Below are 71,035 nucleotides of genomic sequence, written 5' to 3'. Positions count from 1 at the left end.
CCCAGCACGTCTCCACTGTCGGGGTTAGGTTAGAAGTACGTAGGATCGATGTTCCCAGGAATAGGATTTCTATCGGTACATCCTTGGTTTGACCCATCAAGGGCGTGCGCATTAGCTGTAGTAGTCGTGCGCATGCCATCAGTCTTCAGCCCGACGTCCGGGTCATTGAGAGCCTAGTGGCATACCCAGGACCCTCTTGCAATGATTTATTGGTAGTCGGTGTCTTTCAATGTTGGTATTGTACTTCTTGTTGACCTTTTTCACTTGCATATGCGTCCTCATCCGCTTGCATTACATTTGACCTATTGATGCAGGAAAAGACAATCAATCCCATCCTCTTGTTCCGCATCACAGATACCATGCATGGTTCATCGCCTTAGAAATAATCACATGAATACAGTTTAATGGGAGCACTAGAGGGAATATCTTGATGTTGTTGATGTCACAGGCTTTCATGAACCCAAGAGACCTTTAGAGTGAAAAACCAATTTCATGTGAGGATGTTGGCATTTTTTGATGCGATATAAGTGTCATGGTTCACTAAGACACCAAGGCATCCACCTCCATGCCCATACCCACCCTCCACTTGCATACCTATGTAGTCTCAACATATGATCATGGAATCAACCATAAAGCTACAAAAATAGCAACGGTACAAAAGGAAAGGAATCCATAGAAAACAAAGTGAGAAATGGGATTTTTGTGTATGCACAGATGGATATTATGTGGCCGTGAAGCCAATCACAATACCATGTTTACTTGCAATGACTTCATTATTATTCCGTGTGATGTTTATAATGAAGTCCATGAATACGTGCAATGACTTAAGGAGTTATGATGAGATCATAATACAGTGATCACTAGTCTTTAAACATGTATTCCAAATATTCCTACTCGATGGATAGTCGAGACGGACATCGAATTATCTGGATAGAATAACACTAGCTGATCCTACTTATAAAATAAGTATAGCTGATCATGTGGCTATTATTGTGGCCACACTAAGGATAGGTAGTGGGTGCTCTTTAAAGAAAGAGTTCACTGAATTGATCTGTATGAATCCCTGAATGGTATTATACTTAAACGTCAATGAGGTTGATTCATCTCACGGTTGTATACGTGATCCACTAACTTGGGATACCAAGGACATCTTGTGAATGGACGATTACATTTTGATTACCACTTACGAGCCTCTAATCATGGGATTCAAACAAGTCATAGCTCGGATGTAGTAACCAGTTCATGGAGATGGTTAAGTGGTCAATACGAGATCATCCGCCCTCGATATAAGAGGAGATTAACTCGAGGAAGACGATGCAGAAAAATCCCTGGCTAGGGTAGTGAGGATATTGGATAAGGTGTTCTCCAATGATCCCCATTACGCATCAGTACTAATCGAATCAAGGATTAGGGTTTGATGATAAACCATACCCTAAGTCATTCGAGAGTCTCGCGTGGATGATGGATTATACATATACGGTAACCGATGATGGTAAAGGTTCCATGAGAGAGTTCGAGACTACTCTATATCTTCTAGAGCATGAGGTGTAGCTTGGCACCTCAAGGGCTGGAAACTTAACCTATCGATTGGGTTAAATCGATCCGTATTTAGTTAATCTATATGTTGATATAGTTAATTAATAAGGTTGGTCAATAAATGTTATTGGGCCATTAAAATTATTAACTAGAATGATACATGGGCCTAGAGGGTCACACGCACAAGGTCATAAGGGCATTGGTGGATATATTTTACTTTGGAAGGTTTTTGAGAAAAACTTTATGTGAAATATGAAGAGGGAAAGGAGTCTCATTTTAAGCACCCACGCAAGCCTGATTTGACAGCCCCTCCCTTTCTCCACTCTCTTCTCCACTCAACCAAGGAGAGGGGCCTCATGGTGAGAAGATCTTCAAAAATGTTAAGAATAGTTGAAGAAGACGAGGTGGAGATCCAAGTGCCAAGGGATTGCGTGGATACTTCTAGAGGCGAGACACGTGAACGGCTTTAGAAAGATTTCCAACTGGCATAGTCAAGGGTGCAACAAGTTCCCCACAAGGTAGATTCGATGTTTGATTTTAAAGATCAATTACGAATCGATTAGTACGCTTTCACATTCATGGAATCCTATTTTCCATGGACGAACCAAGGCACCGAACCCAACATGCATATGTACGTATGTAGAGAGAAATAGGAAGATGAAGGGCATCCACTAGAGTATGACAAGTGACGAGTAGAGGGGGACTTTTTAGTAGGATGCTACTATTCAGATAACAATTATGAAATTTTAGGTCTAGTAATGATACAAAAAAATGTTTCATTTGTTTTTCATTCACTATATAGAATTATGTTATCATTATCCATTATCGGATATAAATTATAAATAATAGATCAAGATAAATGTTTGAACCTTATATGTTATCATATCCATTATCAGATGCATTTCTCAATTTTATATATTTTTATGTTTTGATATCAGATATCATGAAAGGATATTGAATGTCAAACCATATTTATAATTTAACATAATAGAACTTGTCTCTCTTTTGTGAGGAATGAAGAGAGATGGAGAATGAGTGATAATCAGAGATAGATAGACAAGTGTGAGAGAGAGGGGGGAAGCCAAAGGGAGTTCAAGAGACAGTGGGAGGGAGAGAAAGAGAGAGGGAGAGCCAGAGAGAGTATCTTAAAGAGAGAGGGAGATATAATGGGAAAGAGAGAAGAAGAATGAGAGACAGGGATCAAAAGAACACGAGAGAGGGATGGAGAATTAAGGGGGGACTGGGAGAACAAGTGATAGAGAGAGAGAGATCGAGCAATAGCAGGAGATAGAGAGATAATGGGGGAGAGAGAGAGAGTGATAGAGAGAAAGAGTGGAAGATAGAGAGCAAAAGTAGGAGAGGGATTCAGAGAGAGAGTCAACAAGAGAAAGAGAGAGGCTGAGAGAGAGTCAGAGAAATCCCATGAAGGAGAGTGAGAAAAACTGAGGGAAAGTCAAGGCTAATTGACACGACCATCACACAAACTTATTGAGGGGAAGCCACAAATAGATTTTTGAAGTTTCTCAAAATAATGATGTCCTAAACAATGATGCCACAAAAACAGATGAAATGGATGGAGAGGAAAAAAAAGAAGATGAGAGCAAGAAGAAGTTTAATTAAAAACTCGCTCATAGATGCCTCACCCATTATCACACCCAAACCATTTCTCTGCTTGGTAAAAGATCTTGGAAAATAGAGTGAAAATGAAATAAATGTAGCTAAGCAAGAAGGGCTTGGATAAGGGTGCTAATAGATAATAGATTAGAAGGAAATCCAAGAACATAGAGAACCTATGTAAGAGTAACACTCAGTAAAACAATATTATTGCCATGGACTTTGACCGTAAATGTAAGAACATTGGCACTGCTAACACAAGGAGGATTAAGAGTGGGTGGGTAAGGTAAAAAAGTGGTGGATGTGCTGGTCATGTGGGTGAAAGCACATGAGTCAATAATTGATGGTGAAGATGATGCAAGTAGTGTATGAAACGAGTCAGAAGCACAAGCACGCCTGATTAGATGGTGAAGCAACCATGCTACCACTAGAGAGGCATAGTGCTTGATATTCAACTGAGGTTAGTGTCACCTAGAAAATTAGGGACAAAACACTAGATGGATGATGGAGGGCCATCTAAGAGATCAAGCCTGAGCTTGTCACCAGCCGCATCGTGGAGCCCGAGCCGACATAAAAAACCCGAGCTTCAAATATCAATCTTGATGAAAAATCCCTAGAGTTCATTTATTCCCGCGCATTATCTTTATGGACTTTATGGAGAGCCCCTTGTGTTTTGGGCTCTCCACCATTTTTCCGTGTTTTTGGTTTTATTCGGGCCATTAGGGAACATCATTGTCATTTTGGATGTTTCCCCTAATTTGGCCCATTAAGGCAACCACCCCAAACCTACATATGGGGAAGGTATGCCCCTTTTGTCCCTTGGAATTCCATTTCAAAAATTGAAAGATTGTTGTTCTTCTTCCTTTGGGATTCCCGACCTTCTCCATCCATGGAGAATTACCTCATTGGTTTCTAGAGTAACACTGAGGAGAGGATTGCCGGTCAACTACCGCCTCTAGTTTCACCACCACCGCAGCCTCTATCGTCGCAAGAAGAACAGCCGTCGCCTACCCACCACCGACGCCCACCATTTTTTGGAGGAAACATTGCGCGCTTGCGCACGTCAAGTCTGATCAGTCGCCCGCACTAATGTTGTCGTTCCACAGCCTGGCCATACCCCAAGACCTTCATATCACCATTCGGCAGCAAGCATGGCCGATTGAGCCATCCTTATCGCGCGTGCCGACCTATCCAGCAGCCACCTGCGCATAAGCATGACTGCATGATGCCAGCCGCCAGCCCCAAGCGCATGCACACTTGACCGCCATGCCAGCACCCACCGTAGTGGCCCCTTTCCCCGTTGAAAGCTGCGATCCGCCAGCCTCTAGTGTCGGCTGGGTGGTCATGTGCACTGCAGATTGCCAAGCCCGACGGCTACCTACACCCTAAACTCACCGCGCTGTCACTCGACTGTCTCCAAGGTGGTTGCCTCTTCGGCCTTCCCCCCAAGAGTCGATCGCCTGATAGCCGTTACCCGACCACAGGTGGAGATTTCACCGTCTCTTGCACCGCTCGGACCACAGGTGGAGACCGTTGCTTGATGTTGAGCATCGATGTTTCCCTGCCCCAACCGCCATCGCCATAGCTCTCAATCGCCCTTGACAAAACATCCCGTGCCGACCTTGGCTGCTACTGTAACAACCAATCTGGCGCTCCACAATCGCCGTGTCCGACTATTGCCCATGACTATGTGCCTCCTTGACTGTGGCCAATTGTTGTCTGCTGCCAACTCTCATCCTCGGCCCACGCCGCTCCATCTCATCCCCGGAGTCGCACCTCGGCTATTTTGTCATTGTTGGTCACGATCCTCCTCGAGCATCCGGGCCATAGCCTTCAGGTCACACCCGCTCTGCCTTTTCCACTTTCCAGAATTGTCACCATCATTAGTATCATCGTCGCCTACTCCTCTGTCGGGAATTTGCAAGACGTAGGTTTACCCACCGAATCGAGGGATAGGGAATTTTGATCTCAGGGTTGGATTTGTGTCCCTCTCAACGACTGTCGTGGATGACTGTGGATAGTGATTTTCCCCCACCCCGTCAGTCTTTGAGCTGGTCCCTCCTGTCATTGGGAGCATGTTGATAATCTCAAATTATGGTGTTAAGGAGTGTTTTTCTAATGGCTTTCACTAACCTTTTCGTGTGAGGTTTTGAGACAGTCAACAAATTTATTAACCTCACAAGCCTAGGGTAGGTAAAGGGTCGAACCACGAGGAGCAGGTAACTCTCTTAATTCTTCTTTCAAGTAAATCGCTTTTGTCTAAATTTTAATCTAATAATTTTTTTTTAAGATTTTAATTAAGAAAATATGGATACAATTCTTATTAGTTCAAATGAACCTTCTTCCGCACAGATTTTACCTTTCCCAGGTAATAATTGGGCAGAAATGATGGTCAACAGGGCGTGGCCACCAGGCTAGATCTGGACTTAGTCAAAAGTTGGCTAAGTCCTTGATCTGCCCGAAAGATACAGATACACGTGAGCGTGTGCGGAAGAGGCGCAAGGCCGCGCGTGGGCGTGGGCGGAAGAAGCACACGGATGCGCACGGGGTGTGTGGAAGAAGAACACAACTGCGCGCGGGCGTGTGCGGAAGAGGCACACGGCTGCGCGTCGGTGTGTGCGGAAGAGGCACACGGCGTGTGCGGAGGAATGAAATGCTTGAAACATGGCCTGTCTTAAGGAGTGAGTAAACAATTTCTGAAAATCCGATCAATCACATATACCTTGTGTCACTTCCCTTCACGGCTATGATGCGATCTTATTTCTCAGATTTCTTCTCAGCTTTGCTCTATCACTCAACTCAATTGTTCATCAACAATGGAGGGTCTACAGAACTTCTACTCATTCAAGGCATCAACTTCGTTCAAGAACAAAATTCTAGACAACCTAAAAATTGTTCTGAAGAGAGTATTTATAGGGGAGGTTCTCTCTCATCTGCTCTTGGATCTCTTGGACAGCCAGGATTGATCTAAATGTTTGGTTGTCAGCAATTGAGAATATCGGCTTCATTAGACTCCTAATAAGCCATCTGCTTGATCCAGGCGTCCTCCTTGTTGGGTCTTCATCCATGTTCATCACCTCTCTTTATCTTGATGTCTGTACTCATTTAAATAAAGATGATATCCAATCCACTTGATTCACTGAATCATGTGGGGTTAGTAAAAGCTTTGAATAGTAAATGTAGAACTCATCCTTATTTTCATCTTTTCGTGGTATTATATTGTCTAAATAATGATATGATTAGTTCCAAATGTCTGGTTAATTTACCACAAAATTATGTTTATCACATGTCCGCTACCCTAGACCATTCGTGTCATCTCTTAGGTCTATTTTCCTAGGTCAGCGAATTCCGCCGTACACTCTCATTGATTTTACAACGCTTGCATCATCCATGCATATTTGCATCAAAGGTTATCAACTCCGCTCTGTGGTGTAACATGAGCCCCTCAATCCCGGCCGGTCGTGTTACAATAATGGTGTTAAAGAAGTTGGTAAAGAAGGTTGGAAAGATGGATGTGCAGTGTTGGGCTCCCCAAACTATTTCCAACATTTGTTGGACATATGCATGGAGGGAAGGAATTACTACCCTTCCCTCATGGTCGATGACAACTATTGGGGGCGCACACGACCACGCACCATCACCAGACGTGACACCACTACCATGGGAGATGTCCCCTGTCATGATACGTCGCCAATGCCAACTTCAGACCTGGGATCTGAGCATCATTTAATTTTAGATTTTAATTTTATAGTTATTTAATGTTTTCTCTTCCCCCTAAGGCCTACGAATAGGCCAATGCTGTACTGAACTTCTTGGTGATTTATCTTTGGAATTGAAATTTTCTTATAAAGGAATTGCCCTAGTCTCTTCTCCATTGTTGCCACCGTGTGCCGCTATTGAGAGGGGATCTTCTTGCCTGCAGCCACCTCCAGCGCGTCTGATGCACACCGTCGTTGCCACTTCACGCAGTTCCTACCCACGTTGCACTCACGCGCCACGATTGCCAGTGCGCCCACTGCGCTCAGTGCCCGCTGCATGACCACAGCATGCCGTCACCATCCTGCTTCAGAAATGTCATCCTCACTGCATTGTTCTGCAATTGTGTGCCCCATTTACCATTTAGATTTTGGGCATTGCCCTGAACCCCGCAAGGGGCCGACTCCCCCCTTGAACCCCTGCCAACTGACCGCACAGTTGGATCTGCGTCCTGCCTGTCGAAGCACACATCATCCACTCTCGCCACCATACACCTCCACGACCTCTTGCATCGCCCTATTGCACTACGCCACCACTAAAGGTGATCCACATTATTTTATCTAGTATTTTCTCATGTGTTTTTCCACCGCCATCGGACTTTGTAGAAAAGGTTAGTTGAATAGGTTTGCATCTTCTCATAGTCAACCATTCGGGACATTGGATTTGGAGCTTTGTTTTCACCATTGAATAGGTTTACTCGTGCCCTTGACTGAGGAAAGGAGCTGCACCATCATCATTTTCTCCGGATTTAAATGTTCAAAATCAATCGTGTTGATTTGTGGTCTGTTTTATCTATCCTTGGTTGACTTTAGTCCATCCTACCTACGTCAGTCCTAGTCATCCAGCCTCAACTATCTAATCTCTTTGTAGGAGAGTCATGTGGTGCTCGATAAGTGGACTCAACCATCACAGAAGCAGTGGATGTATCTCTCATGATAAGATGGCCTAAGTGGTCATGTGGGGTACATGTAGTCACTAGAAGACAAACCAAAAACTATATGAGATATATCAAGTATCCAATCCCCAAAGAGATGAGTGCCATGAATATGAAGGATGACAATGGATGATGATCACTCAGAAAGACACCAGCTAAGAACTCATCCCAAAGGTGCAAAGATCAGTGGTCAATGTCTGATATACTCTTGAATCAGAGCCTAAAGATGTTCAAAGTGGCACTAAAGTGATAAATCCCCTTGGGTTGCATGCAAGGTGTAGCAAAAATATCTCTATTGTCCAGATAATATTAATATGATTAGCTTACATGTTCTCTAGTATTGTCCAAAGTTACTGGCCAGGAAGTATACAAGTGAGAAGCTCAGAAATAGGATGCTAAAAAAAAGGGTAAGGCATGACTTTAGGTGTAGTGAAAACAAAACTCTCAGTGCACTTCGGAGTAAGGTCTTTTATTCAATGCTCTTAAGCATATAATTAAGGATAGTGATGTTGGACGTTGTCGATGGCATCGTCCAACGGGTAATTCACTAAGTGAATGTAACTACATGATGCGATGAAACCCTAGATGAATGTACATGCAGGTCCGACTCGTGGAGGATAGCCGACTTCTAAGCTCTGGGGCAGGCAACTAAATGACGATGATGGTGACCTTCTGACACTTGTCGTAATGATGGTGGCGACTACGGCGCTGAATGAAACAATTTCGTAGGGGCTCGCGCATAATGGACAGGCTCGACCCGTACTTGGGAGTTAGCTCAAATTGTTATTTTCTCGATAATTAACTCTCACCTAATCTAAACCGAGCATGGTGGAGTGAAGTCAAAAATATATTGTAAGATGTAATATAACTGACGAGTCAATGGGAATGACGTACCTCGTCGGTGGTGGCGTTCATTTTCAAAGTCTTCTTTTGTGCACGTACCAATGCGGGCAGATAAGCAGAGGCATGTTGGGAGGCGAGGACTGCGTAGCTCGATAGGCGGCGATGGCGTAGTGCTGGAGAGGGTCGCACGAGATGGTCGAAGAGGAAGCCGAGACTAGGAGATGTCGGGGAGAAGAGCAGGGGTGGATCAGCTCGAACGTACCGCTGGCTTGGCGAGCGCGGTCATATTATATGGGCGCGGACGAAGCCAGATGATCGTTGCGAGTGGTGCTAGGCAAAACGATGATTAGGCACGATTAGATGTTGAGAGGTGGCAAATAACCGATATTGCTGGTGCAACAATGACGAGTGCAATCGCTGTGGAGTTAGCAAGTTCGATCGGCGTGGAGCCAGGGCGATGCAGGACACTAGTGCTTCGGGCAATCAACCAGATGAGAAAATGTGCGCACCGTTGGTTTCACCACAGGATGCGGTCTACGCCATGATCCGCCACACCCATTATGCATTCTAACTAGGAGGAAATGAATGCGGCTAACTGTTGGATCACAATGCGTCCACAGGAGTCACGCGTTGATTCTCGACCTCGGGGATGTCCGTGGAGGAACAAAGAACGCTCTGCTTGCAGGGATTGTTCCACGCAGGGACCACATCCACGACGTCCGTCGTGAGGGGACGTTCACCGTGGGTTGACTGCTGCAATGCGAATTCACACGCGGTCGTGGTCGGTTGGTGTGGGCCCTGGAGAAGTAGGCTGTTAAGTCGAAATTCAAATACTAATTTGATCGTTGTATAATTCCAACTTATACAATAAACTCACATTTATTTATTTATTTAACTTTAATAGTATTGCAGATAGTGAGTCCAAAATCGAACCACAAGGAGAGGTGTACTTAGATTAGTCGCTTGTTTATGCTTCTAAGAGTTGAACATCAAAGTTTAATCTTGGATTGACAGTTTGAGAGTACTGTTGTCACTGAAACTTACTAGCATGCAATAACGATAATAATACGACTCTAGCGCTTAAAATCCAAATTACTTCCGCGTTAAAATAAATGATTCGCACTGCTTTGGTTCGAGGTGGGGTAGAGAATAAACATGGCCACTCAATGACTTCGAGTTACCTCCGTCTCAGTGATGCTCCTCAACTCAATATTTCTTCACGGCTCCACACCTTTCACCTAGAGCTTGGCAAGTTCAAGAACACGAATCCAGATCTAGAAGAGGAAGAAGCTCACAAGAAGACGAGTGTGTCTGTTCTCTCCGCTGCCTCATCGGGTCCCTATGCAGTCCAGAATACTCCCCCCTTCCCCTTTGCTTCCTCTTTTCTTTCTTTCCTTTCCCCCCTCTCTTCTTTCTTCCCGATCGTTCGATCTGGTCTGCCCACGAGCAGCCGTTGGATCTACTCTGACCAGCTTGGACTGAAAATGTTGCCGCGCCTCTTCCTGTATAAGCAAGACATTGAGCTATGTGAAAGTAAGCAAGACAATGACAAACATCTATAAGTCCTACATTATGGTCAGCCAGGAGGATTTAATCTGTATAGACTAATTCGAAATAAAGTTCCTTTATAAGAATCAAGTTAAGTAGTCATAATTTGAATATTTATCTTCATGCTATTCCCCTTATCACAATGTTGACGTTATGCGCTTATGTTGGCACTTCTGTTCCCGGTGGGCATGCTGCCTGCGAGCTAACCATTCTGCTCCATTCGCTGGAAAACCTATTTTTATATTGCAGCAAATGGAAGCCTTGTGAAATAAAACACCACCAGAAAATTTAAACTTCCAATTCATCTAAAATTCATAAACCTGATCATCCGTAGCTAATTTAGTAAAAATGATAGAAAAACTCCGAGTATTTTATGTAAATGTAATCTAACTAGCCTCTTGTACTTGATTACTTATGCCATATATCATGCATATTTCCATGTAATCGTAGGCGAACAATTTGGAATTGCTCGGGCAATTGAGTACTTCGAACGGTGACTATTAGACCGATCGCGACCTTCCGATGTCGCTGACCACAAAGTATCAATATTTCGGCGATGGCGCGATAGAAGATAGTGAGCAGTCTGTGTTGTCGATAGTCGAGCAATCCAAGGGAACAATCTAGCCCATGCAATCCCTCTTTCTTCGCCTTCTGATCTCTCTTCCCTTCTGTTCTTCCCTCTCTTCTTCTTCACCTTTCTCCTTCTAACGTGAGATCTGAACAACAAACGAATAACTGCCACAATGAAATCCATATCTGAAGAGAACGTGGTCCCATCATGGCCTTATATAGGGCCATGATGGGCCCCCTACAAGGAGTCCAACAAGGGGGAGTCCAATAAGAGATCCCCCCCCCCCATTTACAACATGAATAAAGAAAATACGAAATAAAAAGACGTGAAAATAAAATGATACGATCCGGTATGAAAACGTGATGATACAAAAGCGTCACGACGATTTGGGTGCACTCATTGTGATGAACACAACACAGAATCTAAAACGACTGAAACATATAATTGAAACCAGGGCATGTGCGTGGACATGCTCTACCCGAAGTATTCAAACCTGGGCGTCTTCACGAATGCTTTGGCGTGCCGGTCAGGCTGGACATAGACTGGCGGTGATGCTGAGGATGACGATGACGGCTCTGCTGATGATTCGTTGACATCGTCTGGACGCGCTCCATCAGATAGTCAGGTCCAAATGTGACCAAGAGGCAAATGTGGATGTAGCAAACATATGACGATCATCCAATAGATGGTGATGCAGATCGTAGGATTTTAGTAAGTCCTCAAATCTAGATGCTCATTATGCATAATTGTGTCCATTGAAGACATATGTCAGCCGAGTGAGTGGCATTGTGATAGAGTGTCATGAAGTAGCCAATTCAATTGGAGGAAGATTGACATTCAGTATGAGATGATGCTGGATGGTGGCCCTCAGTGCGCTAGGAGGCGAAGTGTAGGGGTGCTAAAAGTAGCGCCAAGGCCACAAGGGGTGCTGGTGGCATAGGGGGCCAGCAACATAGGGGGCTCTGGGAGGCAGTGTAGCAAGGCACCAATATGAAGCGCTGAAGGGCGCTAGGAGGTAGTTGCAAGTGGGTGCCATGAAGCAACACTGGTGGGCATCAGGACATTGATGCCAGAGAGGTGATTACCAATGGAGGAGGAGAAAGAGAGTGATGAGGAAGGGGGGCACACTGGAGGTGGCAATGGTGGTATTAGAAAACCTAAACATCTAATACAATGTTGAGAAAGGGAACAAGAAACCCTTGAATTGATGAAATAAAAGTAGGATTGATCGTGTTTATTCTCCTCATGCTTTTTGCATAAGGAGAAGAAAGATATGGAGATATACAGTGGATGTAGTGAATATATTGGAGGAAAAAATAGAGATATAGGTTGAATAAATCCATGATGGTCCAGATGGGGTTTGTGTGCCTACTCTAACAACATCAATTCACAAGATTTATACTCTAGAAGGAAAATCTAGCCAAACATCCCTGCTATGTAGTTTTACTACCTACATTCTCATCTCTAAGCCAACTTAGTGGTGAGTTCCCATATGGAGTGAAGCTGTGTCAAGAGTTTGCAGCTCTTTGATGCAATTCCACTTGGGTCCTTTGTGTCATTCTCATCTCACACTACTTTTATATGAAGCTGATGGATATATAAACAACAATACCTGCAGATGGCTCTAGTGATTGTCACAAGGCATGCATCATCACACATGGCTATTGGTAATAACCAGATATTTTATGGTAATGCTTTTGGCTGGCGGTTAAGATGACCATAACTGATGGTAATTTTCAATCTTTCCACTGCTCATGAGTGGAGCATATGACAGTTGGATGTGTTAAAAAACCAGTGAACAACCCAAAGTAGATTTGCGAATCCTGGCTCACTTACTCAGCATGTTTTTGGTTCAGTTGGGAGTCAGGCTCATCAAATGTTTTATCTTCCTAATGGTTCTCATTGTATAAACTTATTTGTGTTGATGATATGCTCATGATTGGCTTAGACCCATAGGGCATGCAATCCATTATTTTGGCTTTTAAGAAATGAATTTTATGTTAAGAATATTCATTGACTAAGCCTATTTCTTTGCGCATACCTAAGTTATTCATCTGAAAAGATACCTCCGTCACTAACAAACTATACCACCATTTTTTGAAAAAAATTGGGTGGCCAACCAATTGTTTGCATCAAGTTACTTCCTCTCCCTCACAAATAAAAGAAAGAGCATGTGAGGAAATAATATATTGGATTTCAAATGGTTCCTTCTTATATTTAACAATAACACAAATAAAAGTTTAATTGACCGTCAATTGAGCTTGTCACCATTTCAACAATCATCCAGGTCATACTGGATTGGCATTAAACATTTAATCTGGTATCTACAGAAAATAGTGACATTGGATTACATTTCCACTGAATATTCTGATTTCTCTCTGAATGGCAATAGTGAATATAGCCGAGCTGGCTTACCAGAGGTTTACATGCCAAAAATGGGGTACCTTCTTTTCCTTGGAGCTTGAAGAAGCAAGACATAGAGACACTCATTACAGTACAGAAATAAAGTAAAACAAATTGACAAAAACTACTGCAAAATTGATTAGATTCAATGATTACGTCAAGAACTCAATATCAATTTACATTCCAAGAAAAATATATATGGTGTGAGAACTTGGGTGGGACATATTTGGCTGTCAACCCAGTTTTCAACGCTTGGACTAAACATGTCAAAGTAGATTATCATTTTATTAGAGAAGGACTAGAAAGAGGGCATCTACAAGTATGCTTCATCTCAGGACAGAATTAATAGGCAGCTATTTGGACCAAACCATTGCCCAATCAATGATTCAACTGGTTACACTCCAACCTTACACTGAGTTCCACTCTGAGCTCTAATGGGCGTCTTAAGATAGCAATGGCCAAGCAATATTACAGTTGTAGAATACACCCCCTTTGAAAACAAACCATTAATAACTGTTATGGCGTATGTGCATGTATACATTCTTCACTTCCTTCCTGACCTGATTCCTAACTCTACTAGTATTGTAATGTTATGCTTTTGAGTGAAGAGAAAGACTCTCTACCGGGGGGGAGAAATGAGAACAAGTCCCCAAGCGCACCACGCGTCCCTGGCCGCTACTTTTGCCCTCCCCTCTTTCCCCGAGGCACTCTCTGGCGCTATTTCGCACACAAGCGGACCCGCGCGCCGCCCATCGACCCCCAAATCCCCCCTTCGTCTTCTTCTTCTTCCACCATTCTCATGGCGGGCGACGCCAAGCGAAACCCCAAGAAGAAGCCTTCAGCGAGCGATTCTCAGAAAACCCCCACGAAGACGGCTTCAGCGAGCGAAGCTAGGAAACCCCCCAAGGAGACGCCTTCCGCGAGCGATTCTCAGAAAACCCCCACGAAGACGGCTTCAGCGAGCGAGCCCAAGAAACCCCCCAAGGATACGCCCTCAGCGTCCACCCGCGAGAGGAGGAGCGCGACGAAGAAGCAGAACAAAGCGTCTGGTCTGGTTTCCCGGCCCCCCACCACGCCCGCAGTCGACGCCCCCGACAAGAAGAAGAAGAAGAAGAGTAAGACTGAGCCCGACGAGGCGTTGGGCTCGGGGGGTGCGAGCCGCGAGCGAGGCCGCAAGCGGGCTCGGAAGAGCGGGGCGGGTGCGGTGGAGGGCGCTGCGGGTTCGGAAAAGAAGCCGACTTTCGACCGGATCTGGTCGGAAGAAGACGAGATCAAGCTGCTCCGAGCCCTCCTCCGCTGCCGGACGGAGGAAGGGCTCGACCCGGCCTCCTCGGTCGATCTCGTCCGCGAGAGCCTGAACATGCCCTTCAACCGGAGCCAAGTTTACGACAAGATGCGCAGGCTGAGGCACAAGTGGGAGGTCGCCTCGGCCAAGCTCAAGAGCACCCAACGCGCGCCTTCCAAGCCCCACGACAGGCTCGTGTTCGAGCTCTCGCGGCAGGTCTGGCAAGCCCGCGAGCTTCCCGTTCCCGCGGAGGAAGAAGAGCCCGCGAGCTTCCCGGGCGATGGCGGGCATCTGGGCGGCGTCGTGGAGCGGCTGGCGAGGGAGAACGAGGGGTTGGTGCCGCGCGGGGTTATTCTCAAGGGGTTCGAGCGGCTTCACCCGGCGAGGGCGAGGGAGCTGGACCAGAGGTGGAGAGCCCACTGCCTCCAGGGAATCAACTACTCCCTCCAGGAGAGCGCGCTCAAGAGCGAGATTCTTCGGGCCTGCCTCGAGTCTCTCGACGGCGTCGATCTCTGAGGAAGGAGTCTATCTCCACGACTTCTCATCAATGGCGTTTCCGTCTTCTTCTTCTGTGTAGCAGAGTCTGCCCGTGTGGATGGCAGTCTGACCCCCCCCCTCCCCGTAACAGTAGGTTCTAGCGGCTGACCTTCTTCTTCTTCTTCTTCCTCTCTTTGTGCCCTCCTCCTTTTGTGGCGCTCAGAACAAGGGGAAGAATGAGAATTCTTCTCTCCCTCTCTTCTGCTTGTACTGCTTTGTCTAATGTATGGAACTCTTTTTGGAGCGCAAGTACTGTAACGGCTGTCTCAGCGTTGCTGCCGGTGGGTTTGTCATTTTTCTAACACCAAACTGGGTAGCAAACAGATTTCATAAAGAGACCGAGTATTCAGAGAACACCTATGTCGTATGCCGTATCGAGAATTTAGCTGAAGTTCTGATCGGCCTAGTTGATGACAGAGTTTATTAATTCAACTTGGCTGAGTGACTCGATCTGATGCGTCCGTTAAGCCCATTTTTTATCCTTCTTTTCATTATGCCAGTATCGCCCCGTTAGGGAAAATGTAGAATGTTAAGAGTTTAGCTATCAACCCTTATGGATCTGACAGAGCTTCTCTAAAGATCAAACTGAGTCGAATAAATGGATCTGACAGAGCTTCTCTAAAGATCGCACCTGCTGAGTCTGTTGAAATGTGACTTCCAGTTCTTGAGAGAAGGTTAGCCACAAAATGGGCATTGACTAGGACTCAGATTATTCGTCGTTTGGGGATAATAACATCCTCCCAAGGGGTAGATACTCGGGAATAGAGTCACCATTGATTGATATTTTTGCTACATGCATAGGGACACAGGACCAAGATTTCTAAGGACCAACGAAATTCCCCAAAGTAGTCTTGATCTTACAATACGTTGATTGAATTACGGAGGAGAATCTCCATTTGACAAAATAGAGAACAAGGAATTACTGCATGGTGTACAATGTCCTCATTAGGAACCTCGTGTCCACATTAATAAGAACCAATAAATGAGAAATCCAAATCAAAGAAAGACCATAAATATCAATATTCTCATGAGAATCTGAAGAACGATGAGTTTGATAAAGGAGACACAGATGATCATATTGTTGGAAATTTATGTGGCCTGCAAACCAATCTTATATTCCACATCTTGTTCCATATTCATTGGTACGATATATATTCATTTTAAAGCAGGTGGGATGCTTATAATTGAAGTCTATAAATACATGGAATGACTAAGTGAATTATGATGAGATCATAATATGGTGATCAAGTGCATTTAAAAATGTGTCATAAATATTCATATTAAAATGATACTCGTGAAGGACATCAAAATATTCGTATACAATAGCATTCTCTAGTCCCGCTAATATGATAAGTATGGCAGATCGCATATTCTATTAGTGTTGAGACATAAAGGATATATATTAGGAGCTCTCTAATAAATCCATGACTGGTTTTAAATGAATCATCAATCAAGTTGATTCATGTCACAATTGTGTTAGTGGTCCTTAGACTTAAGATATCCAAGCCATATGGTGGATAGATGATTATACTTTGGTTATGACATAAAAGCTCCTAATCGTAGAATTCTAAACAGTCTTGATTTAGTTTCAGCAAGAAGTTTATGGAGGTGAGTAGGCCAAGGTGGGATTATCCTCCCTTGATATTAGAGGATGTTGACTTAAAGAACATGATGTTTTTAAATCCCTCACCAAGATGGTGGAGATATTGGAGAAGGTGTTCTTTAATGATTTTTACACACATCATTACTAACATGAATGACCAATTAGGGTTTCTTGGTAATCCATACCCTAAGTCATTCAAGAGTCTTGTGTGGATGAGGGATTATACATACACAATAACTGATGATTAAATATTTCATATGATAGTTTACATAGCCCTTTGTATATTCTAGGGCACTAGATGAAGCTTGGCGCCCCACGGACCAAAATTTTAACTAGTCAATTGGGTTAAATTGATAATTTAATCAACATGTGGTATAGTGAGATAACAAGGCTGACCCAATAATCTTTTTTAGTGGTGGACATTATGTGGTCGAAAGGCCAATCACACAACCATGCGATGTTTATTATGAAGCCAATGACTATGTATAGTGACCTAGTGAATTATGATCACATTATAATGCAATGATCACTAGTTTTTAAACATGTATTCTGAATATTGTTATTTGATGGATTGTCAGTTTACTGAACTCTTTCCCTAAAAAACACCCACCATCTATCCTTAATGTATCCCCAATAGCAACAATCTATCAAGCGCTTCCAGGCACATGGATTTTAAGTTCTTGGTTCTAAAGGAGAGGACCAGAATCTATTGAGGGAATCATAACTCGTTCGTCTAACTGCCACTTGGTAATTATTTTGGTTTTATCAGTTTGTATTCATCTATGTAGTGAGACTTGGCACTTAAGATGTTTATGTATCCAAATTATAATATTTTATATCAATCTGAATCATGATTTCTCTTGATAAATTGTTGAAATGGGGTTTAAATGACTGTCTTAACATTGTGAATTAATCCAATTTCTTACATACTTATATGTAACGACCTAAGTATTTGGTGCACAGTTGGGACTTAAAGCCTAAAGGTGAAATAATATTATTACTAAAATTGTGGTTGTAAAATCTACTACATAGAATATCAATCGCATCAATTAGGAGTTTGTTAGTATTGACCTAGTTGATTTGCCACATTAAAGGGCAGTCTTGTCATTCTTGAGTCAATGTCCACATTTGGGTTTATTGATTTTAAGGTTGCATCATGCTTTTTCTATTATAATTGGAAGACATCATTAGAGCTTCTGGCCTCCAAATTGAGCTGTCTACCTGGTCGTCTAAGTCTATGAGCCATAGAGGGAGTGATGGGGACCATCTAGTACCGAAGACCCAGGGTCAACTAGCGTGAGGAGTCAACACAAAGGTGAAAGACCCAGCCTTAAAATATTCGGCCTAGTGAATGGGCCTCGAAGGTTGACGTTATCCTCATTCGTATTTTTAGCACATCTGCTGGTTTTGTGAGCCTACGTGTTCAGGCCCATGCCTTGTGTCTGGACTTGGGTAGGTGGACCCCAAGTGTGGGCCTTCTTGAGGCTCATTATTACCTCTAAGGGGGATAGTGCAGGGACGCGGACGAGATGATTTTTTTGTCCTGGGACAAAAAAATCATCCCGTCCAAGGGTTTGGACGAAATCAGAACAAAAATTCATCTTGGGGACCTCCAGGCGGGACGGTTTTCGTCCCGTCGGACGAAAAAACTGTCCGTCCGGAGGTCTCAGATGATGGACGGACGAATCTGGATGAAAAATTTCCGGATTCACATCTGACGGTTGAGATGTAACCACGTGGCCTCGCAATGAAAATTTGCATCAAAGTCCCTGGAATGGTCAAACACAGTCATCACGCCTTGACCAAAAGCCGTCAACCCCGCTGGAATGCAGACCAAATTCTCATCGTCACCGCCACACTCAACCCAACTGCAGCCTGCAGGTATGCTCGCCTCCATTCCTTTTAAATCATTTATTACTTCTACTAGTACCTCCCCAGCAAATCTCCATCGCCAGGATTAGGTCAGAGTTGGATCAGATTGTTGTCTGGAGGGATAGGATTCTTATCGGTACGTCCTTGGTTGGACCATCGAGGGTGTGCACACTACTGGCAGTAGCCTTCCTCATATTATCGATCTTCAGCCCGATGTCCAGGTCATTGGGAGCCTAGTGGCATACCCAGGTCCCACCTGGCGTAATTTAGTGGTCGTAGGGGTTTTTTTTATGCCAAGCCTACACTTCTCGTTGATTTTAACATTGCAGTTGCATCGGTTCCCATTCGCATTCCACCGGCGCAATTGATGCTAGAACGGACGTTCAATCCCCTCTTGTCGGTCCACATCAGGGAGCTTCTGGTCTTGTTGGAGCAATTACACCATCGTCCAAGATGATCCAAGGAGTGAGCTTAATTGTTTCTACAATTATGGCACCTTCTAATAAGCTTCTGATCCATCATGTTAAACCATTGGTCTTCACAACATAACGATACAGGTGTATATACTCATAACAGTGAATAATACCATCTTATAGGTATTGGTATTCAATATAACTCAACGGCTAATCATATCTGGACCACTATCCATCTCAACTGATATTCGATATTGTCATTAAAACCATCTTCATAACTGGAACATCAGGATGATATTGGATATCGGTAGGATATGTTTAGGTGAACCCTAATCTCTACCAGTAACCTTAACCAATAGACAAGATACTTCACAAACTCACAATACATTTTCTGAACTGATATCTAGAGACTTGGACAGATAGATTTCAGATCAAAAGATATTTTTCCATTGATGGAAAACAACAATAAACAAATATGGCACATTCAGGTTTACTACTATGATGCAATACCTATGCACGTTTTGAGTTTCATAAAAATAAAACATAACACAAAACAATTAATTAATTTATCCTTAAATAGTTGCGATGAATCTTGGACCATCCAACGTACTTTTGTCTTTTGCTCCAGTCACTTTTCCAACACGATTGATTTTGTCATGGAATGATAGTGATAGAGATATTATTGTAAGAAACTTTTTCCTCGCACAAGAAGTCTACAGTGGATGGTTGAGTAGGCGAAATATCTCACTTTCAAGGCAAAAACTCAAAGAGAAGACAACATCAGAAATTAGGAAATTATAACCTTTAAATTATGTCCTTATAAAACCTTAAATTGTCCTGACAAACAAACCTTTCACAGTTTTGACAATTAAATAATAGAATATATGTATCTTCCATAGTAAATAACAAGCCACGTATGAGAAGCGAGTCAAGCTACCCATCTGATTGAATGCGTTCAAATATCTTGAGTTTTAAGTGAAAGCAGTCACAATAAATATTTTGGAGCATAAATGGTTGAAGACTAATGAAGTTCTATGCTACATTTATCTTCAGGATTGTAAGGTCACATTAGGCCGCAACCATAAAATGTTTTGGCGACAGTAAGAAATAACCAATTTAGCAACACAAACCATCAATATAATCTTAAAAACGCAGTATACTTTTATGAATATCCTTAGATCATCCATTGCACTTGCTTTAGTATTTTGTCCTCTTAATTGAGCTAACTTTCAAATTTATATGTGTCTGTCATAGAGAGGACCAATTCTTCTGAAATCAAGAATTGGTGCACCCAAACAAATGGCGCTAAAAGTCCCTGCAAGATTAGCTCAAAATCATGTCAAAGAAGGGTAAAATATGAACGGAGAGATAGATTCATAGATTGGTCAATGAACAAATAGAACGATTATAAATTGATAGAAAGATAAATGGATGTATAGAAATATTGAAGAATAGATGGGCCGAGTGGAAGACATAGGAATAAATAGATAACATATCTTGGTATGGAGAGAGAGAGAGAGAGATGGAGAGATAAAAAGATAAAATATGTTGGCGAATAGAGAGAGAAGTAGATAGATGGATAGATTAAAGATACTGGTAGGCAGATTGAGAAAAAATCATAACATCCGATCAGCCTCCGAACACAATTTTTTTTATCTTTTTATTATCCGCAGTTTAGAAATAAATCGCATGTACACACCTCTTTTCTCTCCTGTTTGATTCATTTTATGTACAGTCTCTGGAACGTTTTTAGAATTCAGTGCTTCACCAGCATTGCCTCCAGCTCTCTCCTCCTCGCTGCGCGCTTCAGTTTCTCCATGGCAACAAGCCCCACCTGCCTCACCCTCTCCCTTGACAGCCCAATTCTGTACATACACATGGCATTCATGTCAGTCTACAAGCTTACCCCGGAGAAGCCAATCAGAGAGTGACACGTACCGCCGGCTTATATCCTCCCACGAGCGGGACTCCTCCTCGAGCCCGTAGTAGAGACTAATGATGTCCCTTTCCCTTTCATTAAGGGTAGTGAAAAGCAGGTCCCTCACTTCATCCTGTTTTTCAAGTATTTGGTTACTCTTTTTTCCTTCATGATGGTTTGGCTCATATAAGATTAAAAATTTTGTTACCTTCAGGGACAATTCATCGATTTCATGCCAGGGGATGTTCTCCTGGCGATTATCTGCAATATACTGCAAGTGGGGAAAGAGCCATTAGAATTTCAGTCTAAAAGACTTAATTCTCTATATCATTTTTTACTAAAACAGATGTGATTTGGCATATTTGTGTTTTCAGGGACACATACGCTGTGGAAAGTTTCGTTAGGAAGGCCGTTTAGAGAGGGGAATGCCTCTCTGTCCAGGGAGAAGACCTTGCTGACCGCCTGCATTAAAACCGAGAATATCATAAGTTCACAAAAATTACACAAGAAATTGTCTAAGGACTTTCTTAGAAAAATTTTCCGATTTGGTTTTGACAAAAAAATATTACCTCGGTGGCATTTCGTACTTTCTTCGTCGACATGTTTAAACACTCTGCAATCTTCTGTATTGTCTCAAGAGCGAAATTTTATTATTAACCCCAAACATAGAACAATATGACATCAGGAGAAGATAATTTCTCACTCACATCGATGGAAGGGGATACTCCTTTTTCCTGTAACAAAATTTTTGCGCTCCGGATGGAGTTAAGTCGCTCGTGCAGATGGGAGGGAAGCCTCAAGATCTTGGAGTTCTCAACGAGCACTTTTGAGACACCCTGTGAGATGAAGTGAGAACAGAGAAACGAAGAAATTTGATTATTCGTTTGCACTTTTCATCCAAAATCGTTTCAAAAGTGCAGAAAATCAAACCCACAGGGCTAGAAGTTCGTCCAAAATCATACCTGGCGAATCCACCAATACACGTAGGTCGAGATTCTGTAGCCCTTGGAAGAATCAAATTTCTCAATCCCCCGGAGCAATCCAATCAAACCACCCTGGAATTTTACCCAACGAAAAAAATGGCTAAGTATTTTTAAATCGGCCTAAAACACGCAGTTAATCCACCATCTTTGATTACCTGGATGAGGTCGGCCATTTCGGCTCCCATGTTGTCATACTTTTGGGCAATGGACATGACGAGACGAACATTGCTCATTGCGAGCTTCTCTCTAGCCAGGGTGTACTCGATCATTTTGGAGTGCACCTCAACGTCAGGAATTTTCAATGATACAGCCAGTTGCTTGGTTGATGGCTCGTGACCCAGTTTCTCCTTGAGCCTGTTTCAAGAAAAATATATTGTAAAAAATCAAACAAATAAGGATGTTTTTTCTGTTGTGATTCAAACGCCAAGAACTACGCCACAAGCTATCACCTTTAGCACCATTGTGGGCACTCAAAATTTATCTTGGTATCAAAGACAAGCTTCAGGTAAGTGAGTACGCCAAAAATAACACACTACGTGTCCGGGTTGAGGTTCCAACTCGTAGGCACAACACACAGCAAGTATTGAGGGGCGAAAAAACTCAAGAGGGTTGCTATCAGGTATAGCTTTTAGCACACTGGTAGACGTTAGAATCTGAACACATTTCATTAATTTAGAATTCAAAGCTTTGGATTCAAGCGTTTACCAACTGTGCTAAAAGCTATAGCTGATAACAGGGGCGCTACTTTTCATCTTTAAGCAGGATGTTGTTCTTCAACACAGTTTTTAAATAACAAGAAGAGCAAGAGAAACAGAAAATGAAATTCAGAGAAGAAATTAAGTTACTTACTTCCATTTATACTCCTCCAACGACTGGCCCGCCCTAATCTTCCTGGACAGAGTCACCACTTCGGCATGGCTGAGCAAGTCCTCGCTCACTCTACCCCTGACATAGCCTCTGTTCCTGCTCTCAAGAAGCTCTGGACTAACTCCAGGAGACCCATGATCAATCCTAAAGCTAGAAGAAGAACCAGTTACCCGATGGGCATGCCTTCTCCTTGTTCTTGTTCTTCTCTGTCTCGCTGAAATCCCAGATCGAGTCACGCCGGGGGGCTCAATCTTCTCCCCTGTACAAGGAACGGAGAGATCCCACTGCTTCTCCAGCATAGATTTCTGCAAGAGCAGGAGGAGCTCCGTCGGAGATTCAACATCGATGGATTGATCAACATCGGAAGGAATCGGCCTCCTGAACCATGATTCAGCCGTGGTTGATGGGGCATCGATGTAATCCTTGAGCGCCTTCGCGCGCTGAGGGTGCCGGTTGGAAGAAGCACTGTTCTGGCTGAAGTTGGAAGATTTCTTGGAAACGATGACAGTTCTTGAAGAAGTGGATGAGATTGGGGCAGACCCGTGATCCGAGCAGAAGGACAGCCTCTCGGACAGATCGGAGGGGCAGAATGAAGTGCCGAGTAGGCTCTTCCCCGTGGCTAATCCAATCACTCCTGCAGTGGCCATCATAGAACTCGTCCCTCTCACGTCATCTGAAATCGAAGATCGCCCGCAGCTCCCGCCCTAACCAATCCCTGAAATTTCATCGATAAAGGCCAAAACCCCAACCAAAATCGGACTCAAAACTCGCAGAAAGACACTCCTCCCGAGCCAAAAAACCAATAAAGAGTTGCAAGGAAGGCTTTTGCAGCGATCGAAAGCATAAGATTACAGAAATTTGAGCTTATCGAACAAGAAAAACGTCGAAATGAGAAGATTACAGAAATTGGAGGTCATCGAACAAGAAAAACATCGAAATGAGAAGATTACGGAAATTCGAGGCTATCAAACAAGAAAAAGACCCAAGAGAGAAGATCTGAGCGAACCTCCGAGCAGCGATCGGCGGGGCAGTGACAGTCTACGTCGCGAGCTCTCCCGATTCTTCTTACCGATTGATTTTCTTCGTTTTGTTTTATCGCAAATTGTTGGAATTTTTGCGGCCGCGAGGCTCTGAAGAGGAGTTTAGGTGACGTGGCCAACGGCGATAAAAGATTTGTTTCCTGGCCTCCCATTGGCTGGCCCTGATATTTCCCCACCCCTTCTTGTGGCTCTCACATCTCCCCCACACGCTCACTCTCTCTCTACCTCTGTGGCATTTCTCTGCCTGTCTCTCTCTAGAATTGGGGCTGGTTTTAGAGAGAGAAAGACCTGGGATCTCTCTAAAACAGTCAAATCTGTTTTATCCTGATTTTTTAATCAGTCTCTGTCCCCACCCACATCTCCGAGGCTCATTGGAATCCCCTTGCTCGTCCTCGGCGTGCCACGTCATCGTCCACGTGGAGGAACACTTCCCACTAGCTAAGCAGGATTTTATTGAGCTGGGGGGTTTACTAGGTTAAACTGTTGAATCAATTGATGGGCCAGTCTTACTGATCTTTGTAGGCATCGGCGGTCGTCATCCGTCTACCTCACCAGCCAATAGTCCATGACGTATATATATAGTTCCGGATCGTCCGGGACCTGGACAATGAACGGACGGGACGAAGATCGTCCCTTCTGATGTCTGGAATCAGTGGAGGGATGTGGATGGTTTTTTCGTCCGAGATCTCGGGACGGGAAGTTTTTTTAATCCGAGTGGACGAAAACCGTCCCGTCCAGAGGTCTTGGGACGAATTTCCGGCCCGGTTTTCGTCGAACAATGTGGACAGGATGAGTTTTTTGTCCTGGGACGAAAAAACCTTCCTGTCAGCGTCCATGCACTCTCTAGTTCCGGATCGTCCGGGATGTGGATGATGGACGGAACGGGACGAAGATCGTCATGTCCCATGTCCGACATCCGGAATCAGTGCAGGGAAGCGGCCGTGACGGTTTTTGTGACCGAGGCCTCCGGATGAAATTGTTTTTTTGCCTGAGTGGACAAAAACCGTCCGGTCCAGAGATCTCTCGGGACGAATTTCTGTCCCAATTTTCATCCAACCTCGCGTACGGGTCGATTTTTTCGTCCTTGGACGAAAAAACCATCCCGTCAGCGTCCGTGCACTATACATGTATACCAGTGGATGATGTGGACGGCTTACTCGATGATGATGATAGCAATGACAGAGGGCCTTCGCCGTCGGATGATGAAGCTGCTACTTTTTCAATTGAAGGGTTGATATCGGTTTAAGCATGTAACACTCACTGAATAAGTGATGACTATTTTGAGCCATTAAAACATATGTCAAGAGTTTATAGTGTCTTTTATAGGTAGATGTTGTTTCAAGGGATGGGCGATAGCGGTGTCCACAGCTGGGGATGGTCGTTCTGGCAAGGAAGAGAGAAATAGCGACGGGTGACTATCACTCGAGTGGGTAACATGGAATTATGGTGGCGCCTTTTCTATAATTGACGATGACGTTAATGTCAATATGAACAATAGCAAATTTTAGGGACTCCGAAGATGGATGACGTTGACGTTGATGGTTGTGGACGAGTATCCCTTCATCTTGCTTTCGTCTCCAATAGTTGACGTTGACTTTGACATCACACGTCATCGTCGTTCGGACATACCACTCTCTGGATCTTTGTTCTGTGGATTAGAAATTAGAAGTAATTAAATTAACAGTTTATTAAACATACTTATATAAATTAACACGTGCGTGTCCATGGGCTTTATTTATTATTGGGCCATTCTTGCCAGTCCATGTGACCCACCATTGCGCACAAGTCCCGATATCTTCCAGCAAGGACTTAAATACCCCATAGAAAAATTATTTCGCATACAGCCCAAAGAAATTTTGTCATCAGAGAAGTTTTCAAAATATATATTCAAACAACCCGCTATGATTTCAAATAACATAAACGCCCAGCGGAATTTTCAAAAAATTTCTTCTCGGGATTGCGTTCAATCCGGACCGTCGGATCTTCTGCCTTCCCTTGGAAGAAAGAGGACTGACCGCCATGAAATTCAAAAAAAGCTCGGCCGAAGAGACTCGTTGGAGAAGACGAAGATGAAGACGAAGATGGCGTCCGACGCGGGCATGAAGGATTTCTACAAGCAGAAGAAGAAAACCCCCTTGCAGAGCGGCGTGGCGAAGCTCTCCGGTGCCGTTCACAAGAAAAAACAGCCAACTTCGAAGCCCCCGATCTCACCAACCGCATCGATCCAATCCGACATCACCGCCCATTCCCTCCTCTCTGGTAATCGGCCCTCAATCTCAACCTTGATGCCTTCAATTTCCCCAAATCCACGATGAATTCGTCCCATGTTCTTAGATTTTCGAATGGTTTGTAGAAGGGGTTAATATAATCTTCAACTCGTGGTGTGTTCTTTTGGTTTTTTCTTGGTGGGTGGGTGATGATCAACCTCGATTCCTTCAATTTCCGCAAATCCGCGCTGAATTCGTCCCATGGTCTTAAATTTTCGAATTGTCTAACAGGGTTAATCAGTATCGTGATTCCTGGTGTGTTCTTTTGGTTTTTTTCTTGGGGGGTGGTGATCAACCTCGATGCCTTCGATTTTCCCGAACCCCTGCAGAATTCGTTCCATGTTTTTAAATTTTCGAATGGTTTTAAGAAGGGGTTAAACATTATCTTGAATTCCTGGTGTGTTCTTTTGGTTTTTTTCTTGGTGGGTGGTAATCAACCTCGATGCCTTCAATTTCCCCAAATCCCCGCTGAATTCGTTCCATGTTTTTAAATTTTTGAATGATTTTAAGGAGGGGGTAAACAGGATCTTTACTTCCTGGTGTGTTCTTTTGGTTTTTTCTTGGTGGGTGATGATCAGAATGGCCTGATAATAGCACTGAGGAGGTGTTGGAGCAGTTCGACATGGACATGAAGTATGGGCCATGTCTGGGTATTACTCGTTTGATGCGCTGGGAAAGAGCCGAATGTCTTGGGCTGAGCCCCCCTGCTGAAGTGGGAGCTCTCCTCCGAGATGGGTCAACAGTGAAATCAGACTGTCTGTGGGAGGGCCGCATATAAGGAGCAAAGGAAGACGATGATGGAAGTTTTGGCTTTTACAGCTGCTCGCTGTGTAATGCTATCATCCTTTGTTTTTTCTGCATCTTTTGCTGGAAATCAAAACCCTCCCTGGGCTGTTTATCTGTCTTTTCTTCTTTGCTGTTTTATCCTTGGTTCAATCTATCTATCTTTCCATCCATCCATCCATCCATCCATTCATCCATTCATCCATCCATCCATCCATCCATCCATTCATCCATCCATCGGTCCATCAGTTTATCCGTCCATCCATCCATCCATCCATCCATCCATCCATCTTGATGTCATTTTGTTCATTTGATTTGAATCTAATGAACACTTCTTTGATTGCTTATAGTTGTGAAGAGCTACAAGAACCTTAATTTGACATATAATACTCTGGTTTAAGAGTGAAAGAGGGAACAAGGCAATCCAACTATAGATTTTCTTTAAACTAATAATAACAAAACCAATTTGAATTTCCCGAATAATCATAGTTTATTTGATACTTTCTATTAAGAGTTGCGGAAAGATAGAAATAGTTTTTTATACCCAATATCAGAATGATGAAATCAGGTCAGAAATTTCAGAAATTCCATTTTCTATACTTCATATATAAACAGATAGAAGTGACTCTCTCTACTTTATGGTTCTAATGATGTCAATCTTTTGACTTCACAATATTCACATATTGGCCTTATTGATCTTTTATTCTGATAACTAACAAATAAAAAAACTTTATTTTTCTAGCTTTAGCTCTACTATAAACAAAGGCAAAGTTTTTCATGAAATAGGCAGATTGTCAACGCCCTAGATGGGTTGAGAATCGCGCGAGGTAGATTTAAAATGACAAAGGAAGATTTCCATGTTGGTTTCTAATCACAACTGATGCTACCGCCATTTTTTTTGCCTCAGAATAAAATTCATGAAAAATAGCTTCAAAAATGAAGATGAAACATATCAATGATCAAATTAGATTGTGCAGAATCCAATCCAGTATCATTTGGCTCCAGGAATGAGTCACCTCAGGTCATATAAATGCTCGACCTTAGCATATACTTGCGGTCTTCATCACATAAGATCTTTTTTTTTACTCAAAAAGTGTTGCCATAGATGCAGAAGGGTCTTCTCATCTTTCTAATGGAAACAGATGAGGGCACCCAATGAGAGAGTGAGGCCACCCAAATAGAAACTCGCATGGTTATTTTCCAAATGCGATTTATATCCATACGTCATTAACTAGTTTTTATGAAAATTCTTGCACATTAGATATATCTTTATTTGTATAACAACCTTGTTTGTGACTCTCTAGACCCATGTACCAATCTAGTTAATTAGTTGGTTTAGCCAATCATGAGTTATTTGGCATCTGGATTTATGAACTAGACTGGTATAAGAGCGGATAGAGTCACACATAAGTTTTATTGGATGAGGATGATATATTCGAAGCGCAAAGATTTTTATCTATATATATATTTAAATATAACAGGGAAAAACCTGTTTTAGAAGCAGCCATGCAAATTTCCCAAGGCCACCTGCTCCTTTAATTTTCATATTGAGCACCCTCCCTATTTCAGAAATAGTAGAATGGTGAGAAGAGATTTGTGGATCCCTGCTGACATTGTTTGAGAAGATGACAAGATTCGATGTATCGAGAATGTGTGAATACATTTGTAGTATGGATTACTTTGCGACTTGAAGATAATCCAGTAATCAATCCGTGGAAGATTTGACTCCAGGCAAGAATAGGTCTCCCCTTATTTAATTTACTCTGGAGATTTTATTTGAAACTATGTTGATAGAAAACACCAACTTATCAATACAATACATTTTTGCTAGTTATATGTATGTATGGCTTAAAGGGTTAAAATCAAAGTTGGAAACTGACTATCACACTTGCACCCTAGCATTCTTTCTCCGAACTTGCCTTCACCAATCTTATGTTTGCAAGCATGCTGGTCCATCCCATCCACAGCTTGCCATTGCACCTCGCTCTCTGTCGGTTTCCTCAGACATACGCCAGGAGCCAGAGTAGGTCAAGGGAAAGGAGAAGAAGAGCACCGCTGTATGCGTCAAGGTCGTCACTACCTAGGATTCCTCAGCAACTGTGAGGATTTGTACTAGCTCTGGACCTTCATTGCATGTTGAATGTATGAACAACATTGTCAATCTACGACATGGTCTAGCAGTAAGTTAAAATCATTAATGCAGACCTAAGTCAACATTCCCACACCCATCAGGGAGAGCGCAGTGCCATCAAGATTCTAATCATTCAACACTACGTAAATCGTCTCCTACTATCTATAACATTAATTTAATCTCCTACTATCTTTAACTTTAGTACCTCTCTTTCCTCTCCAAAGTTTTTTACCCAAAAATACTTTTGAAATAAGTCAGTAAAAGTCAACACTTTTATAAGGAATTAGATGGGCCAGTACAGCAACTTAGAAGCAGAAAGAATTCACTAATAACAGAAATAGTTACAGCAGAAAAAAAAAGGATTAGAGATTCTGCATAATCGTGTCTAGATCTGTTTTCTGCTCTGCTTGAGATCATCCCCGGTGATGGGGATTTCCTTGTATCTACCAACTGGGAAGCTCTTCTCGTTGAAAGGAACCTATTCACTACAAGGCAAATAGGCCTGAAAGAAACATCAGCTAAACTCAAAGGGAGTCAGACAGGTTCTTCTAGGGTGCTGCAGGAAGCTGCTCCAACTCAATTCGCAGAGAGCGGAATCGGCCTGACCGCACGCTGAATCCGCCGAACCGCTGTCTTCACCCTCTCCCGTAAGCTTTCGTTCTCGCACTCCACATCCCCGCTGCTCCTGTCAACAGATGCCACACTTCCATCCACGGTCACCACAAGCTTCCCGCCATCTCCCACCTTCACATCCCCAAACAACGAGACAAGCAGCGCATAGACTACCTTCTGTGCCATCCTCTCCTTCTGCTCCTCCGTCTCAAGGGTCTCCTCCACTGCCGTCACCCTCGGCACCTCTCTGCTGATGTTGAGTACGACAGCCACCACCGAGTCGGACACCATGTCACTAATCGGATCGGAGGCCCACTGAACTGAAACATGCTCATCTGATTCCTTGGTCACTGTCACTCTGCCATGTACTACAATGGTCGGGCCAGTCGTAGCCCCATCAGCAGCATCTTCTTCAACTTTGGCTTCGACAACGCTCTGGTAGATCTGCATCAGGCGATGCTTGACAACTCCGAAGGCGCCACCATAGGGGATGGTGATCCTCTGCACCACGCTGGCCGTGGAAAGCTGGGAGAAGACGTGGAGATCCTCCGGCGCCATGATCTGGTACGCGAAGCCCTTCTTGACGAGCACCCCGCTGATGGGTTCCTTGTTCTTGGGCAACCTCGCGGCAATTCGGCCAATGGTCTTGGCCATCTTCTGAGAGCTGAACTGCATCTCTACGGACTGGCAATTCTTCGGGGTGAAGATCTTGGCATCGAGCTGGCTACTGACTAGCTTGGACCGCAGGCGCTCCATTTCGTTGGCCTCCCCGTGGACGAGGATGACTGTGGGCGGGCTGAGCTCCTTGAGGAAAGTGCTGGTCTGGGAGAAATCAGCATGGGCAGAGAAGGAGATGTAGTGTACCTGCATGTTGAGAGGTGCGACGAGGCCATTCATGAGTGTGACCTCCTTGGGCTCGTTGATGATGGATTTGGCGAGGGTGCCCTCCACAACATAGCCGGGGATGACGCATGCATTGCGGCGGTCTGCACACCAGCGGTCAAATAGCTGCCGCGAGAGGCCACTCTGGAGGCCACTGGGGCTGGCCATGACGACAGCCGGCCCAACATCGTCAAAGCTATCAATGCTCTTGAGAGAGGAGATGTGCTTGAAGTCAAAAGGGTTGGAGGCAGTGAACTGTGCCCGGATGCGGTCATTCATGGCGTTAATGTAGGTCTGGTACACAGCCATGCAGCGCTTGGCAAGGGGCGAGGCATAGTAAATGGGAATGTTGTGGAGCTCTGGGTGGGCTGCCCAGTACTCATCGAGGATGAGCAGAAGCTCCTGGGCACGGCCCAGCGCGAAGGCAGGGATGAGGACACGCCCACCCTGTGCGACGGTGGAATGGACCACGTCGGTGAAGCGCTTCTCACGGACAAGGCGAGGCTGGTGGAGCTGAACGCCATAGGTTGACTCAATGATGCAGACGTCAGGGGAAAACTCGGGGGTCTCTGCGGCTCGTAGGTGGCGATCCTCTTCGCATGAGTAATCCCCTGTGTAGAGGACCCGCACCCCTGCTATGTCCACCATGAACATCGCAGCTCCCAGCACATGCCCTGCTGTGTAGCACCAGAATCGTATCCCATTCACCTCCAGCGTCTGGTGGAAGTCGATCACCTGTTTGGATGTGCATATGTTTCCAACACAAATGAACAATTAAATTGTATCAAAAATTAGATTTTTTTCGTTAAACCATGTAAATGCTGGCGCATAAAACAACGGAAACGGATGATATGATGACACGAATAGATATTTCAACCTGAAACCTGGGTGGGTAATCCCTCTAGTCTCAACATCATGAAAATACAACACTTAAGCAAATTATATAGATAAACATATTCCGTTCCCATTGACAGATTTATCATCAACTCATAAGACTATCCATCCTGATGAGGATACAAAGTTATATTTCTCATTTAAAAATTCATGCTTATATAAGCGGCTAACTCTAAGATTAGTCTTAAAGAGGAATGGAAAGTCAGGACCAAACGTTTGACAATATCCTCTTTCAGATCCGTTACAAAATAAAGGTGAAGGGAATCTAGGTTCATGAATGAATTAAATGCGGAGAAGATAAACAAAAGATGGGTAAAGGCAGCATGCCTCGATTTTGTCCATGGAGCGGATGATGTCTTGCTCATCATACAACATATCCTCTACGGAGACTTTGCTAACTTTGACATAGTCGGAGAGAAGAAGACGGTAGATGGCCTTCGTCGCATGGGTCATGAAGACCCGCCCCCTAAAGGTCGTCTGCAAATCAGGAGGTCAATAAAATGAGTGGTTGGATCAATAATATGCAAATCAGGAGATCAATAATATGTAATTATCGATAATTACATATTCTATTAAAGTTCAAGTGCCATTGGCCATTTATTATTCCATTTGAGTAGTGCCATTGGCTTCTCCAGGAAACGTTAGGGAAATAAATTGATTTATTCGCCACAGGTAAATAAAAAAAATAAGACGAGTAAATGAGGAGAAAAAACATTTACCTTTTCCAGAAAGTAGGGAAGAGATGCAGAGTGATCCAAATGGAAGCTGTGAAAAAACCAGAACCTCATTAGCCAGTAATTGAGAAATATTTTCATCGTCATATTCAAATTTCAAAAAAAGGTGACGGTAACAGCATGTGCTGGTGCAAAAGAGTCGGTTCAATTTGCCATAAAAGAAAAAAAATCAATGGAGATATGAATTTCATGAAATTTATGTACTTTCGACCTCTATATATACTCGAAACTACAATCCTGCCCCGATTTTATCTAATTTTTAGAAAAAGGGAGGCCTAGAAGACCCCTAACCCTCAATCCTACAAACATGAAGCAAACCTCAGACCATAACTTCTCTAGCGTATTATAATCCGTCTTACACAACCAGGCAATGAAGAAAGATATAAGACGGACGCCAACAACTATATGCTCTCGGGGCTAAGTCTAATATTTTTAGCAGCTCGATCTGGAAGTGACGAGCTGGACTCACGATGTAGGAATTAAAGATAGCATACCAGGGCCATAGAGCATCAGATGGTGTCAGATACTACTTAAATAACTAGCCCGTTTTCAAGAATCAAGGAAATCATGTCGTAGACACTGTATCAAACCCGATATTTCTACAAGGCAAGAAAAGACAAGAATCATGTAGTATGAAGAACCAGCTCCCAAAGGCAGTTATCAATGACAAATCTTGCCTGGAGAGATTCACAAATTATTTAACAAAACTATGAACACTAATTACATCTCCGATGTTACAGAGTAAGAAAGATAGATGGTTAAGCAATTGAAACAAAAAATAAATACGCATAATAACACAATAAAAAATAAGCAAGAGAGAGGCTAGGGCAAGAGATGTGTTGGGGCATACTGAGTTACAAGAAGCACGTCTATAGTAGAAGGATCGATTTCATCAAAATACGGCAAGGCCGACATCCCCGAAAATGCCGGATGGATCCCGCAGTCGAACTGGCAGCCATGAAACGGCAAATCAAGGTTCAGAATTATCATACCCAGAAGAAATTATACAAAAAAAAAAACAGGAAAAAGGATCAAAACCCAAGTGCCCCCCATCGGTCTCCTCTTCCAACAAGCAAAAACCCTCACCATTACGGTCTTGCCTTTGTAGGACATGTAAACGCAGGAGCGCCCGACTTCGCTGCCAGCGCCGAGAGGAATGACGACCATGCGATCTGCATCGGTCGCCGCTACCGTCTCCGCCTCCCGCTTCGCCAGCAGCCTCTCCGTAGCTTCGGACGCCATCGCTACCAAAAACCCCTCTCTGCAATTGGAGCTCTCCTCCTCGGCTTATATAACACTCGAGAGTATTAGAGGAGATCAAACATTCATGATATGTTAGAAAATTTAAATCAAACATTCATGAGATCACACGAACCTTGTTGTCACTGTAGACGGTTGTTTCGTCTCTTTGGGAGTCAATTAGGAGACGAGAGGTAAAACATAGCTAGTGTTCGCCCGTCCCAATACTAACATCGGTTTACGGGATAGGGACGGCTGCTGAATCAGATGTCGGGAATCATTAGTCCGATATCCATTTTTATTGATATCCGGATATTGGATCACGATTTCGGATATCGGTTGCTACTGAGCCTATATCCGATATCGTTATCCGTTTCGATATTGTCATCCAACTCTGACTCTTGGAAAGGATGACGATATCAGCTATCTGAGTTTAATATCATATTTTGATACCCATTATGGAATGTTAGTAAAAACAAATTATTTCGTTGAAGCTGTTCGTAGTGCAATTGGAACGATAAAATTGGAACGATATCCGATAAAATTGGAACGATACAGAGAAGATTAGCATGGCCCCTGCGCAAGGATGACACACACAAATCGAGTAGTGCAATGGTTAGGTGAGGAAATTGTCAGCCATCAGGTAAGCAGAGAATTATTTAAGTTTATTATTAACTCGTTTGATAAATACCTCTCAAAAAAAAAATTTCTTCCATATGGGAGTTCAAACTATCATATGGAACAAAACAAACATTTTGTGGCATATATTTTAAACGAGTTAATAAATTACTTAATTTATACTTGATTAATGTATATATATAATATTATTACCTCGTTTAATATATATGCTTTAAAACTTTTGTTTTCTCCCATATGGGACGGATATCGAACAGTTAAGGACGAGGTGTATCTTGGATACCAGATACCGGAATCTGATATCCAGATATCGATATCCGGTATCCGAGATCTGCCTCGTCCTTAACTGTTCAATATGTGTTTCAATATCCATTTACACATGACTGTCGGTATCCGTTCGATATCTGATATCCGGTATCAAAAACAATCCCGATTTTTTCTGGATATTGGATATCGGTTGTCTGACACTAGATATCGGATGGAAATTCCGTAAGCAGAACAAGAGCCCAGCAGGAGCGGAGAGCCCGAGAGGGAAAATCGAGGGAGAGCCTACAACACAAGAGGGAAGCCAAGCGCAAGCCAAGCAAGAACCAAGAGGGAAAGCTGAGCGTGAGCCGAGCGCTTATAAGTGTGACTTATTGTTTGCATCCCAAATGTCGGACGGGCGGGAATGTCTTAGACTGGATTCAGACTGGACGGTTTTCAGATGGTAGTGGACCTGGACCAAAATATTTGGGACAATACGAACTTTGTTTGGGATAGTTCAGATGAACCTCTACAAATTGAGAGATCGGGTGGGACGATCTTCGTCCTGTCCTTTGTCCCCGTCCTTGATGAACGTGCACTATAATCAAGATAACCTACAATATATCCTCAACATTTCATTTTAGTGTTGAAGAAAGTCCAAGTACCTTGAGTGAGTTAAGTGGATGGATGACAGATAACAGATGTTGTGGAAATGCTGAGCTCTCCTTTACTACTTGTATGAAGGAAAATCTCAACATTCATTTAATAATTATTTACAGCTCCTTTACAGCCCAATAATAAAACCTCCAATATGAAAATTTTAAAACAAGAGTTTCATGAGGGGCTACTTTGCATCTTCAATATAATATCCACACTTTATTTTTACTTAAAATCTATAAAATCAAATATATTATAAACTGAAACAACCTTAATATTAGTATTATCATTGATTTGGTTAAAATATACTGACACAAGGCCCATATCTTATAATCAATACTGGCCATAAATGATAACTCAAGATGTATAAATGTGCATACTGCATGAATCTCATCCAATCATGGAAGATTTATTAAGTATAAATTCATCAAAACTAAGATTTTTTAAGTATTAACTAAATATGAATAACCTCAAGTTATATGATTTGGGGATCATCTATGGGACCTAGACCTAAGAGAAGTTTATGAAGAATAAATCCCTTGGTACGAAAACTCACAAAACCTAGTATGAGGAATATATCCAACTGGATAAGATTGAGAAAGACATTTTGTCTAATGAGGTTATAGTAAGACATTGAAATCTGACATAGCATATAGATCCACTATTTCACTGAATAAAACAAAAGCATAACTGAAAAATAAAGTTTAGCTTGACAAGAGTTCTAAAAATTTAAGAAAATTTGGAATGGAGGTCATCCATTGTTAATTGAGAAGGAATGTAACTGAATTTTTAGATTCATGTAAATTTGAGATTGGATGTGCTCTAGTTTAGTTTTACTAAACCACAAAGGCATCATGTAGAGGAGAAAATAGGAAAGATATTGAATGATCCATGTTTTGAGATATGGGATTTTAAATTGTAGTATCAGATATCCTAGTCATATTTGGGAAAAGTTTATCCAAATTTTAAAGGATATCTCACAATTTTCATATCAAATCATACTAAAAAACTTGTAACAATAGAAAACACAATACATGTCAGTATGTTTCATTAGAATTTCGAAGATAAAATATATATGAAGAAATAAGGCTTCAACCAAAAATACATTGTTACTATCTTTAATATAAGGGATTACATATGAACACAATTATACAGATGAGAAGAAACTTTTCAAGGAGAATTATTTAGCGGATGTCATCTTAAATGACTCCAATAAGGCATATTACAAGTAAACATTCATATCTATTCCCAATGTGCATAGACTTTGTCTCTACCATTTAGAATGTTAAATATGCTTACAGAATGAGATATCTAAATTCCGGCGGTAAATAAATCATAACTTGACAAATTTATGTTCAATGTTTTATTAAAATGTAAATATTTGCTAATTCCTCTACCATTTCAAATGATTCATTTGATTTTATCAAATTTAAAAGCTAAGTCATTCAATATAACTACACATTTGTGGGGTAAATATTTTTGGTGCATTTAAAATTTATTTTATATTTCTTGTTCACTTTCAATGAACTAGTTTTAAAATATGGACATTAATTATCAGCATAAAAAATACATAATAATACAAAATAATATTTTTATTATGAAAGCCATCAAAATTTTCAAACATAATAATAATTGATTTCAGGTTTTATAATAGTTGAACCAAGTATATCTTCCACCTCTATTTAAGGAATATTTCGGATGCCAATTATATATGTAATATAAAGACATGAAGAAATTTTTTTAATATGGGAATGTAAATGTGAGATAGCATATAATGAGATGAACCTATGGATGAAAAAACAACCCCAAGTAAGAAGGTGAAAATGTAGTATGTGGAATAGTTATTTGTTACACATTATGAATATCTAATTGGTAAATATGAATTAGTATTATCTATAATGTTGATAATTCTTAATACGAGACAATTAAAAGTGGATTTACATTAATGTAAAAGGCTGAGCATTTTAATTGTAAAAGATGCTCCCTAGTTAAACAAAAATGCTAAAATTCAGTCGCCATGCTCTTCAAACTGATGTTGAAAAATGAAAACAACTTTTTTAGTGATAATCTTAAGTTATTCAAAAGTAACTGTCGTACTTAATAGGAAGAGGTTAATGTGAAAAGTTTTTACTAAAAAAACCAGAGGTATATTTTATTGGTCAAGAAGCTGCCAATTGAATTTGTTAAACCCCGCTGCTCTGATTGATATGATCTTGAATAGTATAAGTTTCCATATTTAGCCATTTTGTATCATTTCAAAATATTATCATGCATGAAGGATAATTGAACCTCAAATGAATTATTGGATAATACCAAAATATGGCCACTCAACACCCTGTAGGTTCCTTATCATCCATTTGACTTCATAAATAAATTTATTATTTGGTCTAACAAGAATCTGCTTATATTTATCTCGTTGGCACAAATTATTTACCTCCTTTGTTCCAATTCAGTACTATATTTGAAAAAAAAGTAAAACACATAATATTAAATAAATTGTGTGTGCCAATGAACAAGATAAATATGTATGAAATACATGTAAGTAATAAAAAATATGATAACACAAAAAACTAGATGTAAGTATTAAAAAATACAAATTATTACACAAATGAACCTAGTACTTTAATTCGTGATCAACCAGAAATTAGGGTTAAATATATCGTTTAAGGCTTCTGTTTTATAGAAAATGATTTATAATTTCGTTACGAGTATAGAGTGATTAATGGTTTAGTGCATAGCGAGCAAGTATTCAATAGGTGAATTTTTATCTTTGGTTTTTTATTTTTTTTAGAATTTTTATATTTTTTTAAGGAAAAAAATCTGATTTAACAAAAAAACCTAGTGAAAATTAATTTAAAATCAATAGAGGAAGGTCAAAAAATATTAATCCAATTTAACCTAATTTATTCATATTTTATAGAATAATTTTGTGAATTTTAATATGACTTTACAGTAGAAAGTACTAATTAATGATAATTTTAAAATACCTTAACCCACACTAGGGGAGTGTTGGGTGATGGTAGACGAAAATGGACATGAGTGGGGTGGAGCTGATGAAAGAGATACAGTGCTGATTGCAATGGAGATGATAGTGGATATGCGCCGATGAGCAGCGGAGCGGGGGGTGAGTGACAATGATTTTACCATCACTGGTGGGATGGAGATCGAGGCGTATAAGCATTGAAGAGCAGCAGCGTTGAAGGTGGTGTGTAAGGGTGAAAGCCTAGGTTATTGACGATGATCACATAGGAAAAAGGACAAAAACGTAACTCAGAAAAAGATAACAATCACACTAACCTCATTGTCACGTGCCCATCGGGCCGAGTGATGCTTTTTCTTCACGTGGATTGATCTGAATGTCACTCCTTTAATCCTTCACTCTTGGAGTACGAGAACATACCTAAAAAAGATTTGAAACTAGAAAATCAATTTGCTAATCGTAATTAGGAACACAATCCAATGATGTCATTTTTACAATGATGGGGGGTTCTATTTAGATATCCAAGATGGTGAATGGATGTAGGATAGAAATGTGAAACTACCCTCAAAATTTCAGCCCGAAACTCCTTCTGTATCATTAGATATCGTTGTTTCAATTTGAAGCAATCTAAGCTATCCAATTTAATCTCTCCTCTGATTTCTCTCCTCTGAATTATATGATGAATTTCCTGCCTGGCACGAACATCTAGGAGTGAAAAAAGTCAATTAGCTTGTTTAAATAAATTTAAAATTATTTTTTAATCATAAAATTATTTTTCTTATGAATTTAACTTCATAAAATTATACAAAACAATAGAAAATCATGAAAATGGAATAAACCACTTTAAATATTTTAATATATTTAAATAGCACTTTTGTGACTTTTAAAAATATTTTATTTGTAACATTGATGTTAGAAAATTACGTTAAAATATTATAAAATAAAGAAAAAATGGGAATTTATTATAAATGTGAATTAAATCATTTTAATTTCTAATAACATGGATTTATGATAATTACAAGGAGAATAAACACATAATGTGCAAGAAATTACTATGAAAAGTAGCATGTAATCTGTGATTATCAATGTAGTAGACATATTCTATTTTCTTATATGATTGGATGTAATATTTAAATTTCATTGCAGGTATTATAGGGTGTAAATTAAAATGGAAGTAGGATGACTGGATGATAATAAATTTCATCCTCCCCGGTTAGAATAAACGAGAGAATAACTTCTATATTTTTTTAGCTCTTTAACTATTTAAATTGATTATTTTAATTTTTTTTATATATCAATCATTGAGTTGGAATCTAAGCTTGAATATGAACTATTCCATTATCGGAGAAAAAATAGGGCAAGGAATGGATAAAGATGCTGCCACATGAGCTAACATGAAAGTCAATCATTCATATATAGTTCATAAATGTTTTGCTTTGTACATTGATCATTGAAATTTTTATATTATGTTTCACTAGTCCCAAGAATACACATAATAAGGCCTAAATTATTACATCAAAATCATACTATATTTATATTCTTATCTATATACATAATGATACACATAATAAGGCCTATATACAAATATAATAAATAATGATAAAATATCAGATATGACACACCATACTGGTTTATGAAACTTTCAATCACCATTATATGCTTTAGATTTTCAAGAGTATATGTATAATTAAAAGTTTGATACTTAAGCCCAAAGAAACACCTAATAAAATCCACTTCTAAATTTTAGGGTTCTTTTTCAGAAACTCAAGGTTTGACGGAAACCAATAAAATTAGTCAAGTAAACTCAATGTAACTATTTGGCACAAAAAGTAATACTTCATCTTATAAGTGTTGGAATTTGAGAGATAATATGTCATCCGCCATAGTATCTGACATTTTAAGGTCTGTTTTAGTCTACCATGTAATATCACAAAAATAAAATCACTATAAATATTTTTAGGGAAAATTTAAGACCCACATATTTATAGTACGATTCAATCATTAAAGCGCCTCATATGTGGAAAATTTTAAATATGTCTAATCATTGGTACACAATTCATTTTATTTTGTAATAAAATTTTCTTTAAAATTTTAGGCATAAAATAATTTACTTAATAAATACTTATAGTTATGTTTTTCATTATGCTCTTTTCCTAATAATTTTGTATCATACAAAATTATCATACAAAACCTGATTTGTTTATTAATTGTAGTAAATAATGGATGTTGTGAGCTTTAGTGGACTTCAAGACAGAGCTTTAGTCGACTTCAAGAAACATGGAAATGACTGGATCTAATATTCATAGTCTTGAAAAATATAGGAGGATCGAAGTTGGATGAGAAATATAAAAGGCTGTTGCAACTAAAAAATCATATACAATGGAAATACACTCTAATGGTGAGCATAAAATTACTCCTTCAAAAGATTGACTTTCAAATTAGAGAAATATGACAGTTTCATTTCAGTGAAATATAGAAAATATTAAAAAAATCTAACTCTACCCACTATTGAGCATATAATCACCTATAATCAACTTGGATTGAGAGAGTATGCACAACAGTTCAAATCCTAGATGAATCACTTCATTTGACTAAATTTTATAAAAAAATAAGAAACATCATTACACTTGTTCCCACAGAATGAGTAAATATAATAAAAAATAATCAATTTAAACAGATAAAAAATTAATGTACAGAGACCGCACAATTTGTTAAATATACTTCCATTATATTCTACAATTTGTTAGATATTCTACACTATTGATGACATAATCAATAATATTTTGCCAGTGTAAATGCCTAAGGGATGACCTGACGGGGGGGGGGAGGTGAATAATTCCCTTTAAATTAACTATATGAAATATGTTCTAACTAGGTAGGAAATGAGGTGGAGGATAGGGCATACTAAGTTAATTTTTTTATACAGCATAGGCTAGTCCTTAATGTTGCAGGGGGATATCCAATGCTAGGTGATGATAAGCTGCAACCAAGTTTGTGTGAGCCCCCCCCAAGAAATATACCAAGAAATAAGGCTTCAGAAGGATACCAACAAAATGAAACATTAGTGAAGCTTTATCGTTGTTGATCCCCAAAGTCTCTTATAAAGTGATAATGCTTGATATGATGGATATTATGTGTCTGTTAAGCCAAATCACAGCACCATGTTTTTATTTAAGTTCATTGAATAAAATATTATGTTCTTTATTAGTCCAATGCGATGTTTATAATGACGCCCATGAATACATGCTATGACCTAGTGATGAAATCATAATACAATGATTGCTAGTATTTAAACATGTATTCTAAATATTCCTATTCAATGGATATTTGAGATGGACACTGAATTATCCAGATATGATGACACTATAGGATCACCTACTTATATGATAAATATGATTGATCTTGTGGGTATTAGTGTGGTGACACTAAGGACAAATAGTGGGTGCTCTTTGGACGAAGAGTTTACTGAATTGATCTGAAGAATCCCTGAATGTTATTATACCTAAATGTCAATTAGGTTGATTCATGTCATGGTTGTATAAGTGATCCATTGACATGAGACACCATGGACATCTCATGGATGGATAGATATATTTTAACTACAACTTATGAGTCTCTAACCACATGATTCAAATATGTCATAACTCAGTTGTTGGAAGAAGCCCAAATAGATGATTGAGTGGTCAAGATGAGATCATCCGCCCTCCCTCTAAGAGGAGATTGATTAAAGGAAGATAATGCAGCAATCCCTGGCTAGGGTGATGCAGGACGACGTCTAGGACGTCGCCTGGGTGGTACCGAGATGATGCTCAGATACTGGGGAGATATGCGGACATCGTCGAAAGACGTCATATGTCGGTGTGGACCTACGGAGATGCGACTATGTGATGCAATAAAACCCTAGGTGATGGTACGTGCAGGCCCCAACTCATGGGGGTTCGCCGAGCTCCGTGCTCCGGGGCGGGAGACCGACGGCTGTAACGGTGAGCTCCTGACCCTTGTCAGAGAGATGAAGGAGTCTACGGTGCCGAACGGACTGAGTCCATTGGTGCTCTCACGTAACGGACAGACTTGGTCCGTACATAGGGTAAACGCTCGATAGGCAATCTCTCGTGTCTGTTTACACTCACCTAATCTATCCTGAGTGCGGTGGAGTGCAATCGAAACGACATACGACAAAAGATAAATAACAGGCGGGCTAGAGGAGCGAGGTACCTCTAGTGGACGTCGTCCTAGAGTCGTGCGCTTGTCGATGCAGAGATACTGGCGGGCAGGGTTGGTGGAGCTGTGCTGGAGGCAGCACGACGTCCCTCGATGGGCAGCGTGGCGCGGCTCAAGAGCGGTGAGGCAGGATCGGAGTCGGCAGGGGAGGAACGTAGAGCGTGGGCGATGGCGGCGCGATGACGGCAGTGGTGTGGGTAGCGACGGCGCGACCACGACAATGGTGCGGCGGCGGCGGCGCGAGCAGTGACGATGCAGATGGCGAGAGGATGTGGCTGCAGCATGTAGGCGGCGCGGGTGACGGGGCCGACGATAGCAGCATGGTGCGACGGCTTGAGTGGCGGCTTGGTGCGGTGGCTCGAGCGGCGGCGCGGCAGTGCGAGCGGCAGCGGTATGGCGACGGCGGCATGAGCGATGGCGTATGCCAGTAGTGCAGAGCACGCGGATGAGCCACGGATGCCCGACGGTGGCGGGGATCCATCGGCGGTGGCGGTTCTGCGTTCGCTATGGCCTGTTGGCGACAGACACGTCCTCATGGCGGCGGCGGCGGCACGTCGGCTGTAATGGCGATGGATCTGGCGATGACGGATCCGTTGGTCTCAGTGCTCTGGCGGTGGGGTCCGGCAACCTCAGGGAAGCAGCGACAGGCTCGAGGTCCTGGCAGGGGGGATCTAGTGGCCCTAGATCGGGGATTCGACAATGGGAAATTGGTGGCGGTGGCGCCCTCAGGGGGCGCAACGGTGGCTTCGGGCGGTGCTGGGCGACAACCTCGACACGATGGGGCGGCGACCTTGACGCGACGGGGCGACGACGTCTGATTCGGCGTTGGCCGACGGCCTCAGGCGACGGGGTGGCGGCCTCAGGATCTATAGGGGCAGCGGTCTAGGGTTTCGGCGACGGGGAAGGCAGCGGTAGCCTAGGGCTCTGGCGGCGGGGGTGTTGCGGCCCATGATTTGGAGCGGGCGGTGGCCTACGGCTCTGGTGGCAGGAATCTTGCGACCTCAAACCAAGGTTCACGCAGCAAGGAATCTGGCAGCGGAAACGGCCTCGGGGAGGCGCGATGGCATCTTTGGGCTTCAGCGTCAGGGATTCGGTGGCCGCATACCAGGGTTTCGACAACGGCGCCTCGGGATTTTGGCGCCGGGAATCCGACGGCCTCCGGTCCAGCCTAGGGCAGTGGCACATGGGCGGCACGACGACCTATCGTTGGTGGTCTCACAAAACGGGGAGTGGGCGACAACTGTTGGCCCCGTTCCCGTTCCATTCCTCCTCTCTCATCCTCTCTTTTTTTGTTTTCTTTTTTTTCCCTATTTGGGAATTTTCCCAAAAATAACTTGACTTTTCTTTATTCTAGACTTGATAACTTAGGGCCCATAAGAGAGGTCCAAAAGAGGGGGGCCCATTAGGGAAAGGGCCCCCCTCATAAAACACAATTAATGTTAATTAAAAAAAAGGGGTTGAGGGGGAAGAGACAAAATGAAAAGGGACGTTGCGAGGACATTGGCCCGAGAAAGTCAAAACTATCTAGATACCTTTCACCCTCGCCTTGGCATGCCGATCTGGCCAGGCTCGAGCCGTTGGGTGTCGTTGGTGACGGCGTGTGCTTCGGCGTCATCCTTGATAGAGCGGGGTCTCGTGCTCCATCATAAGGTAGTGAGGATATTGGAGATGAAATTCTTGAATGATCTCAGTTACATATCAGTACTAATTGAATGACATATTAGGGTTTGTCAATCAACCATATACTAGGTCGTTGAGAGTCTCTCGCAGATGAAGTATTGTACACAAATAGTGAGCGATGACAGTAAAGGTTCTATGAGAGAGTTTGAAGACTACTCAGTATCTTCTAGAGCAAAAGGTGTACCTTGGTACCCCATAGACGAGAAACTTAACCTATCGGTTGAGTTAAATGGATCTTTAGTTAATTAATCTATATGTTGATGTAGTTAATTAATAAGGTTGGTTTATATTTGTTATTAGGCCAATAAAGATATTAACTAGAATGACACGTGGGCCTACAGGGTCACACACATAAGATCATAAGGCTATTGGTGAATATAGTTTGCTTGATGGATTTTTGAGGAAAACTTAAGTAAAATATAAAGAGGGGAAGGGGTACCCATTTTAGGCACCCAGGCCAGCTAGAGCTGCCCCGCTCTTTGCCACCCCCCTCCTCCAACCCCTTTCAAGAAGAGTTGGAGAAGAATAAGTGGAGATCCAAGAGCAACATGATTACGTGGTTACTTCTAGATACTGGGCACGTGAACAGCTTCAGATTAATATCAAAGCGAGCAAATCAAGTGTGGAACAAGTTCCCCACAAGGTACATGCGATGTATTCATTTAGAGATTATTTCTGAATTGATTACAGCTTCCGTTGCATAGAAAATATGTTTTCTATGATTGAACCATGGAACCATAACCCAACATGACATCCTTTGACTTAGCCCCCAAAGCCTTCTTTTCTTCCACCATGAAAGTCTCCACCTAGTTGACCCCCAAAGTCTACTAGGATACACTTAAAGTTTATACATTTAGTTAATCTAATAACAAAAAATATGAATAAAATTTCAACCATATAGATTTGAGATGATATTCAATAAGAAATTATCAAGCCTTGATTTTCATATTTTCATCTCTTCCTTTCTTGGTGAAAAATTGCAATACAAAGAGCAAGCATCAGATATGGCCTTCCACACAGATTTACATGATGTTTTTTCAGAAATATTTCAACAGCAAGTTCGTTTCTAAAATTCATGAAATTCCATATTATCTAGAAACATGTCATTTGATGTCGTTTAGAGGAATTCACAAGGATTAAAAAATAAGGTCTTAGAATTCACGACATTAGTGTCCGTGGTCTGAAGATCGTCATTTTGAGATTCCTGCTAATCAATTTCAAATTTTTATTGAAGATAAAATATATTTATAATATTCATAAATATCCATATCATCTATAATCATGTCATTCGATGCAAAACTGAAGAAATTACAGTGGAACAAAGTAGAGCACTGAAAATCACGGAGAAGATGAAATAAGAGCATTTCGATAAAATTTACAGGAGATTCGCCTGAAAGAATCATCACATAATCAACTCTTGCTTATTATTCATTTTCTCCTGATTCAGTGTAAATTTTATTCAAAACTTTTCATGCATTATTTTGAAGTTTACAAACAAGAGGAGGAAACATCCAAAAACCTTCTAGAAAGATTTCAAGCAGAGAGTATTTATTTCAACATACTTTCTAATGGTGGTTAATTTGATCCTGATAAAGCTTCAATCTACATCAACATTCATCAAAACACATACTTAGGCATTGCATTGAATGAGACTTAAGGATTAACCTTGAATACCCATAAGAGTTGTATGGATGATCTGATGCTAACGTCATTCTTTGGGGCATATGGCACATCCACTTGCCTGCATTAGAATTATTTAGTGGAGACCACGTCGGGAGATGGGTCCTTCCCTCTGATCTTAAACACATCCTATGGGTTCATAAATATTGGGAGATGGGTCCACTGATCCCTCCTCAGATTGGCCTATGGAAATGTTGACTTGTCCAAACCACAATTTTTAATGGGTTAGTTCAGTTTCAAGCCCAATTTCCTTCTCTCACTTAGGGCACACTGAATATCAAATGAATCTGTGAAGACCATGGGGCCTTGTTATTGAAAGAAAAACAAATAACAAGGACGCCTTTTATCATACGTCAGTTTTAAGAACTTTGACTTTTATTCACAGTATCAGAATGTTATAATTTTTCGTTCATTTGTTCACTCCTTCAATCAAGAAATATGTATACATTGCGTTCTCATTGTATACTTGAAGGAGATACTGAAGAGCCCTGAGAGAAGCTACGATGGCCCTGCGGGATCTCCTTTCTTTTGATGTTGTCGAGGAGAGTGTACTTATTGTTGTAGCACGTAGAGTCGCAAGGGTAAGGGCAGTCGATCTCTCTGAAATCCTGCAGGTCGTAGAACCAGAGCCCCACTGCCTCTGCAATCGTCTTTAGAGGTATAAATGTCATAGAGGGCAAAGAATGACCCGGATAAATATTGGTAGAAACAAGAGAGAGAGAGAGGAGAGGAGAGGAGAGAGGGAGGAGAGAGATAAAGAGAGAGGAAAGGGTGGAGAGAGAAAGAAAGAGAGAGAGGAGAGAGATAACGAGAGAGGAGAGAGAGGAAAGAGAGATAAAGAGAGAGTAAATAGAGGAAAGAGAGATAAAGAGAGAGGAGAGAGTGGAGAGAGAGGAGAGGGAGATAAAGAGAGAGTAGGCATCGGGGATCGGATCGGATCGTTTGAATCTTGATCAACAGATTCGAACGATTTGTTCGAATCTTTCGATCGAACAGACCCTTTGTTCGTGTTCGATTGAAAGTTTCGAACGAACAATTTAATTCTTTCCTGTTCGATTGCCATTTGTTCAACCTTGTTTGAACAAGTTCAAACAATTTTGAACAAATGGCCAGCGGCGCCAGTGACTCTCTCTAGTGGTCGCTGGCACCACTGGCGGTCGTTGATGGCTGCTGGCCGGCGCTGGTGGCCCCTGGCTGGCGCTAGCGGCCGCTGGCTGGTGCTGGCGGCAGCTGGATGGTTAGTGGCAGGCGGTGGGCGGCCGCTGGCAGGCGATGGCGGCGGCTGGATGGTCGCTGGCTGGTGGTGGGCGGTCGCTGGCCGGCGCTAGCGGCCGCTAGCCGGTGCTGGTGGCCGCTGAATGGTCGCTGGCTGGTCTTTGGCGTCGCTGGCGATTGCTTGGCGGCGTTAAGCGCGCTGGCGGCGCGGCCGCTGCTGGCGTCGCTGGCGGCGGCAGCGGTGCTGGCGGCGCGCGGCGCTGCGTTAGCGGCCGCTGCCAGCTGGCAGCGGCAGGATGGTTAGTGGCGGCGGTGGCGCCGCCGGCAGCGATGGCGGCGGCTAGATGGTTGCTGGCTGGTGGTGGGCGGCCGCTGGCCGGCGCTAGCGGCCGCTGGCCGGCTTTTGTGGCTGCTGAATGGTCGCTGGCTGGTGCTGGGCGGTCGCTGGCCGGTGCTGGGCGGTTGCTGGCCGGCGTTAGGCGCAGCTGGGCGGCGCTGGCCGCTGCTGGGCGTCGCTGGCGGCCGTTGGTGCCACCGGATTCGAACATTCAATTTGATTCGAACAATGTGTTCGAATCGGATCTTATTCGAACATTCGATTTGAACAGCCACCTTGTTCGAACAATCCGTTCTGAACAGATGCTCATATCGGGTTCGGATCGGATTCGAACGGGGCAGATCGGTGTTTGGATTCGATTGTTCGAATTGCCGATCTGATCGAACATTCGAACGATCTGTCCGAATCCCCGAAGCCTAAGAGAGAGGAGAGAGAGGAGAGGGAGATAAAGAGAGAGGAGGGGGAGATAGAGAGAGAGGAGAGAGAGGAGAGAGAGGAGAGGGAGATAAAGAGAGAGGAGGGGGAGATAGAGAGAGAGGAGAGAGAGGAGAGAGAGGAGAGGGAGATAAAGAGAGAGAGAAGAGGGAGGAGAGGGAGATAAAGAGAGATAGGAGAGAGAGGAGAGAGAGGAGAGGGAGATAAAGAGAGAGAGGAGAGAGAGGAGAGAGAGGAGAGGGAGATAAAGAGAGATAGGAGAGAGAGGAGAGAGAGGAGAGGGAGATAAAGAGAGAGAGGAGAGAGTGGAGAGAGAGAAAGAGAGAGGAGAGAGAGAAGGAGAGAGGAGAGAGTGGAGAGAGTGGAGAGAGAGGAGAGAGTGGAGAGACAGAGAAAGAGAGAGGAGAGAGTGGGGAGACAGAGAAAGAGAGAGGAGAGAGTGGAGAGAGAGAGAGGAGAGAGTGGAGAGAGAGAAAGAGAGAGGAGAGAGGAGAAAGAGAGGAGAGAGAGAAAGAGAGAGGGGAGAGAGTGAGAAAGAGAGAGGAGAGAGTGAGAAAGAGAGGAGAGAGAGAGAAAGAGAGAGAGGAGAGAGTGAGAAAGAGAGAGGAGAGAGTGAGAAAGAGAGGAGAGAGAGAGAAAGAGAGAGAGGGGAGAGGGAGAAAGAGAGAGGGGAGAGAGAGAGAAAAAGAGAGAGGAGAGAGTGGAGAGAGAGAGAAAGAGAGAGGAGAGAATGAGAAAGAGAGGAGAGAGTGAGAAAGAGAGAGAGGAGAGAGTGGAGAGAGAGAGAAAGAGAGAGGAGAGAGTGAGAAAGAGAGAGGAGAGAGTGAGAAAGAGAGAAGGGGGACAAAGAGAAAGAGAGAGAGGGGGGAGAGAGAAAAAGAGAGAGGAGAGAGAAAGAGAGAGGAGAGAGAGAGAGAGAGAGAGGAGAGAGTGAGAAAGAGAGAAGGGGGACAAAGAGAAAGAGAGAGAGGGAAGAGAGAGAGAGGATGTACCGAGTTTCCGAGGACGGGGGAGCTGGTGAACTTCCAGGTAGCAGTGAGCTCTGTTTGGCAGTGAGCAAAGCATGAATTGATGAAGAAACCATTTGTCGTGCTCGCGATTGCTCCATCCAAGTTATTAAGAAACTCATGTCTAAACCCTGGAAAAACGAATGAACCAGTGACATTCTCATTCACGATTTTTCTATAAGGTACATGCAAATCAATAAAAAAAGAGAAGGGGATAAGTAGAAAGATTACCCTGCATCGCTTCTATTTGGTTCGTATCGCACTTTGTGATATCTGTTCTACACAGCTTCCAGTAGCCTTCTTGGTCAGACGACAATGGAACAAGAACGTTTCTGATCTGGGAAATACACGGATAAACTGATTTTGGTCGACGAGTTCCGTGACTATCATAACAACATAATAAGATGAACAAGACAAATAATAATGAGCACCTGCCAGGAATCATAAGCCGCATTGAGGATAAACAGCGGCGTACGAACATGCGGAGCCACGTACTGTGGGAAGAAACACTACGACAGAAAATTTGCCCAATGAGATTGAAGTAGTTGAATCATTTTTCTGTATAAAAAACGCTTCAATTAATCCCACCATATTCGGCTCCATTTTCGACGTGCAGGACTGGGGGAGATTTCTCACAGAACCCTTCACAAGCACCGAAAATTGTCACAATCTAAAGTTTTGATTCAGGAGAAGCTAAATGCCGAGCTCAAATATGCGTACATGCGTCTCCACAATGCTCTGGAAGTAAGTTTTGATGTAATCATCTCCAGATATATCTTTCCTGCGGGAAGATGAATTAGAAGCACATATTAAGATCAAGCGCCTGCCACTACGCTAAAAACTATTGATTATTGCAAGAGAATTAATTTTCCTCTTAAAACTTTTGTTGGCAGTTGTCTTCAATATTCCCCTTCAACACCTGCCACTTGGGCTTTAACATGTCATGCCTAGGGCTCAAACTTTTAACTTGAGTTCCGATACCATATTAAACTTTTCTCCACTGGGTGTTGTCTCCATTCTCCAACATTCCCCTCAACACCTAACACTAAAGGTTAATGTGTTGTGCCTAGGATTCAAACTGTCAACTTGGGACTATGTTACAATATAAAGATTCAAGAGCCTACCATTGTGCTAAAAGCTATTGCTAATAGCAAAGCTGCTACTTTTCCTCTTAACTTTTCTAGTCAGGGTATTACCTTCAACATTCCCTTCAACACTTACTACTAAGGCTTAATGTATTTTGCCTAGGATTGAAACTGTAAACTTTGGCCTCGGATAGAATGTAAAGCCTCAAAAACCTACCACTGCGCTGCTTTTCATCTTCAAAATTTTTAGACAGGGTGTTGTCTTCAAGATTATACTTCAATACCTAAGGCTTAAGTGTTGAGAGTTTTTAACAAGGGCTCAAACCCTTAAATTTGGCCCGAATACTCCAATAGCATTCAAGGAAATACCATTGTGCTTAAAGCTATAGCTCATAACAAGGGCGATGCTTTTCATCTTAAACTTTTCCAGCCAGGGTGATGTTTTCAACATTCTCCTTCAACACCGACCACTAAGGCTTAACGTGTTATGTCTAGGATTGTCACCCTTTACTTCGACTTATACAAGAGCCTGGAATTGTTCTAAAATTTCTAGTTAATCTGAAGGGCCATAACTACTTTTCATTTCAATCTTTACTCCACAGGGTGTGGACTTTACTATTTCTTCTCAACACCGACTACTAAGCCTCAACTTGGGCTCTGATATTACGGTAAGATTCAAGCACCTACCATTACGCGCTAAACGCTGTACCAAATAAAGAGTAAGTGGGACATACAAGTTGACGAAGTAGCCGCCGTCGGAAAGGCACTTGACGCGTGTGTGGTTAGGGAGAAGAGCTCGGAAGCGATCGCAGTGGAGGAGCGAGGTCAGCCCTCCAGCAGAGCAGCCGGAGAGAAGAGCCTGTTCAAATATGCTATCTTAGACATTCCATCCAAAGCGTAGGGAGTAGCATGGATGGGACAAGGACGATGGGTTACGTTCGTGGCGTTGCGCATTCCTTTTGAGAGCAGATCTTCCATGACGGCGTTGAAGATCCTTGCCCCGCGGTAATGCAAGTTGGTCGCCTTTGCGGGAGGAAAGAAGACAGTGCTTCATCATCAGATGGTGGGAATACCAAGAAGAGAGGTCTAAGAAGGATTAGGAGAAGAAGATAGAGGAGCAGAAGAAGAAGAAGAAGAAGAAGAAGAAGAAGAAGAAGAAGAAGAAGAAGCAGGAGAAGGAGAAGGAGAAGAAGAATGATAATAATAATAGTAAGAATAATATTGGTAACAATAATCATAAGAATGATAATAATAATAATTATAATAAGAAGAGAAAGGAGGAGAGGGATAAGAGAAAAAGATAAGTCCATGAAAAGAGAGAAGGGAGAGATAGGGGAGACAGAGGGTAGAGCGAGAGAGGGGAGAGAGAAGGGAGAGAAAGGGGAGAGAGAGGCGGGAGAGAGCGGAGAAGAGAGAGGGGGGGAGTGAGAGGGAGAGAGACACAGACAGACAGAAAGAAAGACAGACATAAAGAGAGAGAGACAGACATAGAGATAGATAGAGAGGAAAAAGATAAGTCCATGAAGAGAGAGAAGGGAGAGATAGGGGAGACAGAGGTAGAGTGAGAGAGGAGAGAAAGGGGAGAGAGAGGCGGGAGAGAGCGGGGAAGAGAGGGCGGGGAGAGAGAGGGGAGAGAGACACAGACAGACCGAGAGAAGACAGACATAAAGAGAGAGAGACAGACATAGAGATAGACAGAGAGAGAAAGACAGAGAGAGAGAGGGAGAGAGAGGGAGACAGAGGGGGGAGAGAGAGGGGAGAGGGAGGGGGGGGAGAGAGAGAGAGAGAGAGAGAGAGAGAGAGAGAGAGAGGGAGAGAGAGGGGAGAGAGACAGAGAGAGAGAGTGGAGAGAGACACAGAGAGAGGGGGGAGAGAGACAGAGACAGAGAGAGAGAGGAGAGAGACAGAGAGAGAGACACAGAGAGAGACTGAGAGAGGGGGAGAGAGAGAGGGGAGAGAGAGGGGGGAGAGAGAGGAGGGAGAGAGGGGGGAGAGAGAGGGGGGGGAGAGAGAGGGGAAAGAGAGAGAGACAGAGAGAGACACACAGAGAGGGAGGGGAGAGAGAGAGGGGGGAGAGAGACAGCCAGACATAGAGAGTGAGAGACAGAGAGACAGAGAGACAGAGAGAGAGAGAGATGAAGATCGAGCAACAAGAATGCACACCGATGAGAGATAGGAGGAAATGAAAGGACTAGTAGAAGGGATCTCACAGGGTCGACGGCGTCAACATCTCCGGTGAAGGAAGAGCCATCACAGTACCCGACCTTCACCCTGTTCCAATTGTGAAAATCTGCATACGACCAAAGAAAGAAATCAGAAGTCGCCCACAGCGCAAGAACGAAAACATAGGGCTAAATTGCTGAAGTTCAGACAAGGATTCAGCTCCCCGTGGTCATTTAAGATGCCGGAGAATCGAACTGGCGCGAAGTCCCTTGTTGAGCCTAGCCTCCCCTTACTGCGTGACAGGCAGTTCGTAACATTGTGACACCAACCTCCACCCTGATCATCATCAACGCAAATTAAGGTCTTCAAACTTCGAAAACTTTGCCTACTTTTATTCACAAGCCACTAAACCCTTGTGACTCCCCAAACCTCTCATCCAATGCTGAATCGTCCCCGTTATCTCCTGCACCGATAATCATTTTTCTATTTGTTTCTTTGTCACCTACTCATCTCTCTTCCCTTTTTGTCGCACAATTTTCAACGGGTGCAAGGCGCCCAGCTACCTATCTTGTTTTTCGAAAATTATTAATGGGCTCTTACCTTTGTTCAACTACCTCTCACCCAATTCTAAAATAGCACAATCATCTCCTATCCGTGTGAATCTCTCTCTCTTTCTCTTTCTATCCATCTCTTCTCCCCTATCACTCATTTCTCAAAATGATACCTAATAAGTCCCTCACCATTCTCTCTCCTCTCTCCTTTATCTCCCACCCATTACTCAAAGAGTTCCCTTATCTTTCTTCTTTGCCTCTCTACCAATCAGTGCATCCTCTCTTGTCCATAGCACTTTTGTCCTTCCTACTGTATCAGGCCTTCTCTCTGTCTGTTCCATGAATGGAATGGAGAGACGTCAAGGCAATGACAAGAAAGTTAGAACATTCTACGTCTCGACAGACGGTCCCAACGCGTGGGATAAGGCCAGAAGAGAGCTTCATCGCCGTTGCCTGACGAACACAATTGCCCACAAAAAAACCAAAGGCATATGCGTGCGGGCCTCACCTCGATGTGAACCAGCCAACTACTCTCGCCGGAGCCGAATCCGCCGGAGAATTGGTATCCCGGCGGGCTGCCATCGAGGCACACTGCCATTGAAATCCTTAAGATTTGATAAAAAGAGATCGTTGGAGATAGACAGAGGCACTGAAGAGGGACACCGAATGAAACATTATAGAGAGAAGAGAGTTGCCTGCTCCTTTGGCGACGGCACTGTGCAGAATCGTTAAACCATTTTCAAGATCATCCGTTGCTGAGGCCAGCGCGAGAGCGCCGAGAGAAAGAAGAATGAGACGAACGAGATTGAGAGAAAGCCGCTTTCTTTCCATACGATTCGACATCTGAAGAAGAACATGGAAATTGGTTTCTCCCGGCATTGTAGAGTTCACATAATTCTTCCATCCATCAATCTCAATAAACCGATGAGGGGAATCATATCATTTAAAGATCGAACCTGGTAATTTTCATTGACGCCATCGAATTCGCGACCTGGCCCTCGCACCATTGTTCTTCTCCTCTCTCTTTCTCTTCTTCTTCTTCTTCTTCTTCGACTCTCTGTCGGCTCCTCTTTGAGTTTCACTCTCTAGAAGGGCAATAAAAAGAGCGAGGGAAAACCATCTTTCTCGATCGCATCCACCAACCTTCACTTGTATCCCCTGCTCTCTCTCGGGGATCTGCATCACCCCTTTCGCTGTCACGGGCACGTCGAAGCGTCTAGTGGCCTTCAACTACGCGGGACTCTTTGAAGCAGACGGTTTTCTTTTGTTTCCACGCACCTTTTCCGCCTTCCTCTTTCTTCTTTACTCTCCTCACCGACAAATCTCTCTCTAACAAACGAGACGGTACTCTTCGCTCTCATTATTTCTCACGCACCCTCTCTCTCTCAGTCTAATGAATGGAGGGCAGTTTTGTTATCAACTGGGAAAGAATACCCAGTTCTACTAAATAGTATTTCTAAGTCTTTCTCGTCAAGAGAAGCGGTGGTTGAGTTCGACCGTGCCGACTATTTTCTCTCTCTCAACAGTGAAAGGAAGGGATATCAGCGGTCCATGCGCATGCACATGAAGAAGGTGGAATTTGTTCCTTATTCATTTATTCTTGGTCTGCCAGGGATATTCAAAAAATCGTCATAGGCCGTGTTTATTCTTAAGTACTAGTTTCAGGTGCAAGGATATAACCGGGAAACCGCGATATTTACGGGGTAATTGAACCATGGAATTTCGAGATCTACCTTTTCCAAACGCCGAAGCCCAACCTCGAATTCGGCCTCGGCTCTAGCGACAATTAAATGCAGCTGTCTTGCCGACAATGTCTGATAATCCATATTGCCTGCCGCTGCAGGTCTCAAGTGCTTCTTTTCTCGCTTTCACTTCTTTCACTTTTTTAGATCATCAATGTTACAAAACTCTATATTTTACCTGATTCCACTCGCTTTGTTTCCCATCAAATTATAAACAAGATCTTGATTTATGTTTCTCTTCGTACCTAGAACCAATCTATCCTAGACTCTGCGAATGGTGAAAAAGGAAACTGAAAATAAAGATGTGGAGTATTCCATGACGTGCCAGACCAGTTTGCTAAGGGTAGTTGGATAGGGGAAGAGGGCCTATTTTCACGTTTGGGAGAGGCGCGAAAATGTGGAGGTTATTGTTCATGTCAGCTCTCCCTATTTTGTCTTTGTTAGAGTGGGCCACACTAGTATTAAAAACTCATAAAATTTAGCTTATTCTGGTTTTGTCCCTTGTTAATGGGGTCTGACACGTCATAAATTTGGGGTTTTTTGTTGGGTGTTACCTGCGTAATGGTAAGTTCTTCCTGTTGTCGCCATCCCTCCCTCTTCTCCCTCAGGTCTCAATGTGGACAGTCCTTGGCACGTCAGATCTCCTTTCTGAGTAGAGCCACCATAGATCTGGTAAGATCTCCTGATCATTTCAGTTACACCTAGAGGAGAGGGTGCTTAAGAAGTAATCAATAAGATAGGAGGCACACAAGGAGAGACTTCCAGGGGTATGTTTGGTTTTGGTTGCCATGATTGTCGATCCAAAGACAATTCATGCAGCAGAATTAAAAAAATTATAATAGACCTTTTAAAAGATAAAAAATGATGATTGAATAACCTTGCAGAGACTAAAATCCACTATCTTTTGGTTTCTTGAACGAGTCATCATGACTTAGATAAGTGTTTGGCCTTTGTATATGGTGGCGTGGACGCCATCGCATCGACACAGGACGCGCCGCTGCCATCAACTGAAGTCAACGTCTCCGCCACAGACACACCGCCACAGTCAACCGACGTCAATACCTCCGCCACGGACACGCCGCAACCATCTCCGCTACGCAAATCTCCACGCACGCACACTCCTTTGCGCATCATGACACGTCGCCAACGGCAGATCAACAACTGCCCCTTGGCGTTACACAAAGCATGTCCCTCGTCTTTAATTTCTCGTATTTAATTTCTCATCATTAAGTTGTGTTTTCTCTTTCCTCCAAGGCCTATATGTATAGGCCATTGTTTCAAGAAACAGTTAGGCAGTCATAATTCAAGAATTGAGTTTTTGTTTAACTCTTCTTGGAGGATTGCCCAAGCCTCTCTATCCCTTCCTCAACCCTACCTCCGCCGCCTCCGCCGCTGCCGCCGCCGCCACCACCATCTCGCGTCGTCGGTCACCGTCCTTCTCCTCCTCTCCATTCCTCCCCTTCCTTCCCTTCCCTCTTCTCTCTCTTTCTCTCCCCTTCTTGTCCCTCGTGCTTGGTAGTCCTAGGTCGCCGTTCAGGCCGCCCACCTTGGGCCACCAAGGATGCCCCAGGCCGCCCCATCAAGGGCCGCCCAGGGCCGCCCCAGGCCGCCCACGCAGGGCCGCCCAAGGCTGCCCAAGGCCGCCCCATCAAGGGCCGCCCAAGGCATTCCCCAGGCCGCCCAGGCTCTCCGCCCAGGGCCGCCCAAAGGACTGCCCCAGGCAGCCCCTGCCAGGACTGCCCACGGCTGCCCAAGGGCCGCCCAGGCAGCCCCTGCTAGGGCTGCCCAAGGCCGCCCTCAGGCTGCCCGCTTGGGGCTGCCCGAGGGCCACCCATGCCGCCCCATCAAGGGCCGCCCAAGGCCATCCCCAGGCCGTCCAGCTCTCCGCCCAGGGCCGCACAAAGGACTGCCCCAGGCAACCCCTGACAGGTCCACCCAAGGCCGCCCAAGGGCCGCCCAGGCAGCCCCTTCCAGGGCCGCCCAAGGCCGCCCTCAGGCTCCACACTTGGGGCCGCCCAAGGGCCACCCAGGCCGTCTCGACCAGGGTTGCGAACGCTGCCCCAGGGCACCCCAAGCCTCCTGCCCAGGGCCGCTTAAGGGCCACCCCTGGCTGCTCGCCTAGGGTCACCCTAAGGTCGCCCAGCCGCCCGGTCAAGCCTCCTGCCCCGTCTCACCGTGTCTGCACTCATCCGTCTCACCCACCACCAGGGCCGTTCAACGCTCGAAATGTCTAGATCCCATCATCTAGTGGGCCTCTCAACGCCCAGATTCGCCCAACCTCGTCACGATCAGAATTTCCCGCATCCTCTTCACACGTGAAGATACCGAGGTACGCCTAAACTCTTTGGTGTCGAAGTGTTCTCCGTCCAGTATTTCCTCGAGAAGTCTCCACCGTCGTCAGATTTGTTTTGATTTGGATTTTCCTTAAATTCTCTTCGAGTGTTTCTATTGTGACATGAATTCGGGTATTGATTTTGGTGCTTCGGCATCGTCGCGGTGGGTGAAGACAGTACTCCCGTCCTCGACGAGGATCGGAGTTGCACCACCAGTATTTTATCGATTATAAACTCCGAATTCGTCCTAGTGGATTTTCGTGGTCTGTTTTATCCTCCCCATTCAAACCCCTCCAGTACCCCTCATCCGTCGTTGTCGTATCCACCTCCTCAGTCACCCTTTCATTAGTTGTCCTACATCGGTACATATCCACACAGTCATGGACATATCAAATATTATAGTATTCTACTACATAAGCATCATGATAGATCTGGAAATAATCTCCTCATTATTATGGTTGTGCACTACTAAGAGAGGGTGCCTTAATGGACAAATGAGGAAAAGGATGAATGCCCAGGGATGTCTCGTGGGTGCTTTTTTGGACTTTCTTCTAGTCATACATGATGTGAGTTAAAAAAACCCTTACGGTTTACATATATTATTTGCTTCTAATAATACTTCTGTGTATGATGTGCTAAGCCTATGTACTTGTCTAGATAATAACTCCAATATCCCGATACCCTTTTATTGACAATCCTCATAATTATCTATGTCAAACTGTCACACGGTCAAATCCCGAGCTAGGTCTCTGGCTCGAATCTATCGTGTGCCGGCCTCAGTGCTCGGAGCAAAACACTAAGCAGTCTTGATCTCTTGCAGCGGAAGTCTTTGCAAATGCTTAAGATAGCATAGAAGGGGTTAGAGGAGATGGTGGGAATGCAGCTCTGTCTGGGAACAGGGTCATTGCATTAATATCATAAAAGAGTACATCATCGTTGGGACCATTACATGAGGGAAGACGAGGGGTGATACAATGAAAGAGACGAGGCGCCTTGCACGAGGGTAGTGTTGCTGCACTACCTCGAGGCCACCGCTCTGCGTGCGCACGCTCGCTCTGCCGCTACACAAGTGCCCCGGGCCCAGCGCCGCATGCCCGCGGGCATGGCGATCACACATGCCACCCCTGCCTCAACGATCACACACGCCACCAGCACCCGCGTCAACACCTTCGCGCGCAGTCCACGCGATGCCGCCACATTCGATGCCCCAAGCTGGGCACTGCGCGCCCAGCACTACTCGCGGGAGCGCTACGCGCCCTCTGTGCCGTCTCGGTGCTCTCAGCGTGCCACATGCCTTAGTCTCTTGGCGGGATGTCTCCCAGCCACGCGCCCTGCACACGCACTGCGCGCGCTGCCTGCGCGGCCGCTGCGCGGCACCCCGCACAACTCCGCGCGCTGCACCAGCAGCACGCTGCCCGGCTTGGACATCCCGCACCCGCATGCAGCACTTCCCGCTCCCGCACAACACTTGGTGTTCGCGCATCGCGTTGGCACCCGTGAGTGGCGCTTGGCACGTACGCGCACACGCCTGCCGGCCCGCGCGCCCAGCATGCACAGACTTTACCTGATACGTCCTACCTTGGGTGTGGACGGGTACGTGCACCGTCTGTAGTATATCACCACGTACAGGGGCAATGGCTTAAAAGATCAGGTGTTTGGGCATCGCTACCCATAATGACTCAGTCCTTTAATGTCGTGAGCCTAAAACGCGGACACACCCTCCCAATTAGCACATCGGCCTCTAGGCAGGGAGTGCCGCCTAGTTAGGGGTCAACTTATCTTAATAAATCATTATGGGTAAATAAATCATGGGTCAACTTATCTGAATAGATAAATGGAGTAGGCTGATCATGTGGTGCCAAGCTACATATCGTGATATAAAAGGTGGAAAGGAGTTTATCAACTCCTCCATAGAATCTTTTGTAATTGGCCATGATTTGTGTATTATCCCACACCCAAGGAACACCCTTAGAGCAACCTAAGGTATGGTCAAATGTCAAACCTGATTAGTCTTCCTAATTACTCCTAATAAATTGGGTTATAATGTAATAACTCCACTAATATTTCTAATGCCTTGGCCATATACATTATTCCATTTTATTCCTTGGACTGCCTCCTCTAATGCTTAGGCCATGCAATTCCATCTTGACCACACGATCATTTTTGTGAACTTGAAAATGCACTTGGGTGAATTAAGTTCAAGACTTTCTCTTATTTATATTACTTAGTAATTTTCATAAAATCCCTAAGCTTTAAGTATATCTTTCTATGTGTAGTATAGTATTTGTGTGCGATCCTATAGGCACTTTTAGTTTTGGGTTCCATGGCCTTGATTTGGATAAAACTAAAAATATTCGTGTTATGTAAGCCTGTGAAAAAAATAATAAAAATATTGATACAACTATTTGTCGAATCATTTGTGCACCGATTAGATCCCTGATTTCTTAGTTCTTTGAATGCGACTACTGCTAAAATGTGCAACCTCTAGATGTATCCACATGATCCCAAGCACAATGAATCTTCTCCTTCATCCTAATGAGGCCCATTCACACTCCACCATTGTGGTTATGCCATCCGTATTGCGTCATGAATGGAGAAAAGCTAAGGGGAGAAGTGAGAAGAAGGGTAGGGCCCTAAACAATTCTAGCCTAGGTAAATTTTGTTCAGGGCCTTCCCTTTTCATGTTGCGTGAGAATTTTTTATAAAACTCCCTAAACATTGAGCATATCTTTTGATGTCCAAAAGACCAGTTGGGTGTGACCCTCTAGGCCCATTCATTAATCTATTTATGACTTCAATGACCCACACATGTTAATTGGCCTTCCAAATTAATTAATATGTCGTTAGTGGGGTGTCAAGCTACACATCATGCTCTAGAAGATACAAAGGAGTGTGTATCACCTAATTCTTGGAACATGTCTGTCATCAGTTACGATGTCTATATAGTCTTTCTTCGACTTGATGCTCCTTACATGACTTAGGGTATCGGCAATTATCAAACCCTAATTGAATAGCTACATTAATACGGATGCATTCAAAAATCATCCGAGTCATTTTCTCCATCATTCCATTGCCTTGGCAAAGGACTTCACATCATCTTCTTTGAGCTTTCTCATTTTAAAATGAGGGCAGGTGATTCCATCTTACCCACACAATTATCTTCATGAACTAGCTACAAGACTTGGACTAAGACTATTTATAATTCTATAATTAGTAACTCGTAGGCCATAATCAAAGTACAACTATTTGTCCATAATACATCTTTGGTGTCTTAAGTCCAAGGACCACTAACACAACCGTGATGTAAATCAACTTGATTAAAATTTTGGTATAAAACCTTTAAGGGTTTTGTATGGGTCAATTCAGTGAATTCTTTTTGCTAAAGAGAGCCCACTATTTTCATTAGTGTCTTCACACTAACTAATACTGGACTGGCATACTCATCATATGAGTGAGGATAGATAGTGATATCCTATCTAGATACATAGATGTCCTTATCAAGTAGCTGTCAGTGAGGAGTATTTATAATTCATGCCAGATGACAAGTGATATCCATGTCATGATCTCATCATAATCCACTAAGTTAGCTCATTTGTTCATTGACTAGATTATAAGCATCACACACGCAATATAATGTATAAATTATATTATTGGAATGGAGTGAGATATGGTGTGTGTGACTGGCTTGTCAATCATATATATGTCAATAATATATCACCGCCATTATTTTTGGGTGAAGTCAATCAGTTTTACTACTAATAAAGAAATCATTGTTCAAGGTGTGAACAAATTTACGACAATTAAATGGGATAAATATCAATGTGGTGGAGGGTTATGCAGGAGCTATAATACAAATCATTGTGCTATTAAGAAGAAAACATAAACTTTATTAGTGGGCTTCAAAGTAGCAGTAATTGCAGTGATGGCCATGACCTTGTTTCATCTACTTATCATTACTTTCCTTATAAAGTGGACCACAAAGTAAAAATTTAGAGTCATCAACCTATCAGAAATGAGGAAAAAATGATAAGGAAAAAATAGAAATGATAGAAGGGAATTTTAGTAAGCATTCTAGATATGCTCTATCAGAGGCTAGCCAGGAGGACAAGGATCCATATAACTTTCGTTGTTGATACTGGTCAATATGTTCATCCTTTATTCATCCCCTTCTTGTAGAGAAAATACCTGATTCTGATGAACTATTATGATCCAATTTGAGAAAGATGCATTTATATCTCAATAGACTAAAAAAATATATTTTAGGAACTTAGATCCAAAATTTTCTTATCATTCTCATCCATTTCCTCTTATTTTGCTCCAATTTTCCTTTTATGAAAATATATTTTATCTAAAAGCTAATCACAAATTTTCATTCCTTGTTTTATATTTTTTAATATATATAAAATTATGCACGTGTGACTCTAAAAATGAAGTCCAAGAACATAATGAAAACATTAAAAATTATGTGGAGATGATGTACTTTAAAGCTTCTTTATACTTAATGACATATGTTAGATATTTGAAAAGGAAATTAAAATATCTAGAAGAAATAACAATATATGTGCCCCAATCATGAGAAATATGGTTAATCTTTTAACCATTATTTTGGAGATGCTAAGAATCAGCAGTAGTTTCTCTTTAGAGAAAGATTTGAATGATTTGATCTGTATTAGAACCAAGATGTTTGTACTGTTAACTGTCAACCTGGTTTATTCAATTCCAGAATGTGCTAGTGTTCCTTCAACATGACACAAAAATTAGATATTTAATATTGAAGCTTGCATTTTGACTATGATATACGAATACCTTGAGAAAACAGAAATAAAGATTAATATATCATTCCAAGTTTATAATTTCCTTCCTAAGCACATGCTAAGGATCAAACACAGATAGACCATAAATTGAAACGTTAACTCTGAGGTATTAAAAAAGTGTGTTTTGTCTATTATTTATGAATACCTTTATAAATCATAAATTAGGGATAAAATGTATTTTTCAAGCTATAATTTATTTAACCCAAGTAGAATAATTTTCTTAATAAGCATGGAGTAATTACTTATACAAAAGAAAATGTTTTATGAAAATAAAATTTGAAGGTGTTTGACTTCGATATATCTACTTCGATATATCGATACCTCAATAAAATTAGGCTTCGAATGTCCTTTAAAGGCTATAATTTGTACTATACGCTTGTCACATGAAGAGTATTGAGGTGTAGTTGGTAGTGTTGGAAATTTTTTATCTCAGATATCATCCTGTCAGATCAGTTAACACTCAATATGGTAATCTTTTTCTTATTATCCAGATCCATGGATTTTTATGACCTATCCCTCAAATAAAAATGAAGAAAAAAATTCACTATGTCAGCCAATAATTTATTGGTACAAAATTCATTTATTGGATACAAAGGAAGAAAATGAGTTGAAATAGATGATCCATAATTTTCTTACACATTGGATCTAATTTATACTGATCAGGGGGCAGTTATATATTGAGATCTTTTGTTTATCCATATTTTCATTTGACCTCCAATATAAATCAGCTTCCAAAATTAAATTTTGGAATTGATTCCACAAATCGTGCATCCTTTTGAATGATGTCTAAAAAGGGTTAATTTGGGCATTTTCTCATCCTTGAATATTGAGGCCTCCTATTCTGATCCATATCATAGATTTGGCTTCTATTTATCCTCTAGTTGAATATAGAATCGAATGTTTTAAACCTACCTAAATCCTGATTTTTAATAAAAATGTAATAAGCTAGTAATAATGCTCCAATTTATTTAAGATAATTAAGTAGGGTGGTGATGGCGAGGACGCTAATGCATTGACATTGGACACGTCTCCACCGTCAACCGAAGTCAACGCCGCCTCTACGGACACTCCGCCACAGTCAACCAAAGTCAACGCCGCCGCTATAGACATGCCACCACCCTCATCGGACGAAGTCAACACTCTGGCATCACGCACGTCTCCACGCACGCACACCCCTTCACGCATCATGACACGTCGCCAACGGCAAATCAACAACTGCCCCTTGACGTGACACGAAGCACGTCTTTTGTCTTTAATTCCTCGTCTTTAATTTTTTGTCGTTAAGTTGTATTTTCTCTCTCCTCCAAGGCCTATATGTATAGGCCATTGTCTCAAGAAATAGTTAGGCAGTCATTATTCAAGAATTGAGTTTATTGTTAACCCTTCTTGGAGGCCTGCCAGCCTCCCTATCCCTCTCCAACCCTACCTCTGCCGCCTCCACCATCGCCGCCTGATAATCTCAATTTTAGGGTTAAAATTTGTTGTTCGTGATTGAGATTATTCAATAAAAATATATTTAACCGTACTTAAAAATACTTAGTTAGTGATGAGTACGGATTGTCTCCACAGGGAACGATGATTAAGGATTTACTTTCTTATACTAGTGATGATGGACGAGAGGATCGACGAAAGCAAGATTTGAGGACGTGAGCTAGTGATATAGATAAAAGAAACGTAATTATAAGCTAATTTAACTTAAAGTAAAGAGTAAGTGATTGTGATGGATATGAGGATGAACGATGGGATAGACGAGGATAGTGGTGGGATATGGAGTGATATGATGGCACGGATGGAGAGACGAGGAACATGTGTGAAATGAGAGTGTAAGTTGGATGATAAATCCTACTTATGTTAAACATAGTGACGGGAAAGAGACAACGTAAGGCGAGGACACTTACCTTAGATCCTTACGTTCCGCCAGGATCACGGTGATTTACGAGTGCCGGTAAGCTCCCCCTCTTCTCCAATGCTTCTTCCCATACACTCATGACACCAAGAACACACTTGATGGATCTCAAAACTCACTCTCTTTCAATCAGCCCACAAAAGTGGGAAGCAAGTTCAAGATGATTTTTACAATGATCTAGGCCTCTATTTATAGATTAGAGGGTATGGATAGAAAGAGGAGGGGAAGATGAAAAGTTATGGCTGTTGGAAGTTGAAGCAATCCTAGCCTTTAATTTCTTCTCTCTCCTCATCAATGTCATCAGTTTGTGCCTATTAAGAAGTCAAAGCACTTGGCATTCTGTGGCTTTTCGTATTCCGTGGCTTTTCATATTCAATGCCTTTTTGTATTCCGTGGCTTTTCATATTCCATGGCTTTTCGTATTCCGTGGCTTTTCGTATTCCGCAACTTTTCATATTTCGTGCCACATGTACATGTCAAAAGGACAAAAAGCAAAGAAAAAATCTCTTTCTCAACGCTGACGTGGCGGCGCATCCGCACGCCATGTCACACTATGCCATAAAAAAACCAAAATACTTAAAATTTCATATTAAATCAAATAAAAGCCCAAAAAATATGTATAAATATATTTTTAATCAGAAAAATCATATCTTTCCAAATTTAATATCCAAAAATTCCAGAAAAATCATATTCTTTCTCAAAAAATTATATTCTTTTAGAATATACTATTAGAAAAATCCTAAAAATATAGAAAATTCAGAAATTTGTTCTAAAAATAGATTTAATCATTTGAAGCTTGATAACATGCAAATATGAGTAATTTAATGCATAAAGACACATAAATATAATAATATAATGCACTAAAAATGCATGTTATCACCGCCGCCACTGCCTCGCGTCGCCGGCCGCCTTCTTCCCCATCTCTCTCCCTCTCTCTTTCTCTCTTGTCTTCTTTCTCTCCTCCTTCCCCCTTCTCTTCCCTCGCCTTTGGCCACCCAGGGCAGCCACCCCAGGCCGTCCAGGGCAGCCCGCCCTAGGCCGCCCAAGGCGCCACCCCAGGCCACCTAGGGCAGTCAACCCCGACCGCCGAGGGCAGCCAACCATTGGCCGCCCAAGGCTACCGCCCGGACTGCTCAAGGTAGCCTTCCCTCCGGTACTCCCGCACGCCACCTCTGATCGTGTCCTTTCGTCCGACCCGCTTTCAGCCATAGCAGTTCAACGTCCGGAACGCCCAGACTATTTCGTCCAGTGGGCCGCTCAACACCCGGATTCGCCCAGTCTTGTCACGGTCAGAATTCCCCGCAACCTCTTCACGCACTATGGTGCCCAGGTACACCTCAACTCTTTGGTGTCGAAGTGTTCTCCGTCCAGTATTCCACGAGAAGTCTCCACCGCCGTCAGATTTGATTTGATTTGGAATTTTCCTACAATTCTCTTCGAGAGTTTCTTTCGTGATGTGAATTCGGGTATTGATTTTGGATCCTTGGCATCGTCGCGGTGGGTGAAGACAGTACTCCTCGCCTCAACGAGGATCGGAGCTTCACCACCAGTATTCGACCGTGTGGATTTCTGTGATCTGTTTTATCCCTCCATACAAACCCGTCTAGCACCCTCTACCCGTCGTTGTCGTATCCATCTCCCTCAATCGCCCTTCTCACTAGCTGTCCTGCATCAGGTGGTCTACTAAACCAATAAATTCAGTAAATTATGACTTAATGAGTAATTTAAAATTAGATATAATTTTGTGTTAGCATTCCTAATCAGATATTATGTGTGATCTTAACTCAGATACAATGATAAGTATGCAAGGGTGATTGAGTGGTCAAAATGGTATTCTCAACCATTCCTGTAGGAGACAACTCAAGGAAGATGATGTGATGAAATCCCTATCTAAGGTATTGGAAATAATGAAAAATAATTTTTGAAAATTGGTTTACAAAATTGATCATTGTTATGATGGATGATTAGGGATTAGAAGTTGACCAGCGCATAAGTTGTTATAGGAATGTCTCTTGGATGATGGATCATACAAACGCAATAACTAATTATGTAACAGCTTCCACAAGGGCTAATGAAGCCCTTTTAACTTCTAGAGCATGTCAAGTAGCTTGATACCATACGTGTTTGCACATCTGCCTACCACTTGAATTAAATTAATCTTAATATTAATCAATCCATACATTATATTGATTAAATTAATTGGGAAAACCAATACAGACTTGTGGGCCATAAAATAATCATTTACCTGACTAAATTGACTTCAAGAAATGTGGTCATGCATATCATTCATGGAAAACCATATTATACTAGTGTGTAGCATGCATCATGCATTTAAAATGGTTGTGCACATTCTTTTATGAAAAAATTATCAATCATTATATTTTAATCTTCTTTGAAAACCAATTTCTTGATTGTGATAGCCAATTGAAAGATAATTTAGTTTAATCCAGATCAATTTATATTTGGGTACATTTTTCCATATTATTCCAATGAGACTTATCATATTAATTTATTCATCCTTATATTCACATGAAGATATTGTTTAAAATTGTTGTAATCTAAATTCATTATTAAAAGGTCTGTATTGTTGTAATCTTCAATTTATCTTCCATCAGACACTATTTGTATGCCTTTGCTTAATCATGTAGTTGTGAGAAAGATCCTTTCCCTGATTAGAAACACAAACCAATTGGAATTCAGCATTAAAATGAGGCTAGATTGGAGAGTAATGATATTATTACGAAGGTAATAAGAAAGTGATATTAAAAAAATATAATTATTGAACTAATGGTGTGAGAATAAAAGATGATAAGTGATGGAAATATATGTGGCGGGCAAGCCAATCACACATTCCACATCTCGTCCCATGATCATTAATAGAACATATTCATCATAGTGCACGTGTGATGCGTATAATGAAGTCCATGAATACATGATCGGAGTTACTGAATTATGATGAGATCATAATACAGAGATCACTAGTCTTTAAGCATGTGTTCTAAACATTCATATTCAAAGGATAAGCGAGAAGAACATCGAAGTATCCGGATAGAATAGCACTATCTAGCCTCACTCATATGATGAGTATGGCTAGTCCCGTAGCCATTAGTGTGGCAACACTAAGGATAGATAGTGAAAGAGTTCACTGAATTGATCCATACGAATACCTGGATGGTATTATACCGAACTATCAATCAGGTTGATTCACATCACGGTTATGTAAGTGGTCCTTAGACCTGCGACACCAAAGACGTCTTTTGGACGGGTGGTTGTACTTTGGCTATGGCCAACGAGTCTCCAATCATGGGATTCTAAACGGTTTTAGTTTGGGTGCATCAAGAAGTACACGAGGGCGATTGAGTGATCAAGATAGGATCGTCCACCCTCGGTATAAGAGGTAACAGCTCAAGGAAGATGATGCGATGAAGTCCTTGGCCAAGGCAGTGAATATCGGAGAAGAATTCTTCGATGATTTCTGAAAGCATCAGTACTAACTTGGATGACCGATTAGAGTTTGACAGTTGACCATACCATAAGTCGTCCAAGGAGCGTCAAGTGGATGAGGGATTATACATACACGGTAACTGATGAGGAACAGGTTCCATGAGTGAGTCGATACACACTCCTTTGTATCTTCTAGGACACGAGGTGCAGCTTGGCACCCCACGTATCGGAGACTCGACCTATCGATTGGGTTAAATTGATCCGACATTAATTAATCTATATGATGGTATGATGATATAGTTAATTAATTTGGATATCCAGTAAAGGTTATTGGGCCGCTAGAGTCATTAACTAGACTAATACATGGGCCTAGAGGGTCACACGCAAATGGTCTTTTGGACGTCAGAAGATATACTTAAGTTTTGTGGGTTTTTATTAAAAATACCCACTTACGAAGGCCCTGAAGAAATTCACCGAGGACAGAATTGTTCAGGGGCCTTTCCCTTTCTTCTCCCATCTCCCAACACCCCTCTCCCGCCCTGAGGTGATGGGGACGATGTAATGACACCGACGAAGAAAGAACGGGGCTCGTCAATGTGGAGGAGATCCAACGTGCCGAGGACTGCGTGTATATGTCTAGAGGCTGCACACGTGAGCAGCTTGACTCGGCTTACTTCGGGATCCAAGAAATCACACATGCGATCTGTGGAAAGGTACTTCATTTAATGTTTTTGTTGATGCCATTCGATTCGTTCAAGTCTTCCGCTGCGAATCATTTTATTTATTCATCCATGTCAAGGCCTCCAGAAACCAACAATAACAAGATAGGTAAAAGCCCAAGAGATTGAAATAATAGGTTCATAGAAGTTATATTATCCTAATAATAATTTAACAAATAATTAGAATAGATAATCACAAAGATTTAGAGTGAGAGTTAGAGGAACAAGGAATACACTAATTAGAGATAAGGTGATAATTTGATACCAATGATGTATTGATAAGGATATTCAAATTTCAGATGGAGGGAGGCTTTAGAGTGGTGCTAGTGGGGAGAAGAGAAGGTATCAGAGACACAATGCATTCATTCAAACTACTTCATCCAATTAAGATTATGGATACTGAAACATGTACCGAAATTTATGAAATTGACCTTATTGATGATTGTGTTGCCTTCTCTGGGTTGTGTTGTCTTTTCAGGTATAAAGTATCTGATGCTTCCTTGTGATTCCTATGTGAATGTATGATTCTATCAAAAATATCAAAATAGTGAAGGTGTCTTCATGCAGAAATCTCAATGAAAAGGTGTACTTGAATTAAAGTTCCTATAATTTAAACATCAAAAGCAAGTTCTCGATCAACCTTCCTGTAATTGTGATGATTTTTTCTGGGCTGTCAAATAAATCAACCCTGAAAATACTTCACATATAAGGAAGTTAAACAACTAAAACTAAATCAAACACTCAATGCTTTAGCCCATAGGTTTTGTGATCTGCTGCTTCCAAGCCACTATATCTTCCATCAATCTCATAATTTCTGTTTCTGTCATCACCTGCTGCTCTGTCCAACACTCCCAGTGCTCTAGTTCCATTCAATATCAACCAACTCTGCCGTTCTCTGTTATCATTCTAAGCATCCTCTCTCCTTAATTAAGATCAAATAATCATATTTAAATTGATGCATCTTAAATTTTGGGATAAATATTTTTTAAACTAAAGCACTATAGGGAAAAGATAGCCCTTTACTCCAATATTGATATGGATATTTTGGACTGTACATATTATTCAACCTTTCTTTTGATCAAGCCCCCTTAACAACCCATAAGCACTGAAGACCTATTTTTTTCATATTGGTCTTTAGAGGATCTCAAGGGTCTGGTCCTGGGAAATGCCATGTTTGAAGATATTCCCAAATTTGAGTTATCTGTGCCACATGGTTTTACCATGTTGGCCACCAGCTCAACACTAAGGCAATTCACTCTTTACTTCATGTCAGCTGAGAATGTAAGCCCCTTGTTTTCATATCTTTGAATTAATTGAATTCACAAAATGCATTATTTTATGATATATTATCACAGAATTCTCCCTGGATTTTTTTATTTTTTTATTTTTGCTAATATCATTCAATAAAACATTCATAAAATTCTAATCACTTCCTCGTTCACTCATTCATTATTAGTTCCTCTTTTCTTATCTATTAGATGCCAGAAAAAATCAACACATTTATAAAATATTTTTGTGGATCTGACAGCTCAAACCTAAAAATGGAATGTAATAAAAGTTTAAAAATGAGAGGTAATAATTTTAATGAGTATGTGTTTCTCCATAAAGTATACTGATGGAAATATATATGCGACCAGCAAGACAATCACACATTCCATATCTGAATCCATATTCATTGATATAATACATTCATTAGAATCCATGTGACGCTTATAATGAAGTCCATGAATAGATGGTGGGACTTAGTGAATTATGATAAGAGCATAATACCAAGATAACTAATATTTAATCATGTGATTAAATATTCATATTCGAAGGATACTCGAGAAAGGGCATTGGAGTATCCAGATAAAATAACACTATCCAGCCTCACTGATATGATTAGTATGGCCCATCCAATAGCCATCCGTGTTGATATACTAAGGATAGATTTTGGGTGCTCTTTAGTGGAAAGAGTTCAGGGAGTTGATACGTACCAATCCCTAAATGTTATTATACCAGACTGCCAATCAGGTTGATTCATGTCAAGGTTGTGTAAGTAGTCCTTAGACCCGAGACACCAAAGACATCTTGTGGATGGACAATTGTATTTTGGCTATGACGTAGGAGTCTCTAGTCATGGGATTCTAAATAGTCTTAGTTCGGGTGCATCAAGACGTCCGAAAAATTGATCAAGTGGTCAAGACGGGATTCTCCACCCTTAGTATAAGAGGAGATAGCTCATGGAAGACTAATTGATGAAGTCCTTGGCCAAGGTAGTGAAACATTAGAGAAGACTTCTTTGATGATTTTTAAAGGTATCATTACTAACTGTAATAATTGATTAGGGGTTGACAGTTGACCATACCCTAAGTCATTCTTGGATCATCAAGTGGATGAGGGACTAAACGTTCTTGATAACTGATGATCAACAGTTTCCATGAGTCAATACACACTCCTTTCTATCTTCTCTAGCAGGAAGTGTAGCTTGGCACCCCACAGGTTGGAGACTCAAACCTATTGATTGGGTTAAATCAATTTGACATTAATTAATTTGTATGATGATATAGTTTATTGAGTTGGAAGGCCAATGAAGGTTATTGGGCCACTTGAGTCATTAACTAGACTTGTAAATGGGCCTCGAGGGTCACACACAAATGGTCCTTTGGACACAGGAAGAGAAACTTAAAGTTTGGGATTTTTTTATGAAAAATACCCATTTAGTATAAATAAGGGAAGGCTTCGAACAAAATTCACTCGAGCTAGAATTTTTTAGGAGTGTTCCCCTTATTCTTTTTCCTCCAGCTCCACTCCATGCTCGATGCAAATTGGGACAATGTAATGATGTCAACGGAGGTTGAACAAAGCTCATTAAGATGGAGGAGGAGATTTGACATGCCAAGGATTGCGTGGATACTTCTTGAGGCTGCACACATTAGTAGCTCTAGATGACTTGCTCGAGGATTTAAGGAACCATGGATGCGATCGGTGCCAAGGTTATTCGTTTCATGTTTTGTTAACATTAAAATGGCTACATTCAAATTGTACACTGCAAATCATTTTGATTTTTTCATTTAGGTCAAGGCCATTAAACCCAAAAATACAATGAGTAATCAGCATAAAAAACCTTTTTGTTTTGTTCCCTAGTGTGGGGATGTGTGGTACTATCAACATGGAGTTCACATAAGACAAGGGATTTGTACCAGTCATAAAAACAGAATTATGAATGATTTTCAACTGCCTAAAAGTGATGAAGCGATAGTACTGCTGAAGAGGAGAAAGAAAAATGGATAACCATGATTTTTCCAACTTCAAAGCTTATTACCTGATGATCTAGAAGATAGATTCAGCTGAAACTTGAAGGTTGCTTTGTCTTTGATCCTGTTTCCCATCCATTCCTCTGATCTTTGAGACATGAGTCTTTGTAAATTAATTACTTAACTTCCTACAATTTATGGGGTAATTAAAAGATAGTGAGTTTCTCAGACCCTTTAAGCCTATTCTTGGTGTATTTGGTGTGCGAGAAGAGAGAACATAGAAGACAAAGAGCTCACGTGCACTCGCATATTCCTTTGTGATAATGAAAAATAACACTCTAATGGGAATTCTAATTTCATGTATTTTGTGTTTATTATTATTAAAATTAGTGTTAATCTATGTTATAAGGACTTAAAATGATTTATTACATTTTTAGAATGAATTTCAAAATTTTCTATTTTTATGGTATTTTAGCATAATTTTTTTGACATAAACTTCAAAGAGAAAATATTTATATGTCTTAAAATATAAATCTAGGTTTAATACAAAAATTATAAGGGTCTAATATATTTTTTAGAATGATATTTGTGTTTTGCTACATTTTGTTTTATTTTTTGGATTTTCTATGGTTGAATTCCTAAAAAAGATCGTTTTATGTTGAAGAATATAATTATGAATCTAT

The 71,035-nt window shown here is 42.2% G+C and overlaps 5 protein-coding genes and 1 non-coding gene across 9 annotated transcripts; 3 read left to right on the top strand and 3 right to left on the bottom strand.

Moving 5' to 3' along the window:
* The first annotated feature begins 13,857 nt into the window (after positions 1–13,857).
* Positions 13,858–15,276, top strand: LOC144712238 (uncharacterized). Its single transcript, XM_078586456.1, has one exon. The coding sequence runs from the start codon at positions 14,005–14,007 to the stop codon at positions 15,004–15,006; it is 1,002 nt and encodes a 333-aa protein (XP_078442582.1). The 5' UTR covers positions 13,858–14,004; the 3' UTR covers positions 15,007–15,276.
* Positions 15,277–20,546: 5,270 nt separating this feature from the next.
* SIGA (sigma factor A) lies at positions 20,547–23,815 on the bottom strand. Of its 2 annotated transcripts, none has more exons than XM_078586262.1 (10): positions 23,690–23,815; positions 22,666–23,398; positions 21,972–22,170; positions 21,796–21,888; positions 21,541–21,669; positions 21,403–21,456; positions 21,218–21,295; positions 21,042–21,104; positions 20,854–20,966; positions 20,547–20,780 (listed from the first exon to the last, which is right to left on the bottom strand). In XM_078586262.1, exons 2-10 carry the CDS (start codon positions 23,331–23,333, stop codon positions 20,672–20,674), a joined length of 1,506 nt encoding a protein of 501 aa, XP_078442388.1. In that variant the 5' UTR covers positions 23,334–23,398; positions 23,690–23,815; the 3' UTR covers positions 20,547–20,671. The 2 variants fall into 2 exon arrangements, with proteins under 2 accessions (XP_078442388.1, XP_078442387.1); XM_078586261.1 differs by having other exon boundaries at positions 22,666–23,387; positions 23,690–23,782.
* Positions 23,816–25,742: 1,927 nt separating this feature from the next.
* POLD4 (polymerase delta 4) lies at positions 25,743–26,894 on the top strand. The gene is made up of 2 exons (XM_078586667.1): positions 25,743–25,982; positions 26,569–26,894. Exons 1-2 carry the CDS (start codon positions 25,793–25,795, stop codon positions 26,766–26,768), a joined length of 390 nt encoding a protein of 129 aa, XP_078442793.1. The 5' UTR covers positions 25,743–25,792; the 3' UTR covers positions 26,769–26,894.
* A 2,260-nt stretch (positions 26,895–29,154) lies between these two features.
* CPSF73-I (cleavage and polyadenylation specificity factor 73-I) lies at positions 29,155–33,302 on the bottom strand. The gene is made up of 5 exons (XM_078585959.1): positions 33,113–33,302; positions 32,877–32,974; positions 32,012–32,057; positions 31,620–31,769; positions 29,155–31,133 (listed from the first exon to the last, which is right to left on the bottom strand). Exons 1-5 carry the CDS (start codon positions 33,266–33,268, stop codon positions 29,481–29,483), a joined length of 2,103 nt encoding a protein of 700 aa, XP_078442085.1. The 5' UTR covers positions 33,269–33,302; the 3' UTR covers positions 29,155–29,480.
* Positions 33,303–33,782: 480 nt separating this feature from the next.
* Positions 33,783–33,887, top strand: LOC144712558 (U6 spliceosomal RNA). Its single transcript, XR_013583825.1, has one exon. It is a non-coding gene; the product is annotated as a U6 spliceosomal RNA (small nuclear RNA).
* Positions 33,888–45,722: 11,835 nt separating this feature from the next.
* Positions 45,723–53,398, bottom strand: LOC144712206 (pectin acetylesterase 8-like). 3 transcript variants are annotated; one of them, XM_078586410.1, is made up of 13 exons: positions 53,115–53,398; positions 52,854–53,001; positions 52,667–52,749; positions 51,817–51,943; positions 51,655–51,734; positions 50,381–50,467; positions 50,179–50,303; positions 49,080–49,140; positions 48,948–49,001; positions 48,791–48,868; positions 48,591–48,696; positions 48,345–48,490; positions 45,723–46,015 (listed from the first exon to the last, which is right to left on the bottom strand). In XM_078586410.1, exons 1-13 carry the CDS (start codon positions 53,163–53,165, stop codon positions 45,821–45,823), a joined length of 1,341 nt encoding a protein of 446 aa, XP_078442536.1. In that variant the 5' UTR covers positions 53,166–53,398; the 3' UTR covers positions 45,723–45,820. The 3 variants fall into 3 exon arrangements, with proteins under 3 accessions (XP_078442536.1, XP_078442535.1, XP_078442537.1); XM_078586409.1 differs by having other exon boundaries at positions 45,723–46,005; XM_078586411.1 differs by lacking the exon at positions 53,115–53,398 and having other exon boundaries at positions 45,723–46,005; positions 52,667–52,763; positions 52,854–52,991.
* Between the last annotated feature and the right edge of the window lie 17,637 nt (positions 53,399–71,035).

The sequence above is a fragment of the Wolffia australiana genome, chromosome 14 (assembly GCF_029677425.1).
Source record: "Wolffia australiana isolate 7733 chromosome 14, ASM2967742v1".
In the NCBI taxonomy this organism is placed as follows: domain Eukaryota; kingdom Viridiplantae; phylum Streptophyta; class Magnoliopsida; order Alismatales; family Araceae; genus Wolffia; species Wolffia australiana.
The sequence above is the reverse complement of the archived record's forward strand: the minus strand, read 5'-3'. Positions and strand labels throughout refer to the sequence as shown.

What these genes read in the sequence shown, in the direction of transcription:
- LOC144712206 (XM_078586409.1), bottom strand. Translation starts at nt 53,165, where the DNA reads ATGGTGCGAGGGCCAGGTCGCGAATTCGATGGCGTCAATGAAAATTAC. An exon ending in CCACGGGGAGCTGAATCCTT is followed by an intron (nt 51,735 to 51,816) that starts GTCTGAACTTCA and finishes GGTCGTATGCAG; the next exon opens with ATTTTCACAATTGGAACAGG. An exon ending in AGAGCATTGTGGAGACGCAT is followed by an intron (nt 49,002 to 49,079) that starts GTACGCATATTT and finishes GTGCTTGTGAAG; the next exon opens with GGTTCTGTGAGAAATCTCCC.
- POLD4 (XM_078586667.1), top strand. Translation starts at nt 25,793, where the DNA reads ATGAAGACGAAGATGGCGTCCGACGCGGGCATGAAGGATTTCTACAAG. An exon ending in CGCCCATTCCCTCCTCTCTG is followed by an intron (nt 25,983 to 26,568) that starts GTAATCGGCCCT and finishes GGTGATGATCAG; the next exon opens with AATGGCCTGATAATAGCACT.
- LOC144712238 (XM_078586456.1), top strand. Translation starts at nt 14,005, where the DNA reads ATGGCGGGCGACGCCAAGCGAAACCCCAAGAAGAAGCCTTCAGCGAGC.
- CPSF73-I (XM_078585959.1), bottom strand. Translation starts at nt 33,268, where the DNA reads ATGGCGTCCGAAGCTACGGAGAGGCTGCTGGCGAAGCGGGAGGCGGAG. An exon ending in GACGTGCTTCTTGTAACTCA is followed by an intron (nt 32,058 to 32,876) that starts GTATGCCCCAAC and finishes GTTTTTTCACAG; the next exon opens with CTTCCATTTGGATCACTCTG. An exon ending in GCTCCATGGACAAAATCGAG is followed by an intron (nt 31,134 to 31,619) that starts GCATGCTGCCTT and finishes ACATCCAAACAG; the next exon opens with GTGATCGACTTCCACCAGAC.
- SIGA (XM_078586262.1), bottom strand. Translation starts at nt 23,333, where the DNA reads ATGATGGCCACTGCAGGAGTGATTGGATTAGCCACGGGGAAGAGCCTA. An exon ending in TGTATTGGTGGATTCGCCAG is followed by an intron (nt 21,670 to 21,795) that starts GTATGATTTTGG and finishes TTCATCTCACAG; the next exon opens with GGTGTCTCAAAAGTGCTCGT. An exon ending in TCGATGAATTGTCCCTGAAG is followed by an intron (nt 20,967 to 21,041) that starts GTAACAAAATTT and finishes CTTGAAAAACAG; the next exon opens with GATGAAGTGAGGGACCTGCT.